Source organism: Paramormyrops kingsleyae, chromosome 23 (genome assembly GCF_048594095.1).
Source record: "Paramormyrops kingsleyae isolate MSU_618 chromosome 23, PKINGS_0.4, whole genome shotgun sequence".
Classification (NCBI taxonomy): domain Eukaryota; kingdom Metazoa; phylum Chordata; class Actinopteri; order Osteoglossiformes; family Mormyridae; genus Paramormyrops; species Paramormyrops kingsleyae.
Genome location: NC_132819.1, coordinates 11923749 through 11984696, shown reverse-complemented (window position 1 = coordinate 11984696; position 60948 = coordinate 11923749). Strand labels below are relative to the sequence as shown.

The 60948-nt window shown below is 46.4% G+C and overlaps 1 protein-coding gene and 1 long non-coding RNA gene across 6 annotated transcripts; both read right to left on the bottom strand.

Annotated features, from left to right (window-relative positions):
- Positions 1-5024: 5024 nt before the first annotated feature.
- On the bottom strand, positions 5025-16251 carry LOC111832805 (uncharacterized). Its single transcript, XR_011984981.1, has 4 exons — positions 16153-16251; positions 13268-13389; positions 5458-5481; positions 5025-5368 (listed from the first exon to the last, which is right to left on the bottom strand). It is a non-coding gene; the product is annotated as an uncharacterized lncRNA (long non-coding RNA).
- A 9669-nt stretch (positions 16252-25920) lies between these two features.
- Positions 25921-53398, bottom strand: gatad2b (GATA zinc finger domain containing 2B). 5 transcript variants are annotated; one of them, XM_072705742.1, is made up of 12 exons: positions 53166-53398; positions 36040-36207; positions 32975-33367; positions 31633-31762; positions 30914-31045; positions 30425-30553; positions 28633-28803; positions 28066-28417; positions 27137-27342; positions 26488-26598; positions 26206-26395; positions 25921-26110 (listed from the first exon to the last, which is right to left on the bottom strand). In XM_072705742.1, the coding sequence occupies exons 2-12, from the start codon at positions 36108-36110 to the stop codon at positions 25974-25976; spliced, it is 2022 nt and encodes a 673-aa protein (XP_072561843.1). In that variant the 5' UTR covers positions 36111-36207; positions 53166-53398; the 3' UTR covers positions 25921-25973. The 5 variants fall into 5 exon arrangements, with proteins under 5 accessions (XP_072561843.1, XP_072561844.1, XP_072561845.1 ...); XM_072705743.1 differs by lacking the exon at positions 53166-53398 and adding an exon at positions 52496-52662; XM_072705744.1 differs by lacking the exon at positions 53166-53398 and adding an exon at positions 36386-37443.
- Between the last annotated feature and the right edge of the window lie 7550 nt (positions 53399-60948).

Genomic DNA, 60948 nt, shown 5'->3' with positions numbered 1-60948 from the left:
AGAAAGGGCTACTGGGTGTGGCATTACTCCAAAGCTACAGACAGTAGCAGAGAGTAGCATTGGCCATAACAGTACTGACACGGTTAGGTAGCATGGCCTAGATTTGTGGGAAGACCAAAAGGAGGCAGAATGACACGAGCAGGAAATCGAAACATCAATGGGAGCATGATGAAATATTGTAGCACAAAAGGTCCATCCTGCATGTTTCTAATATTATGTATCTGAACCTCTAATCCACTGACTGGAATGAAAGCCCCTATTAGCTGCACCACACCCACAGTCTCATTCAAATAATGATTTGAATGCCACTGGCATTAAAATTGCTTCAGTCCCATTGGTAGGATCTTACTTCATTAGCACCTTCTCAAATTCAGAACCAGATCCATATTTTGCACCTGTTTCTGGACAGTTCAATGAATGTAGGTCAAAGGCTCTGGCCACAAGGGCTGTAATAGCATTATCGTATCTATTTGGCACAGAGCTGCTGTCCTTTTTTTCCCCCGTGTGGTTAAATTTATGAGTCTTGCCTGGCTAAGCTCTTACATAAGAACATAAGAACATAAGAAATTTACAAACGAGAGGAGGCCATTCGGCCCATCAAGCTCGTTTGGGGAGAACTTAGCTAATATCTCAGAGTTGTTAAAATCTTATCTAGCTCTGATTTAAAGGAACCCATGGTTTTAGCTTCCACTACAATAGCAGGAAGACTATTCCATACTCTGACTACACGCTGTGTAAAGAAGTGCTTCCTCAAATTTGTTTTAAAATGTTCTCCCGCTAATTTCCACTTATGGCCACGAGTTCTAGTATTTAGACTAATATTGAAATAGTCATTTGGCTGAACAGCATCCAGACCCGTTAGAATCTTATAGACCTGAATCATATCCCCCCTAAGTCTCCTTTTCTCAAGGCTGAACAGATTCAGTTCCGCTAACCTCTCCTCGTAAGACATTCCTCTAAGACCAGGAATCATTCTCGTAGCTCTTCGTTGCACCTTTTCTAAGGCAGCAATGTCCTTCTTGAGGTATGGTGACCAAACCTGCACACAGTATTCTAGGTGGGGTCTTACCAAGGAATTATATAAGTGTAACATCACCTCCCTTGACTTAAACTCCACACATCTAGAGATATAACCCAACATTCTGTTCGCCTTTTTTATTGCTTCCCCACATTGGCGAGAGTGGGACATGGAAGCATCAACATACATACCGAGATCTTTCTCGTAATCAGCTACCTTTATTTCAGTGGAACCCATAAAATATCTGTACTGTATATTTCTGCTCCCTGCATGGATTACCTTACATTTATCTGTGTTAAATTTCATCTGCCAAGTATCAGCCCATTCGCTAATTAAATCCAGATCCCGTTGAAGCCTCTCTGCTGCTAGATTAGTATCTGCTACCCCGCCCACCTTAGTGTCGTCTGCAAATTTAACCAGTTTACTGTATGTATTCGTGTCAATATCATTAATGTAAATTAGGAACAATAGTGGTCCTAAAATTGAACCCTGCGGTACCCCACTATAAACGGAGGCCCACTGTGACATAGTGCCTCTAATAACTACTCGCTGCTTCCTATCAGTTAGCCAGTTTTTGATCCAAGCTGCCACAGTTCCTAAAATTCCTGCAGCTTTAAGCTTTAACAAGAGCCGTTTGTGGGGGACAACATCAAAGGCTTTCTGGAAATCTAAGTAAATCACATCATAGGCCTTTTTGTGATCAATTTCACTTGTAGCTTCCTCAAAGAACTCAAGCAGATTCGTTAAGCAGGATCTACCTCTCCTAAATCCATGTTGGCTATCCTTTATAATGTTATTTGCATCTAGGTAATCTACCATTTTCACTTGAATTATAGCTTCCATTATTTTTCCAGTAATGCTAGTTAAACTGATTGGCCTATAGTTTGCTGGATTACTTCTATCCCCTTTTTTGAATATGGGTGTTATATTAGCATGCTTCCAATCTGATGGTACCACACCCGCAGATAACGATTTCTGGAATATTAAAGTCAAAGGTTGGCTAATAATATCCCTCATCTCTTTCAAGACTAAAGGTAAGATGCCATCAGGCCCCTGCGATTTATTTATTTTGAGTTTAGCTAGGCTTAGTATCACATCAACCTCAGTTATACATATATTGGTCATAGACGATGCTGTATTCGTATTAATTGGTGGTAAATTACTTGTGTTCTCTATTGTGAACACCCTTGAAAAATAATCATTAAACTCGTTTACCATATCAATTTCGTTATCAATTATAAGGCCCTTACTATCCTGCAAATTAGTGATTTCAGCTTTTAGTGCTCTCTTGGAGTTAAAATATTGGAAGAAACCTTTACTGTCATGCTTAGCCTCCAATGCAATTTTTCTTTCTACATCCCTCTTTGATAGCCTAATGTCATTTTTTAACTCTGCCTGTAGACTTAGATACTCCTGCTTGATTTTGAAATCATTAGTTATTTTCCAGTTGTGGAACAGAGCCCTTTTCCTCCTGACTTTATTCTTAATTTCCTTAGTAAACCACCTTGGTTGTCGTTTCCTAGATTTAGTTTTGCTGGAAACAGGTATGAAGTCCTCTTGCACTTGCAACAATGTGCTTTTGAAAAATTCCCATGCCTCTTCAACTGTTTTGCTATTTAACTCTGTCCAGTTTACAGTTTCTAATTTCCGTCTCATACCATTAAAGTTAGCCTTCCTAACATTGTATACTTTTAATTTAGACTTTGCTCTTCGGACACTAAAATTAACCTCGAATTTAACCATGTTATGATCACTACCGTACAATGGGTCTAAAACCTCTAATTTTCCAATCCTATCCTGGTTATTACAAAAAACGAGATCAAGAATCTTGTGATATGCTGACTGGCAGAGGCCCTATTGGTGACAGTGCTGACAAAGACACAGTGGTGCATTGTGGGAGGATGTCAGTACCAGAGCTAACCAAGCTAACCAAGATCAGTTATGATCCAGGGCGTGAGGAGCAGCCAGTAAATGTACACGTAGGATGGGAAGCAGGTCTGCGTCACCATCCAAACAAATGTCACCCATAAAACTGCTTACAGTACCTAACCATCTACAGGAACATCTGGGCCAAACACTGGTGAAGAGCCTGGAGGTGAAAATGGATTTTGAATAAAAAATTTTCAGGGGTGCTGAGACAAATATAGGGTCTAAAATGGCCTATGATTAATATGAAGAGTATTTGCTAATAATAATAGTAGGATGTAATGATATGACCACAGGAGCATTCAGCTATGCTCAGTTAAAAATGGAGCACTTCAAACCCAGTAGCCCTCGGCCACAGGAGTGGTGGGGAGAAAAGGAAAGGATCTGGTAGCTTTCTGGTGGACAATTTAAACGAAGAAAAAGAAAGAATTTAAAATAGACACAAAAAATAAAATACCACCAGAACTGCATTAACCACCTACTTCACAGGGGAATCTAGCCCCTACTTCACAGGGGACAACAGCCCCTACCTCAAAGGGGACTCCAGCCCCTACCTCAAAGGGTACTCTAGCCACTACTCACAGGAGACTCCAGCCCCTACCTCAAAGGGGACTCTAGCCACTACTCACAGGAGACTCCAGCCCCTATGTCACCGGGGACTCTAACTCCTGCCTCACAGGGGACTCTAGTCCCTACATCATAGGGGACAACAGCCCCTACTTTACCAGGGACTCCAATCCCTACCTCACAGGGGAACCCAGCCCCTACCTCACAGGGGACTCCAGCCCCTACCTCACAGGGGACTGTAGCCCTACCTCACAGGGGACTCCAGCCCCTACCTCACAGGGGACTGTAGCCCTACCTCACAGGGGACTGCAGCCCCTACATCACTAGGGACTCCAGCCCCTACATCACCAGGGACTCCAGCCTCTGCCTCAAAGGGGACTCTAACCCCTACCTACCAGGTTCAGTGGTGGAAAGCTGAATGGATGGAGTAATATAGAAATACCTGACTGTCTTTTTTGTCCTTATTTCCAAACATAAATGAGTTTCAGCTGCTGCCATATTTCCCGAATCACTCACATTAACAAAAGGAGAGAATCGCTGGACCACATGGCAGCATTTGCTGTGAGCCACCCTGCTGGTGAACGCGTATCTCTGCAGGAAGGTATGAGCCCAGCAGCTTTGAGGTGAGGAAATGGGGAATCCACCTTGCCTTCCTCTTCAGAAGGTGGTATTTCCCACCTCGTGCCTTTGTCACAGTTATTGTGGGAACCTTCAGTGCTCCTGTCACTTTGCATCAGCTTTGCCTTCAGGCAACATTTCACAACTTCTTTGTCACAGTATTTGTTATTTCTACTGCACCATATATGTCTGACACATTTTCTTCCTAAAAAGCATATGTATAAGCGGATATAATATACAGAATAATTATTATGTCAAGGTAATGTATTCTCTGTTATAATTCCAGCTGAGGTAATGTACTTATTGAATAGGAACAGGAGACTTAGTCTTAATAAAAAAAATATGTACGTATTATGATAGACCTATGTATGATGAAATTTCAGTCAAGCACTGGAGTCAGACAGAGAAATTACTAAAGATTCCAGGATGAGGTACTCATATATCTCTCAGCTCTGTGTATAGAGGCGTTATCATGATTCATCGTGTCTCCTGAGACAATGCATGTGCGGGGAGGGTGGCCGTGCATGTGAACACGGCTCCCAGCCAATCAGATTGCGAGTGATCATGAGGAGGCAACCAATCAGAAATGACCTGAGCCGCCACTTACAGGGGAAACTGTGATGCATAAACTGCAGTGCACTTACTAAAACAGGCATGTCCTTCTAAATGAATGTGCTTAAACCAGTTAAAATCAGATTTAGATTGCTGTGCATTATTTCACAACCTGTATTTCATACGTTGTCATATTTTAATTCCGCTCAGGAACTGAATAAGCAAACATTAATCGTGAAGCTTGTTCTTTAAAAGGGGAGTTCTTTTTTATTATTCAAGCAAAAAAGTTCAAAGCTGGAATCAAAATGCGGTTATCACAGTCCAGCTGTATCAGAAACTCATAGCAGGTTTCCATGATTGTTTATGTATAACAGACAAGTTTGTTTCCAGCTTTTTGGAAATCTGAAGTGTCCAAAGTCATTTTTAATGAGGAAAACTCACAAGAACTCTAGAAACAGATGAATTCAAGCAGGGCAGGCTATGAAGACATTATTGAACAGGGAGGCATTCGATTTGTCGTACAAAACACACACAGTGCAGGAGAAATTCCAGCCTTGTATGGTACGGTACTTCAGAGCTGTACACAGCAACCAAACATGGAGAGTTTGGAGCAGGTCGACGGCACGCAGAGCCCTGGTATGTAAATAAGTGCGGGATCAGGGACGCTGAGAGCCAAGGACTGCTGTCCTGAAACATGAAGACAGAGAGGAATAAGAGACCCGGTGAGGCTGAATCAGGGTGTCAGCATGGAGCTTCAGAGTGGGGCTTCAGCGTACCTGTCTTCCTGGGGATTCCTTTCCCTGAGGAAGTAATTGGAGATCTTTAAAAAAAAAAATTTTATAATTTTTCATCATTTTGTTCATAAAGCTTCAGACTGAGAAGCTTGTAAAAGGCAGCACTTGCCTTGTCAAACACTGTGCCTCAAGCACCTTTTAAAAATCCCCTGTTGCTATGATAATACTTTCTTAAACTACATTTAGATAATGTCATCTTCTGTCTGGCTGCCTGAAGTAAGGTGACTTCTCATTGGCTGAAGCCTCTGATCACTTGCTGTGATTGGCCTAGCCTGATGTTCACGTGCAAGGCCATTCAGGAAGTGCATGCTCAGTCCTCCCCCACCCCTACTTCTCCCACTGATTTCCTGCGCTTGCTTTAGAGCAACTGCCAAATGGACCAGTTTCCCCTGGTTACTGCCAACGGGAAGGCAAGAGAAAAGCGAGACATACGGGAACACTGCTTTTTTCTGGCTAGGACAGCTAGTCTTACATACCTTCAATCTGTGTGTATGGGTTTGTATTCATTATATACCACACATTAATGTCTGCACAACGTGGTAAAAAACCTCTTACTTTTTAGCTTGTGGGAACATTTTTCAGGTGCCCACAATAGAAACCTCAATTTTATAAAAATCTGTAATTGCAATAAAAGAAAACTAAAATTGCCAAAAGTCTTGTTTGGTTATGGTTAGGGCTGGGTAGTTGTTAAGGTTTATCTTAGTTAGGGTTAGTGTTTCGGCAATAGAAATAAATAGAAAGTCCCCACAATGATATAAATACAAACAAGTGTGTGTGTGTGGATTAGATTTGTTCCCCACAATGTAATAAAAACCTGTTATTTTGATGCTGTGGAGACCATTTTTCGGCCTCATTTGCCGTGTCAAATGGCTGTTAAATGAACCCTTGCAGGGGTTCAGCCTGACTCCAGAGGCCCTGTGCCGGCGTGGGAACAGCGCTCTGCCAGGCCGGCGCCATAGGGGATGTAGAGGAGCGAGAGGTTGTATTTGTCATCGCGCGCAAAGCTTGATGCTGCTTCCTGTTTGACTTGGAGACCAGCGGACGGCTCTCTGCCATGTTCCTGCAGAGTCCGCTGATTACCGTGACATCGCCTCTGAGCTTCCCCCACAGAACACATAATGATTTAATGACACTGATAATGGACATGACACCATTCAAATCCATAAGCTCACTTTTATTGTTCAGTCTGTAGACTCACATTCATGTTTTGCAGGGGATTTTTCATGGGGCACGGTGTAACTGAACCGTATTTATCTGGGAAGAACTCACTGCCACGCCTCTGTCTTTGGGCCCACACACACTCATAAGCCCTCTGGTTGCTCCACATCCTGTATCTCGTTCTCACAGTCACGGGCCGTTCTCATTGGTTCACTGGAGTGATCATGCGTCCTCTGATTGGTTAGAAGGTCTGTTCACGCGCTCCTCATTCAGGCAGCGCATGGGACCTCCCCTGGCAGTTGGGTGCATTGTCTTCAGCTGCAGGCAGGCCCTCTTAAAGTTAGGGTTACACCCTCTCGTCTTATAAATAGATACTTGCGGCCCACTAGCGGAGCTTCACCAAATCTGATAAGATTAAAGGGACAAGTTCACTGACTCATTTAAGGGTGGAAGGGTGAACAACCCCATGCCCCGGACTCTAGGGGGCCCCCTGCTGATCGTGACTTGTTTTTGTAACTAAGCACATAAATCAAATGTCCACTCCGAACCATTCATATAACAATTAAAATAATATAATATATGTTAAATTTGGCCGATCAATCCACTAGCATGATCCCTCCCTCCCCTCGACTGGTTAATTTAATCAACATCACACTGGCCCCCATCCTGATTGGTAAGTGTTACTGCTGGCACCCCACACTAACATGTTTTTGATGTTCCATCATTTTTAATTTCTTTTGTTTCTCTTTGGGCTCCAAAAAAAATAGCTCAAGTGGCCACTTGGAGGCCCCCTACCCATGTTAGCTTAGGGCCCCCAGAGACGTTAGTCTGCCCCTGGCTGAGCCTCTCTCTCCACAGAGACAAATTCTATGGGTAGGGCAACACAGTAGGGCTATTTTAACAGCCTCTGGAAACCCCCCCCCCCAGACCCCACTGGGGAATTCCAGGCTTAGGCTGCCTGCATGATGGTCACATGCCTTCCAAATGTCACTATACGTCCTTAAGGAGAGAAAGCCCATTCAGTTTTGGGTTTCAATCCACTGTTCTCTTTACCAGCTCTGGGTCTTTTACTAATGGATGTTTAATGTCATTAGGATCCATGAGGCTACGTTTGCCTGACGTCAGCGGGCAGCCTGGTGCTTATTAATCATGTGAATAATGCAAGAGGAACGGATCGAGCGATGTGTCGGTGTTTCCGTTCACGAAGACGACTCGCTCTACCATCCACCAGCTGCTCCTTTCTAATCATGGGCTGGTTGGGTTGGGTTTTTTAAGAACAGGATACCTTTATTGTCATCGTACAGTGAAATCCAGTCTCCAGCCACCCTACCTTGGTCTCCTGTGAGACACTCAGATGTACAGTATACCGGTGCGGGGGCAGCCTGGGGGCTAAGCACAGGGTCACTCATTTTTCTAGGATCTCCACAGCAGCTGTTGGAGATAAGGGCTTTTTTGAACAGTGATACTGGTGCTCAGTCAGTCATGGGATTCAAACCGGTAACCTTCCAGTCTCCTAACCTATTTTTTTTTGCCTTTAAGTGCCCCTGCTGTCAGACTGGAGTGAGCTGAACTGGGGACACTGGAAGGGTCGGCCTCAGTCACACCTCACCGCATCTCTTATTTGATTAGTTCCACAGAAATTACTTTATGGTTTTCTTATATATTTAAATACTTGCTCCACAGTAATTGTATTCATTAAAAATGTCAGCTTGCTGTGACTGAACGGTTTCCTGAACAGTTTCCCGGCAAACACTTATGTGTCAGGTTGTACTGAACCCCCCCCAGCAGCAAAGCACCGCTGGCATCCTAAACCCCAAGAGAAGCTCAGTAAATCCCCATCAGGATGTGCCTCACTGCAGAGGTGAGCTCTTCCTTCCTGTTTTGACCCAGTTGAGCAATTAAAATTCTAACTAGCACCATGTGTGTGTTGGTGGGAATTCATTCCTCCGTCTGTCCATCCATCCATCCATCCATCCATCCATCCATCCCCCTGCTGCTTATCCAGTACTGTGTTGCAGGAGGGGCCTGTAGCCTCTCCCAGGTAACTAAGGACACCAGGGCAAGATGCACATACAGTATAATCATCATTTCTTTTAAGTAAGTAAGTTGTTTGTAATAATTAATTTCGGGAGGTCTTCTGTCCGGCAGTGCTGCCCTACCTAGTGCGAGAGTATATAGTATAACTCATAAATGGTAATAAAAATGATAAAAGTGAAACTACAGAATCATGTACAAAAATGTAAAAAGTCTGTCAAATATGTGAAATGTCTACTGAGTTTAGTCATTGGTATGATATGTGCAGTGCTGGGCTAAGACACAGGGATAAGCAAATGGAGAAAGGCGTGTGTTCAGGTACCCCTTCCCACCTCAGAACACCAACGAGACCCAAGCTGACAGGCAGAAACCATAAAGAATCTGAGCAATATGAAAGAAAACGGCCATCTAGGTTAGTAATATACAGGAGATTATGACTTTTGGTTTCTAATGCAATTTCAGTTATGTTAAAGATTTAAACATGATGTTTTACATACTTTTTAATAAGAAAATTATCGTATATGTTACATATAAATAGCCTGAGAACCTATTTTTTCATGTTAGTTAAAGTTAGTACAATGTTGGTACAGTCTGTATAATTCCAAAATACATCCATTTCAGCATAGCACCTGTTTGTCGTTTCTTCGTGTGAGTAAATGATTACATGAGAAGGTGAAAGAATCAGTGAATAAGGAAATGAGTACTGGTGTTGATGGCAGACTGCAGTCTTAGAAAGAGCTCAGCGCTTGAGACCTTGAACTTTTATTAACATAGCCAGCTATTTGTAAGCAGAACACCTTTAGACACATTTACACAGATGGCACGCTAGGCTAGAGTCCTCCCTGCTATCACATTTAGTTTCTGACTCTTTCCAGTTTCAGTAAAGACTCTCTTTGGCTCGAAGTTCTTCAAAACGGTAGGAGACAAATGAATCAGCGTTAAATGATGCCTCTGTTGTTGTGTGTGGTACTTTGGAAAGCTGAACTACTGATCATGTCACACAGCTTCACACGCGCATACGACGAGACAGAACAGTCCGTGTCAACAGACTGTGAGATTGTGAGGTACAATATCAATACCAACAGCCGCAGCTGCAAAATGACACTCACACATCCTGAATTAGGGACACAAACAACCACTCGCAGAGGGTCAAGGCGCCAGTCTGCTGTAAGGATATTCTTTGCTGCAAATGCTAATGACGAGGCAGCCAGCAAGCTGTGCTAAGCTAAGCTAGGCTAAGCTAAGCTAAGCTAGGCTAGGCTAAGCACTTTCAACCATGGACAGTTTTGATAGCTGCTGTTCTTAGACACACTGTGGCTTCCCTTGATATTTAAAGCATTTGCAGTCAAGCGCGAGCATAAATCATGCCTTGCTTTCCGCTTATGTTACACCTGCCACCTAACCCCTTCCCTTGCACCTCATCGGGGCATGCATGCCACAGGGCAGAGGCAGAGCTAGCAGGAATGAGAACATGCCTGGTGCTTTGCCCTTGGGCGGCTCTCTAGGTCGGTTATCGGTTTGTTTTTCACCTGGTTATTATTGTTTGGGAGTCTGAGCCTTCTGGGGAAGGCTGTTTAGCAGCCGGTTCTCGACTTGTCAACAAGGAGCCAGTTGGGCGTGTTTCACTGGCAGTGCCATGTCTGGGTTAACGCTGTACACAGTCTGCAGGCTGTAATTATTCTGTAAATAATTCTTGCTAGTCAGGCCACCCGTGACAAGAAAGTATATAATAAACAGTGACATATAACCCATAAACCAGGAGCTAAGTATGAGTGAGTGTGCAAATCTATCTGTGCAATTAATTCCTACCCGGAGGAAAAATCTCGGAAGAGTGTCTGCAGGATGATTCTGGAAACTTTTTTGTCGTCTGGAAGGTGAGGGCCAAGGGCCGGTGCAGCAGCAGTGACTCACGGTGCCGGAGAACGTGTCTGCTGGCCTGCCGGAGGCAGCCGACTGAGTGTGCAGGCTTGTCTTCCTGTTAGGCTCTTAATTACTCACCTGCCTTTCAATTACACACTATTCAAATGACAAATTAATCTGGACTTTCAATTTTATACAGTCATTCCTTTGTGTTGGCCTAATTGAATCCTCCCTCAGGTTGAAAGCAAAAAAACTGGAACATGCTCCTCAAAATAAAGTATTGGTGCTTATGTCAATTATAAATATAAAAATACATTCAAAATATATAAAATTAGAAAATTAACTTCAACACAGGTGCTTTATGCATGTTCTGCTTATATAAAGAAATTGTTTTAGTCAATTGTTGAAAATCTATCAAAATGATAATGTGTCCAGTTTGGTTGGTCTAATGTTAGCTGTTTGCTTAAACCAGCAGGCCTGGTCCAGGCTAATTCCTCAATTGCTGAGGGAGGATAAAAGCCAGCAAAGACTCTGCGGGCCCATGGGGCAGCCTGAGGAATCCCTGGTATCTGCATCCATTCTGGTAGCCAGCAGCTCAAAGGTTACAAGTTGGTGCCATTTCACAATCCCACTGTAGCCTTTTGCAACAGTATCTGAGTCACTTTGGACATTTACAAGCGTTTGAGGATTTGAGGAATGGGAAATGGCATGTTTAATTCGGGGGGGATCATACTGGGGAACACTGCTGCCTCAGACCTCCACAAACAGGGCTGGCAGTCCCCCCCTTCTCATTGCGTGGAATTTGCACGTTCTCCTTGTTCTTCTTGGGTGCAGTGGAGTTCCCCTGGGTTCTCCGGTTTCCTCCTACTGCAAGGACATGTCGTTTGGTGTATACTAGGGCCGCCATGGCATCGTATACCAGGGCTGGCCAACCCATCAGTTAATCTCTGCGCGTTTCCGGGTTGATCTCATAAGATGATTAAAGGATATTGAGGCAAGTCATTGGGGGCCAATAATTGGCAAAATATACCACAAGGGATTCCCCCCCGCATGCTAAAGCACCAAAAGGACCTATTCCCGCCAAGCACCCCCCACCCCTCCTTCTTCAGTGGGTGTCAAATTCCTGGGCTGCTTTTCATTGCCAGTCTGGCCCCCGCTGCTCCAGACCCCTGGTGGGCAGGATACATGGTTACCAGACAGAGAGACCTTCGTACTTCTTCTGTTAGCGTCTGCACTACACTGCCACTAAACGTTAACTAATCTTTTGTCATTTATGTGCAATACCTACAGCGGGATACTTACTGGTTATAAGTATGTTATAATACACAGCCGGAACAATGTCTCCCTGGAGATGGTAGAAGTCTTTGGATGAGCTAAAAGTTTACATGCTCTGTTTATTGAAATGGGAATTAAGACTTGGTAGAAACAGAAAATGTGCCAGAGGAAGTGAAAGCTGCAAGATGGACAAACAGAGCCTTCCACACTCGTGCTTTAAAGCGCTACTCCCACAAAAGGAGAAGCAGGAAATGATCTCGCCGTTTTTCAGGGGGCAGAGGGTAGGCGTCAAGAAGTGAAGCTGCATATCAGCAAAAAAAAAAAAGTCATAGAACAAATAAACGAGATAAATCAAACGTGGTATTCTCATGCAGAACCTGGAAAGATGTGAGAGTGACAGAATGTCCCCTATTGTTCCAGCGACAATTAAATCATTATTCTTGTGGGGCAGAAAAAGCGATTCTCTCATATACGCCAAACCACAGCTATAGTGACAGGATACAGTGGCGCAGTGGGCTAAGCCTCTGTGTGCGAGCGGAAGGTCACAGGTTTATGCGCAGCCTTGCTGGAATAGTAACGTCTACAGGTCCTAAAGCGAGACCCATATCTCCCACGTCTGTGTCATGGAAAGCAAGGTGGATTAAGTGGAAAAAGAATCTCCCTCTGGTGATCATTAAAGTTTTATTATGTCAACAAATGGATTTTCATTGAGAGAAAATGATGCTCATTGGAGATTGAGCACAAGTGAGGATGATTGAAGTGTGTAGCCTGCAGTCAGGATTGTACCCTCAGGGCAGTGAGGCCTCAGCAGACCCACTGTGCAATGTGTACCTTTCGGGGTCACCCTAACGTGACTGGCAAAGCACTGCGCTGATCCTGAGCGCCTCTAGGGGGTCACCCTAACGTGACTGGCAAAGCACTGCGCTGATCCTGAGCGCCTCTAGGGGGGTCACCCTAACGTGACTGGCAAAGCACTGCGCTGATCCTGAGCGCCTCTAGGGGGTCACCCCAACGTGACTAGCAAAGCACTGCGCTGATCCTGAGCGCCTCTAGGGGGTCACCCTAACGTGACTAGCAAAGCACTGCGCTGATCCTGAGCGCCTCTAGGGGTCACCCTAACGTGACTAGCAAAGCACTGCGCTGATCCTGAGCCCCTCTAGGGGTCGCTCCGGGACTGGCAGAGCACTCCCAGATCAGAATGCCCCATTATTCTCACCACCCCATGGCGAATGTTCACTGCATGCCAGAGGAGACATTCACTGGCATGTTCCACTCAAACACTGAGTCTTTACAGCATTCAATTCTTTTGATCATTCCTCATGAGAAATTTAACCGCATTTAAAATTAGATTATGCAAAACAACCAAAATAAAATAATATTTTTTAAAACTATGCAATGCCACATCAGTGTCTCAGATCCATTTAGAAAAAAAATTCTTCCTTAGAAATTTCTACCAGATACATACCATCCTCAGCAACTTGGGGAGTTTCCATCACGGACTCCGGGCATGGTACAGGCAGGAAAGGAAGGGGATGATCCACGTGTGGCTCCACAAAAACAGGGGGTTTATTACGGGAACTGAATACACTACAAAACAAACAGACCACGAGGGGTCAAAACTGAACAATGTAGGCAAACAATGTAACTAACAGAACAAAAATGATCTACGAAGGGAAACTAGTTACGCAGGCAGGCAGGCAGGCAGGCAGGCAGGCAGGCAGGCAGGCAGGCAGGCAGGCAGGCAGGCAGGCAGGCAGGCAGGCAGGCAGGCAGGCAGGCAGGCAGGCAGGCAGGCAACACAGCAACTCAGAATGCCCAACATCAGACAAACACAGTTAATGACGCCACAGGGAACAGAGCAGGATCAGGCACTTAAATATAGAGGGTTAACAAGGAAACACAGGACAGGTGAGAACAATCAAGGGGCTCAGGAACCAGCACACAGGTGAATCTAATAAACTAAATCATGGAACTCAGGAACTAGGAAACAGTGTCCAACACTAGGGAAATAACAAAGACAGGTAAAACACAACCAAGGGCACAAAGCAAAAACCAAAACAGAATGCAAACCCCAAAACTCAGGAACTAGAAAAACTGATACTAAGGAAACAAAATCTACTAAATACAAAAACAGAGGCAGGTGGACTTGAACACACAACTGACAGGTTAGTAGGTGCACACTCAGCCCATAGCACCACACAGCAATCTGAGGAAGCAGGGAAACACATGAAGGACCAGAGCAGAGGGAGAACAGGATGGCCAGCGACACCTGCTGGCCAAACGGGGAGGAGACACGAAAGGCTGGGACAGACGGGTGCTGACCCTGACAGACAGCAGCTATCTCTCTATCAGTCTGTATTTATGGTTATTAATGAAGTCGTATCTGCTCCTGTGTTTCTTGGTCATTGTTGCATGTCTCTAAATGGTGAAGGTGGGGACAAGCCCACTGCTGATCAGGCTTCTGTAGCGCGTGTTCTGCTGAATCTGCCATATGCTGATGTCGGACTCGATGCAGAAGCACAAAAATCAATGCTTTCCATTCATTTAATTCATTTCTTCCATTGCAAATTCACCAAGATCAGCTCTTCCACAGCTTGCGGTCTGCTGAATCTACAATCAATGTGGTTCATTTGTTTAACATTTTTTTTTTGCTGCAGTAAATTAGAAATTCCCAGCTTTTATGTTTTTAGGCAAGAGGTAGTGGTGGTTACATAGACAAGGGTCCTAACAGATCTAAGGCTGATAGTTCAGTGCAAAGCAGTGATATTGCATTTTGGTGTGATGTGTGTGAAATGCGATATTTTTAATGAGAAGCAACATAACACGCTGCCTCACGGGACCTCAGAACTAAAGGTTACCACACAGTTCAGCTCAGAGCCTGAAAACATCACCCATTCCAACAGGAATGCCTTGATGCTTTTGTCTTAGTCTGACATGTTGGGCCATCATAAAATCCCATTAGCAATGAAACCCCCAAAGAATACCCCCTCCCCCTCCCCAGGAGCTCAGTCCCCTTTCTGTTGTGCTCCATGACACTCTAAGCAGCCTTCATTATCTTAAGGTCAAATTCTGGTTCATTCACGTCAGCAGGCAGTTCCTCATATATATATATATATATATATATATATATATATATATATATATATATATATATGTATATATTTGCTCTTGGCAGTTTCTTGAATACATGCAGTGAAATTAATACAGTCAGTTCCTCTATACACGTGACTCATTAATGCACTCATTGCACTCTTTTACTAATAGAAGTGTTCAAACAGCATTCTCACACTGTCAGCTATATACGCGACGCTGGTTTGTGTAATGATACAATGCATACGACGATTTTTCTCCCAACACGGGAATTTTTGGTTCATCTCCTCCATTGTCTTCTTGCTTTATTCTTTAATTTCTGTGTCTTCCCTTTTCCTTGTTTTTGAATTATTCTGTATATATGATGTAGGAATGTATTACAAGACATCCAGTGCGTTGGAGCGGCTTTGTTGTGAAAGGTGCTATAATAATGAATTGAACTGAGCGCATTACAATATAATTACACTTGAGACTGTGGACGATCAGTACTAAAAAAAGAACGGTTGACTGACCCCTTGTGGCCGACAGATGAACTGTACTCTCGAACAATACGCGGAAGACACGTAGCTGAGCTAATGGTATGAAGGCGTGCAAGCGTTTTGCATACATTCACTTCATATCTGCCGTGTGAAATTCAACGTGCCCTAGATGGGTGGATACTGTTTGCTTTGGGGGGGGGAGGAAGACTCTAATTCTGCACAACATCCAAACAAAATGTTATTGCGTCGAAACCAGAACACCCGACAAACCTAAAACCTTCAACTTTATTTAGGTAACCTTCATATTGCAATTTTACCGCCACCAACCCGTGTGTGTTTCCATAACACAAAAAACGCCGCGTGCCAACCTAACACTCTTTTATATAAATATGCACGGATTAAAGTGGCCTAATCGACGGTGCATTTTCGTGCATTAAACACGTATATAGTACAATATTGTTATAAAGTTATTCATTATAAAACAATGCATTTCTGCAAATGAGAAAGCCCCCCCTATCCCTCACAAACTTCCCCTATACTATAGTGTATGTAGGCACAGGGCCCCTGTCTGTCACAGACCTCAGTACGTGCCAGTTTGACATAAACACAGGCTGCGGTTGTTCCTTAGGACTCCGTGTTCTCGCGAATGACGGTGAAAAAGAGGCACGTAAAATCAAGCACTGTTTTCACCATCATTTCCGTAAAACACAGGCATACACACGTGCATATGCTGTTTTAAGATTGCAACTTCGACGTCAAAATTACATGAATCGATACTCACATCACTATTTAAATTACGTGATGATTTCTCTTCGGTTGCGGATTTTCTCTTTTTTGCGGTTCGGGTGCAAATCGAGTGAAATATCACCTTAGCTGTTAGACATATTAGATTTCAGTAAATAAGTAAGTTTCTCTGCTTACGTAGCATAGTGGTGCATTTAAACATTACACAGTTAAGACGATTTCTTTACATAGGTGTGTTTTGTAGCTTGTAGTTTTACTACTCTGAACCTAATCGAAACACCATATACGTGGTTGTGTGGCAATATGAACCCTCGCTAAATGGATTTTGGGGTTTTCTTCGTCCATGCAGACCCAGCCACAGCGTATTTTTACTTTCGATCGAAACTGGTGAAGAAAGGGTCCAGCTCCGGACCAAGGAATAAAATGAGATAGGAGTTGAGGTAAACATAATTATGAATTTATACCTGCTTAGAGCTGTGTCTCTTCTCAAAGTACACATTCAAACGCTTCCACATTTTCATTCATTTATATAAAAACACAGAGTTCCCATAAGAATTTATACAGGTTCAACAAAATATTACGCAAACAAGCCCATATAGTCACTGCATGACTATCCAGTCACACCTTATTCTCATGACTTATTAAATGAAAGTTCTTCCATTGTTGTAAAATGCTATTGTAAACTTTGGGATGGTTGTTGAAAAGTTAATGTGCAATGGCTGCCTTAGTCTATCCTTCACATTTTTTCTTTCAACTGCCATATTTTTCATTATTGTTGATGTGTATCAAAAGTTTGCATGACCCTGTAGCGCAGTGGTTTTGGCACCAAGTATCACTTCAGATCAAACCATAGCAGCCAAGTACCACATGGGTGAAAAAAAAAATCACGGTAAACTGAATCATGGTAACAAATTACCATTGACTTCTTTTGTACGACCTGCGGGCGCTATGAGCACCACTGGTGGAAAGCATACCATAGTGAGAAGCCACTGTTGTAGGGGAACTGGAAGGGGTGCACTAGTGCAGAATACTCAATATTTAGTGCAGCTTAAATCACATAGTGTAAAATGCTACACGGAGTGAAAGACATGAAGACGCTTGTGGTTACAGCGCCCCCACCTGGCCGTTTTAAGGTCAGCATCCTTGATCTTGCGATAAGTGGGTCAGATTAAGCACTTTGCCAGAACTGTGGCATGGTGTTACACTGGCCCATACCCAAGGAATGTGGACTCGTCCGCACCCCACAGGATCTCACCAGAGCCTTTATTCTTACACAAAAAGCCACTGCATGGTCCTTAGGTCAAAGCAACAGGACTGATGCGAAAGCCCAGCGATGTTGTTATAGCATAAAGAGTTTAAAGTTTGCAACCTTGTCTGATAAAAGGTGAGAAGTCGCCTGATACAGAGGCATGAAGTCCCTTTGCAGGGCCGACGTGTGTCTCAGTGGGTTAGGAATCTGTGGCAGCGATTAAAAGGCTGCCAGATCAAAGCACCGTGAGCCCCTAACCCCCAGGTCCAGAGGCGGCGCGCTCTGGCTGTCCCTGCGCTATGCTCTGACGCCCAAGCTTGCTCTCACACACACACACACGTGTCTCGTGGAGCGCAAGGTGAGACAGGCAAGAAGAGAATTTCACCACATGGATCAATTCCCCACACGGACGGAGAAAATCGCTACAGGCCGGAGACATTTCCAGACAGATCTCTGGTGAGTGTTACTGTGCAGCAGCTGTCGATGGTGAGCGTCTGCACCCAAATATAGCTGCTTTTACTTTATATCTAGCTGCCTGTATCTACCCTGTCTAACTACCCCTATCATGCAACACAAGCCTTGGGGAAAAAGTGATTATGAGTGTACAATTCTTAAAGCTGGGTAACGACTTCCAGTTCATATTCTTATTAAACGGCATTACAGATGCTTCCCCCGTATCCGCGGGTGACCTACCATGGATGGCGGAAACCCCAGATAACGGCAAACCATCTGCGGACCCCATATATAATGTGATTTTTGTGTACTTACATATAGGATTTTATAAATTATGCACAGTAAGACATTATCAACATTAAGTACAGTAATAATAAAGTACATTGTACATTATTATAGGTCTGCAGTATTGTACAATAACTGATGTTTTAGCCCAATTCTCAAGAGACAATAGGTCAATGGAAAAAATATTAGGATGTCGGAGCAGTGAAAATCATGCTTTTTATACCCCTTATCAAAGGAACCAAATTTCTGTATATTCTGTTATTTAGACAGCTGTTCTTAAAACAATGCAGGCAAGTAACCAATTAACAATTTACAGTGGACATGAAAACGGGGATATTTGGGGTTTTTCTTCAGCTGAAACTGGGACATTAGTCAATATGGTGGGAATTATGAAAAGTTCCAAATCCCAGTCAATTTTGACCCAAAACCGTCAGGTGTCTGCAAGAAAGCTGAAGATGAAGAGAAATTTCAGTTTTCAGCATGATAATGACCCCAAGCACCCATCCAAATCAAAAAGGTTTGCCCCTGACAGAAGCCGGACCTGAATCCAACTGGAAATCTGTGGGGTGACCTGAAGAGAGATGAATAAGAGATGCCCCCAGAATCTGACAGATCGGAGCACTTTTGCAAGGAAGAGTGGGCAAATACTGCCAAGTCAAGATGCTGCATGCTGATAGATTCCTACCCAAGAAGACTGAATGCTGTAATTAAATCATAAGGTGCTTCAACAAAGTATTAGTTTAAGGTTGTACTCAGCTTATTGTATGTGTTTTATTTTTTATATTTTCCCCCTAACATATTTGTTCGTTTTTCAATTGAACTGTACAGGTTATAGGTCACATCAAAGGTGGGTAAAATTTTGAAATCACAAAAACCAGGCATTTTAACAGGGGTGTATATCATATGTTTCATTCCCACTGTAAACCTCTGTGCCTGTGATCTGAAGGTTGCTGGTTTGAGCCTGGCCTCAGCATGTCTGTAGGTCCATTAGCAAGGCCCTAGTGAATTAGAACAATATAAAGATGAGCACCTGGCGACATCTGCTGGATCAATATTGCAAGTGCATGGGAATTTAATTTAATAACAATGACACTTAATTAATCCCCATGGAGAAATTCTCCTTCTGCCTACCCCATCTTGCTCTCTGTGACACGTAGGTAAGTGACAGCGAAGGGCAGCCACCTGCAGCAGCACCCATGGAGCTGGGGGTTATGGGTCTTGCTGACAGGCCTACAGACTTGGATAGTCTGCTAAGGACAGGCTCAAACCAGTGACCTTCTGATGACAAGCAGAGGCTTAGCCCACTCAGCCACACACAAAAAAAAAACATGAGTATAGCAGAACAGATGAATTGGTACCGGAGATGTGGCTGAGTGTGGTCACTACCGGGTTAAGATGTAATAATTAATGTCGAGGCCAATAAAAGGGCATGTTTCAGCCAGAATTGGAGACAGAGTTGGAAAATGAACTGGAGATCAAAACTGAAATGCAGAGAGGGGGCCGTGAAATGACCCAAAAAAATTACGCATGCTGCACAGTTTTACAAATGCTTAACAAGTGCATCGTCACACCCCCCACAGTAACAGATCAACAAACCTGAGGAAACACGTACGATCCATGCACCATTGTATGACAGCAACTCTCTGAGCTTGATTTCAACCGAGCCAACAATGTTTACCGACATAAAGCATGTGAGAGTTTGAAGCAACAGTCACCGGGTCAAGTTACCTGTACAAGGCTCTGGAGAAGCCTTTGCCTTTGGTAACAAACACATGCAACAGGAAACTGAGTCAGTCTCTACTGAAGAACTGAATCATAGACAGGAAGTGCAATGTATTTGGAAATGTTGTCCTTTCGGCAGGCTATTAATGGGTGCGTGTTTGTTAAAAAGCTAGATAACTAAGTTAGCTACCTTCTTGAAATACCGTGAGAAAATTGCCAACTCAGAGTGCACCGCAGACAACACAACCCAACAAGCTGACGCTACGTTAGTTAGCTCGCGCTCAGCCAGACAGCCAATCAAGTCGATTTGCGACAATTTGGAAACGCAGGCTAGGTCTTAGCGAATTATAATGAGCTGAATTAGGTATTAGCATTTTAAATTGAAATAATAAAAAATCAATAATAAAAATCAGGCCTTAATCTTCAGAGGGGCGGGGTAGTCCATCTGAGGGGGACCCCTTTCACCCCCCTTGGTGCCGGGACTGATTGGAAACATCTGGTTTGAAAGACTGATTACTTAGGTTCTTGTCTTGGTTTTGTCTAACAAAACCAAGAAATCAAACAAAAAGCCAGTTTCTACCAGTGTGTAGGTAAATTCCAGCTTGTGATAATAAATTAAATATCCTGGAAAGTGTTAAGTTAAAGCTTGGGATAAATACGTCATAGGGTAATTATGCATGATTCCAGTTGCTATAATGACATTTATACCTGTTCTATAGATTCTGTCCAGAAGACGACGTTCAGTTCAGAAAGCTGCACGTTTTTCCCCCCCCATCATACAGTATGTGTGATAACCTATAGTTATGTTGATATTTGTTGTATAGCTGATTTTTTCCATATTTGAAAGATATTATGAACGGAAACAGTCACACACAAGAATCATGCATGTATCTGGGCAAACATGTGACTGATCCTGACCAGTCTTGATGTTGTGCGCTCAGGAAACAGGCTGCATTCAAACTCTTTGAAGAAATAAATATAGGATTAAAAATGTGCTATGCAACCTGCAAGGACTTAAAACATGTCTGTAAGGTGACTATTAGGTTTTAAGGATTGATGCACATATGTAGATCGTGAAATGTGAGTGGAGTAAGCAAATTACACAGGTTAACCTGCGCGTGCCAAGCAGCCATCAGCTCTCCAGCGGTAATTTAGGAAGCTGCCAGATTTGATCGGGATGCTCTCTAAGGTGTTACTATCTCCAGCACAGCCTGCATAGGATGCATCCAGAACAACCGGAGCACACGGCAGGGCAGCCATCAGTTTAATACAGCTTCCCTAAATTTCAAAGTGTGGTAGGTTCGCTCATCAATTTTCGTTACGTTTCAGTTAAAACTTCCTGGACTTGAAAGGAGAGAAAAAAAAAAAAAAAAAAACAGCCCAAACCAGGATGACAGTATCAATGAAGAAACCTAGACGGCTGGAGATCCGAACCCTCACTGGGTCCCCATCAGAAACCAGTCCGCACCAGTTAAGACAGGCGTCCACAGTACAGATCAGCGATGAGCCAGCTCAGCTAAAGCACTGCCTTCCCCATCACCATGGATCTGCGTATGAAAATCCAGGAGGCCGCAGTCAGCCCCGCCCCCCAGGGGCGGAGCCCAGGGGCACCCCAGAAACACGCAGCACTCGGGCTGTAAACTGCTCCATCCTTTATTAAACATAGCTTGCAAGAGATAAATATTACAAAGTTATTTCCTCCAAAATTAGCTTATTTTTTCAGTCAATGCATAATCGTTATTAATCAACTGGCAGTATTCAAACAGCAATTTTTTTTTCTTGTCATTTTCTCTTTTTAAAGACAGTTAAATATCAAGGATGTGCAAAAGGTTTGGATTAATGTTCAGAATAAAAACTAAAAACATAAACCTTTATTTTACCTGAAAAAAAATAAAGAATAAAAACACAGATATAATTGAGCCATGCTTCTCTCCATGTCAATCCTGATTTCCCCGGAGATCCTCCGACCTCTGACCTCTGACCTCAGCAATCCAGCATCTCCCTCATTTTTCACCATCAAAGTTTAAGTGACTTTGCTGGGCAATGCAAATCATTTCAGGAAAGATAAAACATACAAATGTACATTTAACTAGACATTTTTGGGAACCCAGCCCAACCCCCCACCCCAAACCCACCCCCCCCTATAGCATTCGCAACGAAAATCACCACCTCTGCAGAAAAAAGTTAGAAATATAATTAATCACCCAGCTCACCTGGGCAAAATTTTAAAAGGTAGAAAAAGGACAAGTCGGCACATTAAAGTTCTGTAGGAGAGCTTTCAGCGTCGTCCGGACGACAGCTCCAGTAAGTACCATCGATAAATCGTAAGAAATGACAGACTGTGGGGAATGAAAGCAATCTTCCTCTCCAATGTATAAATAAATCTACATATCTGTCCAGCTATTGAAGAGGGAGAGGATTTAACACCGTTCAGAAAACGACTACATTACATCAAAGACTGGGGGAAAAAAAAAAAAGAAATTTCATATTTATGGCGTTTCTAAGGAAATCCTTATTGTAATCTTTGATTTTTAAGAAAATTTCTTCCCCAGAAAATGTTTCTAGTCAGAAATATTTCTGTACAATAAAAGAAAAACAAACAAGTACAGTACAAAATACCTCTTAACTAGGTTTTTACCCTCTGAGACTGAGTGGATAAAAAAAATATGTAATAAAAAATAAACACACACAACACAGGACTGGTGGGGGGGTCCACATGCATGGAGGCGCCCCCAACCCTCCCATGGAAAGTACGAGTGCTTTAGGTTCTGTTCATAAACACCCACAGAGGACTAATACGCTGTTAGTCCTCAGATGAGCCCTTTCGATGCAGAATTAAAGAAAACCGCCTTTTCCCTGACCGCAGCCAACACAAATTAATAATAATAAAAACACGAAAAATAAGAGAAAGACTGAGTGCTATTTCTACAAATACTTAGTACACATATTTCCTCCTGAAATGGAGTTAAACCTTTCATGAGGGTAACAATCAGTTTTCCGACATGATTATACTACAAAAATAAAGAAGAGGATGGTAAGAGTTTGACAGATTTAAAAAAAGAATTTCAAAAACTGTAATCTCACACGTTTTGCACATTGGAGTACACAATGATACACAGTGGTCACAAAACAAAATTACAAGCGTCACAATATTCATGGCTTTTGTGTTCGTTTTCTACACAATATACAACCATTTTAATTCATTTTTTTAATCCAAAGAGAAAAAAAAGCTTATTTACAATAATTATTACTTCTGGCCTAGCAAATATTGTGTTATTTCATAGTTCATACAGTTTTTTTCATCTTGCTTTATTACAAATAAAAAGTTTAGATGAAAGGAAAAAAAAGCAAAAGAATAGAAAAAGAAAAATGTAGAAACAGGAATTAAAAATCTGCACTGATTGTTAGTTACATGTATGCAGTGTAGCTGGTAAGAGACAGAAAGTTAGGAGGGAAGTTCTCACTCTCTCTCTCTCTCACACACACACACACACACACACACACACACTATATGAAAGGGCAGTACCTTCCCACACTGAGAATTCAAAACAAGACCTTAATAAAACCATATTGCAATCTCACCCTCCCAGCTAGAGAAGAGGGATTCATTTATATGCAATAAATAAACAGAGAGAATCTCCTTTGAGTGTAAACTTCCCTAATACTCCATATTGCACCAGCAGATCAAATTTGCCCACAAGCAGACAGAGTCGGGCTTTGCCTCGTTCAGCGGGGCCCGCGACACACTGTAACGTGCCAGTGGCTCTGCAAAGCCGTGATACATCAACACTGATTAAATGCGGGACAGACTTTAGAATTGTCAATCAGAGGCTGAGCCAATCAGATCGGCTCATTGTGGTGCTCCTGGGGCGTGGCTCTCAGGTCATTAGCCAGTATTTTCAGTCCATAGGGTTGGGCGTGTTAAATTAAGGAATTCCACCTGACCTTGTGATACTGAGTCCATATAGAAAGCAACAAAAAAACAGAACAAGGATAACAGATCTGGAAACAGGAGGGTCTGCAGGACAATGAGCAGCCTGCCCACTTCAGTACGAGTCAGAGCTGCTCTGGGATTCGTGGCTTTTGCCCCATGATCAGCTAAAAACATCCAGCTTCCACTGCCTGTCATTTTTAAAAACAGTCACCAGACGCTGGGGATCAATTGCTCTGGTGCAGAAGATATTCAATCAAAAGCAGAGGACAGACACAATCTTCCTCAACTTGGCTATTTTAACCCTCCCTAATCTCTCCGAACTGAGACAGGAGATGCGGAGAGCCATGTTGCTCTATCCTAAATAATAACACGCTCAGAACTGCTCCTTCTCAGACTGAATCATAACCGGGGTCATGACCTGCACACGGGGGCGCCCCCTGCAGGTACGTGAAGAAATGGCCTCATGTTAAATGTTACAGGCAGATTTATAGGAGACCAGAAGAAGAAAAAGCTAACAAAAAAAATCCCAAAGGCAACATTATTCATACCAAACAAGTAACTGTTTCCAAAACCTGCCAAAGATGACAACCAGGTACCACCCAGAGATCTGCACACATGCCCGCTCCTCCCTCAGCGACCTCCAGCACACGTAAAGTTCCTACCGCTAAACTCAAAGTGCTCCTAGGAAATGAGGCTTTCCTGCTGTGTTATCACAACACAATGATTGATCCGCATCTAGTTGCTATAGATACAGTATAGTAATCTTACTATATGTCGATCTAGCCATCATATATTATCCATATAGATATCCAATAGTTTTCTGTTATTAATTTTTAAAATAAAAAAGAAATTATTATCGTCTCCCTGGAAAGTACCTCTTAGATACTCAGCCAGACGTAGCGGAGACGCCGTGAAAGCGAAAACTCCTCGATCCATTCCGAGCTTAGAGCTGGAAACCAGCACAGCACCCGAGCCGAATCCCATTCCAGTCTCAGCTGCGGCAGGGTGCGATGTGGGGGGGGGGGGGGGGGGGGGGGGGGGGGGCACGGCGGGGGTGGGGGGGACAGACAGCGGCCACAGGTCACAGACACTCTGCGTTCAGGGATGCGGAATGGAGGAGATAAGCATCAGGGTTTCGCTTCGATTATCTGCACTGTGCAACACGACCAAAAAAAAATAAATATATATGTAATAGCCCGATAGGAGGCCGGCACTTTGTGACCTCTGACCCCAGGGCGCTCATGCAGGAGGTGCGGCCGCCACAGGACATGGGATCCCTCAGATGTTTCCGGCACAGAGGGCCATGCGCCTCCATGGATTCCGATCTCCAGAGACCGAACATGTCGTCGATTGAGATAAACACAGGATGCATTCAGGCTCTGTCCAGACGCATGTCCATCACAGCGTGTGCGTTCGTGATTCGTGATCATAACCTTGCTGCCTCACGGCACCTTGAGAACACTGGGGGCTGTATTTTACCTTTGCGGGGGGCGGGGCTTTCTCTGAGACCACCAATCCTAAGCGGAGCACCTTAACGGTCCCTAATTCTTCTCAAGCTAGGATGTCTGGAGACCATCTGAGTATTTAAAAGGCCAAGTTTGGATGACGGGCGTCACCAGCTTTCTGCTGGCATCCTCCGCATGGGCCGAGGTTTCGGGGGCTTGGCGACGGGCGCACGAGTCCGTGTGTGTGTGTGTGTGTGTGTGTGTGTGTGCGTGCGCGTGCCTTCTGCTGAGCTGAAATCCTCCTCCTTCAAAGGCAGTGGGTCACACAAACCTGACGAGATAAGCTGAAGTCCTCAGCCCTGAACCTGACGATGCTGTGGTGAGTTTGGAGGATGGATTTGGGGAGGGGGAGGGGGGGGGGCACCTTGCTAACTAGCCACCCTCTCTAAAAAGCAAAGCATAGCGATAATGAGCATAACGGTAACAGAAGCAATAATAATAATGATAATAATAATAATAATAATAATAATAATAATAATAATAATAATAATAATAATAACACAACAGCAACAACATCAATAATAAGTTGCTATAGTAATAAAGCAGCCTCAGGTGCTCAGACAGATTGGTGGCTTTTGTTCTGTTTGATTGTGTCGTTCTCATGGATTAGTAGGTAGGCACACCAACAGGCACTACATGCGACCGGGGGCGGGGCGGGGTAGGGTGGGGGCGGGGCCAGGAGGGGCGGGGCCAAGGGTGTAGGGAGCGGCTCATTTCTGTCCGGTGATGGACTGCGATATGGAGCGCGGGGGGATCATGTCCAGCAGGTACTCCCTCTGTCGGTCAGCCAGGCTGGACGCCTTGTGGCCCACAACCCCCCCCGGGTTCAGGTAGGCGATGTTCAGCCCTGTGAGCGGGAGGGAGACAGCGATTTAAAAGCACAGTCGGAAGCAGGATGCTTTTGGCAGTCCCGGGGGGGGGGGGGGGCGGAGTCACACTCACCAGGGATGTTGTAGAGATGACGGCGGCTCTCATGGGACGCCCGCCCCCCGCCGCCGCCCCCGCACTGCTTGCCCGCCATACCCAGGAGGTCGCTGGCCACAGAGAGCTGGGAGGCCTGAGCAAAGTTGGAGAGCACACCGCGTGCAGAGCTGGAGAGCCCCCTCTGGAGGGAGGCCTGGGGCTGCGGGGCCTGCCGGGGGGGGGCGGGAGGGACGGCATTAGTCTGGCAGGGATGGGGCCGCCCAGCGGGACGAGCTTCGGGGAAGCCGGCGAGGGGCGTACCTGCCGGAGCGCATGGTGCCGGATCATGGACTCCGCCTTGCTGATGCTGGGTACGGTCTGTCCAGAGCTGGGGGATAGGCAGGCCTGCTGCTGGAGCCGCTGCTCGATCTCCTGCAGCGGGGACAACGGCGTGAGGGGTCACAGGCCAGGAGGACTTCCCATCCATAGCCTGTCACCCTGGGCAGGACCCACTAGGCTGGCCCAGTATCTAATTATATACAGAATGTGGTACTTTGATGATATTTTCAAAAGCAACTCTCTGGACCCCCGTGCCCCTGCAGCGGACAAGCGGGCGTGGAAAATGGACGGGGTGGAGCGTTAGTGGCTGGGATGCCGGAAACCACAGTAAAATTAGTTGTTTGCTTTGGATTTCAAAAGGTTGCAAGGTACCGCGGAAAACAGCGGCAGAAAACAAACGCGTGGGGGACAGCTTGATCGCGGCAGCCGTGAGGATCACAGTGTCACGGCGGGACCGTGGAGATGCAGCCCCCAGCCGCGCCGGAGGTGGGCTGAGCCTTAAAATGAGCCGCGCTGCAGTGGCTGTACAGCAGACCCCCCCCCCCCACCAAGACAGACAGCTACAGCGACGATCCGGCAGGCGAGCGGCACGTGCCCCATAACGGCGACAAACAGCGGCACGCCGACCGACCTGCTCCTGCTGCAGCGCCTTGACGAAGGCATTCTTCAGTCGGTTGGTGTGCTCCGCCTTCAGCGCCTTCTTCTGATTGGACGTCATGCACTGCTCACACAGGATGCGGCCACTCTTCTCCTGCTTCCAGTGGGGGGTAAAGTCGGTCCGGCATTGGCCGCAGAAGAAGGGCTCCGTGGGGGACAGGGAGCCGCGCAGCTTACCACCTGCAGAGTGGGGGGGGGGGGAGGTGTCAGCTAAGTGGGGGGCCAGCAGTTCTTTGAGTAGCTTTACGGTCATGTGGTCTGATGACTGGGTGGGACATCATGATTTCTGGGGTGGCGTGGGGCTCTGAAGGTTAGGGCTCTGTGTGCATGATCAGGAGGTTGCAAGTTCAAATCCCATGGCCAGTGAGTAGAGGGATGGCACAGTTTCCCCATTGAGCACAACCTTTAACCCCAATTTTTGCTGACCCCACACACCGAACCCCCCAGGCCAGCTCTCACCTCCACATGTGGCACAGAGGGCAAGATGGGGTTTGCAAAAAACCACCCAATTTCTCCACATTATTTGCTATTACTTCTGACTGACTTAGCATAGGGGCCATTCCTGATTTACCCAGGATGCACTACCCCCAGCTAAGGGAACCCCTTCAGCAGACTTGGGGGGCCCGACGAGTTACAGAGGGATCCACCTGCCCGAATCAGCATCCCTACAGCCGGACGACCCTGATCCGCAGCACTGCTAAATTAGGACACACTGCACTTTAAAGCATAATTAAAGTTCTAAAATGACTTTCTCAGCATGATATTCCTCAGGGTAGCATCTGAAGTGCTTTTTTAATGGTTGGGGCGGCCCTCCCCCCTGTAAACGTCAGTGCCAGTGAGCCCCTCCCTAGCTGAGCTGCCCTCACGGAGCCCGGCCGCCCGCTCACCCACCCGCCCGCTCACCCTGGCTGTCGATGACGCTCTGCACCACCTCCTCCAGGCCCACCATGTAGATGAACTCGCTGTTGGCGGCAGACGGCAGGAAGTGCAGCAGCGGGGCCGGCGGCTTGGGGGGCGGGATCTCCAGCAGGGTCTTCTCCAGCTGCTTGCGGAGGGCCAGCTTAGCGGCTGCCTGGCTGCTGCCGGGGTCGCCGAGGGCGCCCACGCCGGGGCTGGGCAGGGTGGACGGGCTGACAGCTCCCACGCTGCCCACACCTGCCACAGCGCCTGCTCCGGCTGCCTGCATGTGAGCCAGGTTCATGTAGATGCCTGACGAGCTGGAGCGCTGGGAGGCTGCCACCTGCTGGCTGGTGGCCTGTATCGCACACCAGAAGTAATATAAAATTAACCTTGACTGAATATTCATTTAAATGTTATAAATACTTGTAAAAATGCAAGAGAGCTCTGAAATGCGTGCGCGCGCACACACACACACACACACACACACACTTTATATAAACAAACTACACAAAACCACTGAACAACAAATGGACCGTACAATGAGCAGCTGAATGGGGTGGGGGTGGTTACCTGCTGGTAGCCAATGGCACTGCTGATGCCCCCTGATGTGGGTCGCACCACAGAGGGCTTTGAGGGCACCCTCTGACCCTGCAGCTGGGCGGGGTTGGGGGCGATGACTCGCTGTGACATCATCATCTGGGGCAGAGAGGCATTGGCAGCAGACCTGATCACCGTGTGACCCTATGGGAGTGGGGGGAGGGGGGGAGGAGAGCAGGGAGTCAGAAAAAGGGGGGAACCGGTATTCTGATGTAAGGGAGGGGAGGGGCAGGAGTCTGTCACAAGCAGGTAGTGAAACCTTAAATCACAGTGTATAAATCAGGACGTTGCTAACTGCTGCTGCACCATCAGAAGAAGCATCTACACTGACCAGCCATCACCTGCCTGCCCACCTGCCTGCCCACGCCTGCCTGCCCTCACCTGCCTGCCCTCACCTGCCTGCCCTCACCTGCCTGCCCTCACCTGCCTACCCTCCGCTTTGAAACTCAAATCTTAAAATTGGGACAGTGTGAAGTGGGACTTTGCCATCTTGCTCATGTGACTTCCTCTGCTGCCCCCTGGAGGATGGGCTCCTCCCCTGAGTCTGGTTAGGGTTAGGGCTTCCTCTGCTGCCCCCTGGAGGATGGGCTCCCCCTCCGAGTCTGGTTAAGGTTAGGGCTTCCTCTGCTGCCCCCTGGAGGATGGGCTCCCCCTCCGAGTCTGGTTAAGGTTAGGGCTTCCTCTGCTGCCCCCTGGAGGATGGGCTCCCCCTCCGAGTCTGGTTAAGGTTAGGGCTTCCTTTGCTGCCCCCTGGAGGATGGGCTCCCCCTCCGAGTCTGGTTAAGGTTAGGGCTTCCTCTGCTGCTCCCTGGAGGATGGGCTCCCTCTCTGAGTCTGGTTCCTCCCAAGGTTTCTTCCTACTAGGGAGTTTTTCCTTGCCACTGTCGCCTCTGGCTTACTCTCTGGGGGCTTTGGGCAGGGATAGTGTATAGTGCTTTGAGACAATGTAATGTTGTGAAAATGCGTTATACAAAAAAAAAAAAGAAAAAAACTGAATTATTCTTCATAGAGAGATTTGACTGGAATAGACAAGACAAAGAGCTGAAGCCACAGACCTGGAGGTGTAAAGCCACAGCACCGCGTGCCTTTAACATTAAATAATAATATATTGTATTTACTAAGTATGCAGCTTAATATGTTCTCCTCAGATCAGTCCGAGGTGTCTGATACAATGTGCCATCTGGGTTTCGCTACGGCTACGCCCTCGCTTGCTGCATTCTGCAGTCTAATCCTCCTCTGCACTCCCGGAACAATTTGCCGCCCCAGATAAGATGTCTGCCAAATGACAGATAAATAAATAAAAAAATAAATAAAGGAAGAAGGGCTGTATCAGTCCATGAGGTCATGTGAAAGCTGGTACTCTTCACGGCCACTAGAGGGCATCAGACAACCAACTGCCTCGGAGCTACGGAACGAGTGAAAACGCCACAGAAACGTCAAATGCTAATTTGTAAAAGATGGCAAAGACTGCTGGTCTAAATACACTCTGTTGTAAGACATATATGATACTGTTACTATCACATAACAAATGCATTTCCCACACTGAGCTCAGTGACCTCCAGCAACCTCTGAAGAGACACCCAGGGCCACACGCACCAACCGAAGACGACCGGACGGTCAAAACCGCGAGGAGGCTCACAAGCGTAGCCGCAGACGTCAGTATGAAACAGGTGTGGACGTGGGAGAGCGCAGACATGAGCGTAAATGTCAGATTCACAGATCCGAGCGGATGGTCACAGGGGACGGGAAGGCGGGCCGGGCCCACCTGCGCGGTGCGGAGGTTCTGGGGTTCGGCCGTGTGCAGCCCGGACCGCACCGGGAGCTTGGCCAGGCCCTGGGAGCCGTGCACAGCGGACGACTGCACAGAGGAGCTGGCGTTCTGGACCACCGGTACCTGGTGAGTGGGGGGGTGGCAGCAATCAGAAATAAATTATTCCTGCTCAAGGGATATATTTTTAATCCCCAAACGAATGTGATTAAGGATTTACTTCATTAGACCAACTTCTACACATGAAATGGATTAAGTAAGATACACAGGAATTCCTCAGGTTCTGCTCATCTCATTTAGGCACAGACACACACACATACACTCAGGCAAGGGCGTGGGGTCCAACCTCCGCTGCCCCTGGGGCTTTTGGGAGTAAGGACTTTGACCAAGGGACCCACTGAATGAGCTTTTCACCCCCCCCCCTCAACACCCCCCGGGTGATTATAGGTCCACATCACCCCGTAGACCCATCAGCGTCACACTGACCTTCTGCACCACGTTCTCCTTCTGGAGCTGGCTCTGCCGGAGCTTCTTCAGCAGAACCAGGCGCGCCTCTTCCAGGCGGAGCTCCTCCCTCAGTGCCTTGATCATTTGCTGCCGCTCCTCGCCGCTCTTACCCTACGACACGCCGGGAGACGCAGGCACGGCTCAGCGCCGAATTCACCCGACAGCTGCTACCAAAGTTTATAAAAGCCGGCTAAATATTTAATGTTCTTTAAACTGGAAAACCTTCCCCTCCATGCAGCGCCCACTAACTTCGGGGCTCACCAGGTGCCAGGGTATCCGGCTGTCATCTTACAGATACCAGTAACTCCCCCCCCCCCCCCCCCCCAAAACATGTGGGTTAATAAGCAGCAGAAGCCAGGGCCCGCTTCCTAAAAAGGCAGCACTGAAATTTTGGGAGGAAGGAGAAGGGCCAGCCTGATAAATTCCCTACAGTTTCGGGTCTGATCACTAGAGGTCCCAAACCCCCCAGTTTCTAATCACTGAGAAAAAAAACACTTCAGAGAGAGAAAGAGAAAGATGCTCAGGGCAGAGAGAGACCTTCAGACCGGCAGATTAGTCACTTGACTAATTCTGAGCTATTGTATAATATATAAGGCTTGGAATTCTCTCCAACCAAGATCATCACCACCGTCATTATCATCACACATACCGGCGATTCCTCAGAGCACTTTAAGGTCCGGGGCTCCTGCATTACTTACCTTGAACATCTCCAGGTTGGCCGCCCTGATCCTGTCCTCTGCGCTGGGTGTCGCCCGTGGGCTGGAAGCCTCGTTATCCGACAGGATGATCACATCCGGGGACGGCGTGCGGCGCTCCCTGTCCACATTGCTGGGGAAGAGTGAAGGGGGGGGGGGTTAGATCCCAATGCCAGCAGACTCCCTTTTCTCCAAGGTTATTTAGCATGTCTTGATTCATGTTTAATTTCTATTCCATTTTCATTTTTAAAAGTTCTATTACTTTATTAATTTTAATGGGTCATTTAAATTGTATTTTTAGTTTAAGACCAATTTCTCTTTAAGTATTGGATTGTGTTTTGGTCCATGCACTATCAAAGTAGCGTCGTTAAGACCTTACAGCACCACACCACATCCCTAACTGCCTACCATAACTGTGCCAAAACTGTAGGATTAAAAAAAAAAAATTAAAAATCAGCCAGGCAGACAACCAAGTACAAGAGGCAAGTCTAATAAAATTAACTATTTAAAGGGATATCAAATACATTAACGGCACAATGGACTTTTTATATAGTCCATGTTTCACGGGCCGCATAAAATATAACCTTCTTTCACGACTGTTACCCATTCGCTTATTGCCGCTAGCCAGCCCACACTGTGATGGACAGGCTCTGTGAGCGTGAAACAGCCAGCCTAAAATGTGTTTCAGCCTCAGAGACCGTGGGTCAAGAAGCCCTGTCACTGTCATCATACCAACAGCGGGGGGCGATCTACTGGCCAGGTTTACTTTATAAAAGAAAATGAGCATCTTTAAAACCCCATAGCATCACCCAACTGCTTCTTGCTCAAAAGCTGGCAGAAATGGCTGCTACCCCCCATTTAAATGATAAAATCCCCCCATCCTTCGAATAAAATATGGACTGGTTAGGAGGGCCCCAGGATCAGCTCGAGAACGACTGGTGTAAACCATCGTAACTCTCTCCTACTGGCCCCCCCAGGCATCACGGCCCTCCTTGTCCAACCTCTTTGTCCTTTAGCTGAAGTTCCTGAACAAACAGTATGAGTGAAACTGGAAACCCGATCCACTGATAGCTGAGATTTCGCCAGTAGGGCGGCTCAGTGGGTAACCCCCCCCCCCCCCCGGTTCTGTCCACGTTTGCAGGGTTTCCCCACGCAGACACGCTTGGTTATGCAAATGGCCGACTCTGTACAGCCTGCCTGAGCGCCTCATGCCCTGTGCTCCTTAGAATAGGCTACAGGCTCACATGAGACAGGAATGATCCAGGCCCTTCCAAAGTCATGAAAGATGGATAAGTTTGCCCTTTGCTTGGGGCAAAATACACTGGCTGCCCCCCCCACTACTCACCCTCTCCTGGTGCTCATGTCCACAGGCTCATCCGCCATGTTCTCCTTCCCGTTCTTCCCCAGGCCTCCATGCCCCCCATGGCCCCCATGACCGCCGTGGCCGCCGACTCCACCACGCAAACTTCCGTTGAGCCGCTCCTCATACCCAATGGTTCCAGTGGACCCCTGGATGGCGCTGCCTGTGGACCCCTTAGGCTCGCCCAGGTGCCCCGGCCCCCCCTCAAGGCCGGCCAGGTCCTTGCGTTTCAGTAGGGCGAGCATCTTCAGGCGCTCCATGGCCTCATGACCCTCCATCTTCAGTCGCTTGGCCAGCACCTCCTCTCGCTCCTCGGGCACCTCCAGACCTCGCTTCAACATGTTCAGCCTCAGAGCCTCCTCACTTATCCTCTCCATCCTGGATAGAGAGACACAAGCGTGGGGAGATGACAGGTTAAGAGGTGCTCGCAGAGTCCGACCGAGAAGCCGAGCAGCCTTTACGCCAGCGCTGAAGGACACAATGCCTTAATGCCTTAGAAACTGTAAAAGCAGCCAACCAAAGCCGTTTACAGCACACCAATATCGTACTGAAAGGAGCTCAGAGAGCACCCATTTTTACATGAAAGTCTCCATATATCTTGGATACCCAGACAGCTGCAAAGACTATTCATCTAAAATGTACCAAAGGGCTTAGCTACATAGCCATCGTAGCAGCGGCAGGTAGCAGGTGTGAAATCGTGCAGAAATCTGGGGGCTCAGGCGTAGCCCTGAGGTGCCTAAATCTCTCCAATATGCTACGATCTCTCACAGAGGTGAACTGAAACACCCTTAAAAAGGAGAACATGTGATCTCTCAATATCACAAGGAACCGGACGCTAACAGAGGAATATCACTGGCCAGCATGTGGAATGGTGATTAAAGAACAACACAGGTAACTTACGAAAAATGGACAGATGAGAATAGACATACTTTAGCATGCCGGAGACCCCACACCCTAAACACACGCAGACCACGCCGGAGACCCCACACCCTAAACACACGCAGACCACGCCGGAGACCCCACACCCTAAACACACGCAGACCACGCCAGAGACCCCACACCCTAAACACACGCAGACCACGCCGGAGACCCCACACCCTAAACACACGCAGACCACGCCGGAGACCCCACACCCTAAACACACGCAGACCACGCCGGAGACCCCACACCCTAAACACACGCAGACCACGCCGGAGACCCCACACCCTAAACACACGCAGACCACGCCGGAGACCCCACACCCTAAACACACGCAGACCACGCCGGAGACCCCACACCCTAAACACACGCAAACCACGCCGGAGACCCCACACCCTAAACACACGCAGACCACGCCGGAGACCCCACACCCTAAACACACGCAGACCACGCCGGAGACCCCACACCCTAAACACACGCAGACCACGCCGGAGACCCCACACCCTAAACACACACAGACCACGCCGGAGACCCTACACCCTAAACACACACAGACCACACCGGAGACCCTACACCCTAACACACACAGACCCACTGCGTTAAATGGAATGACTGATGCCAGGTGTGCGGCCTTTGTTGCATCAACAATCTCACACTGTTACAGTCGAGCGAAATCCTCCATCTTAAACCGTTCCGGCTTGCGATACCTAATAAATCTTGGATATCAATTTACAATCTCTTGTCTTGCAGCTATTTGTAAAAAAAATCTCTATTCCTGCATTTTGTGTTACTGGCTAAGCACGGAAACCAGACAAAATCTTTGATTCTTATTTTTAACAATTAATTGACTGGAGAACATTAAGACAACTAGTATTATCTTTGATTTTTCAGCCATGCATTCTTGCCTGTCATGCATAATTCATTCATATCTCCCTGCGCTGGACTCAGGACAGAAGTGTTAACAAAACTAAGGTGAGCATGTATTTGATCTTCCAGATAATTCTCCCATTTTGTCAGTCTTAGGTAGATTGTAATCTGTAGCAAAAAGTAATTCCACCGTATCTTTATATGCTTCATCAATCATCGTACTTCCAACCATAATGTAAATGTCATGCGAATATACATTTTGATGTATGGACAATGTCACTGTAGTATTTAACAAGAATTACTCCAAGGGTAAATTCCACACAAAAACGGTTCTGTAACTCATTTCGTCCATGGCCACACACACAAAGTCTGCTGTATGTGACAGAAACGGCCCCACGGGCACCCAGAACGGGGAGCCTGTCCTTTATTTCCAGAAAGATCTCAGCCCCTGATGTCAGCAGGAGTCGTTCCTGCACAGACAGCTATCCATTAGTACTCGACAGAGTATTATTTGCAGTCTCTGCAAATCAGAAGTATTCTAAGCCCTGACAACTCATTGTGAAATTCAACATTCCTACACCGCAATGTAAATACCACTACAGAGTTCCCAAGCTGCTGGTGCTGTGAAGGGAAAACAGCCGTCCAGACAAAACAAGACGGCACACAGTCACTATCCAATCCCAGAACTGACCCAACATGTACCACAAACAAAAGATTTTTAAGATTTTCCCCCCCAAAAAATCAAGGTGTTGTATGATTCAAAAAGTGTGTAAAGCCCAAATGGTATAACATCTTTTTTAATTTATAATTTAACCATGCAACTGATTAATGTTACATGACAGGAGTTGAAATTATGTTTTGATTGACCGGGTTTGCCAAGCTAAACACCATACAAATGCAATACCACTTTCATACCCCCCCCCCCCCCCAAAAAAAAAGAATAAATGTTTTTTTTTTTGTTTTTTTTTTAAAATCGTACACCCCTGAAGCAACATGGGTAATAATATCAAATGACTGGTTGTTATTCAATATTGCTCATAACCGATAGTGAAGAAATGAATGTGGTTGGATAAAGATTCATGTTACATAACAATTAGAGGAAAAAACTGTTATGTGAGCATGTAAAGTGGAAGAAGGCAAGACAAATCCCAAGAGAACCAAACAATGGTCTAGATGAACAATGACAAAGGTTAGTGGTGTGTGATTCTTCTATCCACATCGCTTTGTATTTTCACTAGGCTGGGTATTTCACCGGGGTAAAGTACCTCGTGTCAGATATTTGCGCACTACAGCAGCGCCACATCATGGGCCAGCCAACATCAGGATACGGATCCATCCAGAACCACCGTGGTACCTCCGCCCAGTCGTGTCAGGATGCACTTCACCGGTACCCAGAAGGGTCAGTCGCAGAGGAAGTCACGTTCGGGAGCGTGCTGTACCAGAAAGCACAGCACATGTGACCTGACAAGTGCGCATTCCCTGCGAGGGCATGCAGAATCTGCATGGCCCAAGCAGCAGGCAGAAGTTAGCTAGCAAAAGGCTAATCAATGCGAGTACAACAGAATAAAGCCCTTGATGAAAACCCCCCTGGACAGTTCAACAGACACTTACAGGCACTGCGCTTCTGTTCATAGCTGTTCGGTCTCCATTTATTATGGTACTTGAAAGTACTTGTCAGTTTGGATAAATGCATTTGACGAACCTATGCAAAAATGTAGCAATTCTATCGGTTACAAAATGCAGAAATTCACACAGGGGTATTTGGTGTATTTACTGCCTTAAACCAGTGAAGAGGTACACGGTGGTGCTATTTTTAAGAAGGGAGCCACAACATTAATCTTCTTAATAGGTATTTCGCAGACTCAGCTCCAGCTAAAGATGGAACATGCGATGGCGATTTTAAAAAAAGGAAAAGAAAAACAACAAACTGTCCTTTAAACAAAGAGGCTGCAGACATCACGAGAAGAGCGAGGATGAGGAGGAAGATGACCGGCCCGGTGAAGAAGGCTCCCATGGCAGAGCAAAGAGCAGGAGTCCGAATTCCTGCAGCTTCTGCCCCAAAACTAGAGGTCAGAGGCAAATTTGGACCAAAAAAAGTACACTTATGGTTAGCGGCAGTGAGAGGAGGCGCTTAGGCGCAGTGACTGGCTCTGGCTGCGCTCCTTCGCAGGCCATGCAGTCTGCAATTCTGTAACCAGCGACGTGCCATTTTACACAAAGCATGCAGAACAGTAGCATTTTTCGTGTAACACATTTGCTCCTGTCGCCGAGTGACACGGAGCTAGGATGACTGGGAGGACAAGCTGGAGAAGGGGCATGAACGGGAGAGACGGCGATTTTAGCAAGAAAGGGGATGATAAGATAGTATGAGGGTTAAAAATGTGTAGGATTAGCAATTCAAACAGCAGCAGGCAAACAGTCACACGGAGATTAGAGGACATAATGAGATAGAGGTACAGACTCCCAAACAGTAACGATAACGCTGTAATATCTTTACAGACTGGGATGAAGATCAGGATGAGTAACTGAGATTACAGCCGCTTTGAGATTTATAGAGCAAGGTTCTACAGAGTGTGTCCTCGTCCTCTTAGGGAGAGGTTCGTTCTTGCATGCCCTGCAGGAGTCGCACTCCGAACACAAGCTAGAGAGCGCGAAAAATCTGGTGGGGATCTGACGGAGGCGCAGAAGCGCATGCGAGGCAAACTACAATTCCTTCACCGGTGGCTCGGATCTGTTAAAACATCAAAACCAGAACTTTTTACAGACAGTGGCAGAGAAGGGAGGGGAATGGCGATCGTCCATAAAGGGCCTGCTTACTGAAGGCCGTGAGCTTCCTCCCACACCTATGAACACGGAGGACTCGAGCTTACACAGGGTAATGGAGCAGCATCCCCAGTCCTGCCTGTGTGTGGGAAGCCGAAGAAGGCCCAGACAAATGCAGGGGAAACCAGACAGAAATACCGCTGCCGTACAGAAACGCAGAGGAGCGCCATGCGTCCAGTCAGTCGCAGGCAGATTCAAACCGGCCGCTGTACAGAAGGGGAGCTTCCTTTACGGCGGAGGTGGATGGCTGAAGATTCCCAAATTCAGTCACACAACAATGATAAACCATTTTTTCTGTCTCTGAATAGTACGTTTAAACTTCTGCAGGTCAGCTGCATTATCCCCACGGAAATCGTTATATCTGTGTGTGTGTGTGTGGGGGTGTACGTGCTGGAGGGGGGTGTGTACACAGCAGGGGGGTTTAAGGAGTTCGGTCTGAGTGACAGCTGACTGAAACTGTCATTATATTATGTAAAGGGGGGCAGCTGGGGGGGGGGGGGGCAACGACAGACACGCATTAGTAATGGCTGAATGACTGAACTCAAGCCGTTGCTTTCGCTTTTTTTTTGTTTTTATGGCTTTGTACTGCCGACTTTCATTCTACTATGGGGTGACGCAGGAAACCATAGTGTAAAGTTGGAGGGGGGGGCGGGGGGGTTCATACCAGAATCAATACTGTGACAGATGGATCACATGGACATGAAGGAACTGAAATTGACAAAAGGAAGCTTTGCAGTTTGACTTTGACTGGGATCTGTCTGCTTACAGGAAATCTAGAGCTAGCAGGTCATGCGTTTTTAACCTGGACTGGTTTAAGTCAATATGCAAAGGACCATGGGAAATGTATTCCTTTAACTCAGAGGGAGGAAATAAACCCACATGGCCCACACTATAGAGAGTGACGGTGAGACTCATTCATTGTTTCAAGGCGCCATGCCGTCTCTGGCGCGTCTAGCGGTATGTGAGAGGCAGAGGGTCAGCTGGAGCTGAAAGATCCACACCCCAGTCTGGGCCTGCGCCGTTTCTACGCAGATTCTTTACAATTACAATTTTCAATCTGAAATTTAAACCTCTCCAGGAAATGCTGTGCTTTGTCCTCAGTAACAACTGGCCAAAATGGTGCTCAGTAACAGGACAAGCCCAAACCAAGGAGGCGGTGCCACAGCACACATGGGGGGGGGGGGGGATGCCCATTGACGGGGCTGCATTACTGCGCCCGGCATGAGCCGGCATGGCGCCTCATGTACATAGACATACGCATGCGTACGCAGATCTGATTCTAAGCGAAAGCAAACGGCGATCAGTCCGGCTAATTCAGGGGCCGCAGTAAAAGGCAGCGAATCAATGTCATTCCGCAATCGAATTTTCAGTCAGAGTCTTAATTCAGATGTAACTGGCCCCCTTATTTCGTCACCGACTGGGATCGCGCTCCCGCGATCAGCTGCTATCTGCCTGTTCATTGTCTGCTGTTACTGAGCTTTCAGCTGCGCTTGATGTCAGTGTGTAAATGGAATATTTCAGTGATGTGATACGCAAGCGCTCACTTTGGGAATTTCATTCACGTAATGGGGTGGGGGTGGGGGTGGATTAACTCAACGATAATCACAACAAAAGGACCTGCACTCCCTCCTGGCACACGGAGGGACCTGAAAAGGGAGGGGGGTGGCAGAGTACGGCTTTGCAGGTGTGATTTAATCGCGCTCCGAGGCCGAACAAGCAAGTTCTGCTTCCGCTATCTTAAAGATGACAGAGAAGGAGCCCAACACTGGAAACCTCCTAAATGAACCACCCGTGATTAAGATGGTGGAGTAAGGGGGGGCGGGGGGGTGAGCACGGCTCTGAGCCAAACCAATGAGAAGCCAATCGGATCTACCCTGCAGTGCGCATCCGTCATTATCCCCCCCAGCTGCCCCCCTTTATACAATATAATGATGGTTTCGGTCAGCTGTCGCTCAACCTGGACTCCTTAACCCCCGCCCCCCACCCGCTGTCCCCACCCCCTGAAGCGCACGCACACACACACACACACACACACACACACACACACACACACACACAAAGGCAGGCATGCATGCAAGCACGCACAAACACACGCACGCACGCATACACATGTACACATATACACGCATACACAAAGGCAGGCAGACACACAGACACACAGACACACAGACAGAGCACTGGCCGCTCTGAGAAAGGGGCAGAAAGACAGGAAGTGAAGTGAAGGGGTGACGAGACAGACTGACACCCCCCCCCAGCCTCCCGTCACCTTGCAACGACTCAGTCGACATGCTATACCGTGATGGACCCCAGCCTGTTACAGAGTCTCGCAGAGACCCCCCCCCAGCCAGCCCCTTGAGGCCACACCGCACCACGCCACAGGGTACCAATCAGACCCCCCCCCCCCAAACTTCTCCTTTTGTAAAAATAACCAGCAGGCTCAGCACCCCAACATGCCACATCTAAGATAATGACACAGTAGGTTATCCTTTATATAAAGCATTTTAAATATTTTATACATCAGGACCTCAAGGCATGATTTAAGGGACCAGAAAAGGGGAGGGGGGGGGAGGGAGGGGGGGCAGGGCTGTTTTTTTCTACTGCAGCGCCCCCGCGGGCCAGCATTTTCTTTACCTGCATGGCTGATCTGCCTGCCATCAGATGAAGTGGCCCACCCCCCCCACTCCCCCCAACCCCCCCACCCCACTGTGGCCAGAGGCAGCAGCCTGCGATGTCCCTGTGTATAATCAGACTGCGGAGCGCGCTGCTCATTTCACGCATGGCCTCCATCACCGCCACTTGCTCAGCTGACGCAACCCCGCGCGCGCTAATGTAATTACAGCCACGTTTCCGTCGCGCGGCTGGCCCTGCTGCTCCGGAAGCGTCCGAGCGGCGCGGCGCCCGTCCGCAGTGCTGTGTCAGAGCCACAGTGCCGGCCAGGATCCCTCTCCGGCACCCATCTGCCGAGCTCAGTGCCCGCTGGCCTAATTGTCTGCGCGGGAAGCTCGCGTACGCATATCGGGCCACACACCGGGGGGGGGGGGGGCATCTTCCCATCTCAAAATGGCCGCCGCCATGTTCCAGAAGGCTCTACGGAGGGACAGGTCCGAATGTTTGGGCTGCACCACGGTGTTAACCTGCCCCCAGACTACAGCGACAGGAGGAACGAAACAGGGTAAATAAGGTACATTTACATACAGATGCTGAACCGCTCCTGGCATCCGGATGCACTAAACTACCATGTTTACATCGCCCCCTACAGGCCTCGCCCAGCCGAGCACTTATTATATATGGACCCCGTGGATACGGCCGATAAAGATGCTTTAATTTATGGCCAATGTGATGGCACATGCCAGCAGCTTAAGATGGCAGTTTTAAAACAGGAATCCAATCAAAAATGTTACACTGACGCGCATCACAATACACAGCCACACTGTTATCAGCGCCCTACATTCACACTCGCAGCTCTTACATGATGAAATTAAAAGCAGTTGGGAACTTAACCACTTCGCGACTGTAAAACAGGCACATACACAATGCGTCTGGCCCAAACTGTAAGACGCTGCGATGTCTGCTGGCAGACTGAGGACGTGCAGCCAAGACAAAGCACCAAACGTCCACCACAGAGAAGACACGGTGATTACCAGGAAGGGCTCACAAGGAGCCACCAAGCCGAGAGATACTGCTGGTTGTGGGGGGAAGGGGGGGGGGGGGGGAGGGGGAGCCAGATCTGCTGATGGTGGAAGGGTTACACTACAGAGTCCTGGAGGATTTCTAAGGAAACTCCCCAGGACGACCAAAAGGTGACCAATCGGCTTCACAATATTTAAACAGCAACATCAGACACTGGGAAGGATGGTAATTTTGAATGGATCGTGTGTTAAAAACACATTAACAGCAATATCAAGACATATTGAGCCAAAGGGCAGCCATTATTCTAAGTGTCACTGGATCTGTCTTACAGCAGCATATAATCCCAGATCACAGTACAATGTCCACAGGACCCCTGAAACACTAACCCTATCGCCGTTTGTCTTCAGGTATCTGAAAGCTCTGCAAACACTTGCTGTCCATTATGGAGAAGTAAAGGCGGCGGTGGGACAGGACCCAACGACCAAGTGCGGCTCTGTTTGCGCAACTGTAAATGGTGTTGACACACTAATGAGAAAGTGCTATTCAGTTTGCTTTCATTTTCTGCTTATTCATAAATGTAATACGTATTTTAATTAAGAAGCCTGACAGTTAAAGGGACAGAGCTCTGCTATGTCCTCACCACTTGAGCTAAGACAGAAAAATCTTGAACTTATACATATATAGTTGCATGCATTTCTATATTAATTTTAAATCACTGAGCCACAGTCACCTAAGTCTGCCTAATTTTATGTAGCATGATTCCAGGCAACTCAATAATAAAAAGGTCTGAAAATTATACAACAGGGATGTAAAAATTGGGACATTACTGCAAGAAAAGGAAGGGAAGATAGAAGGATGAACACCAGGAAGAGCCATAGACACGTCTGAATTTCTGATATCGTTGTCACAAACGCAAAGCCAGACTCTCATATTGCGTTTGTGCTCCGGCTGAACACCTTTCAGAGGCTGATGGAAAAACAGTGGACATTCTGTGAAGAAATACCAAGTTATGGTGGAAGGAAGGTTCCAGAGGAGTAATTAATGAAGCAAACGACACACAAAGAGAAGCCAGTCAGCTGGCCAAGGCGGGTGAGTGACCAGCAAAGAAGAAGCATCCATTCTGAAAGCAGGGAAGGTGGAGGACAGAAAAGCATCTGCGGGGGGGCTCTTACTGTCGGTCATATGTATATCAGTACTGTGGTATCAGCTTGCAGCACAACGATCTGAAACACGCAGCCAACAACCAAAGGGAAAACAGGAAGTATGATGTCCTGAAATGGCCCAGGCAGAGTGCGGACCACAATCCTATAGAACATCTGTGGTCTGACCTGGAGGGCTCTGCACAGGAGATATCTCACAATTTAGCGGAGCCTGAGCTCTTCTCCATAGGAGCCGGAGGCGAAACTCCAGATGTGCCAAGTCTGGCTACCTGCTGCCTCCCACGACGCATCACAGATTTTCCTAAATCAATTCATTTTTCACTGGAATATTGTTGGTTATAAAGGTGATTTGTTGGTTGAACATCAACAAAAACTGAAGTTCCACTAAATGCCACGAGACTTTTCCACTGTACTTATGTAGTGACAAAAGCATTTCAATTATAAAGGAGAAAAAGTTTGTAATAAAGAAGAGTTTATGTATAAATAGAGTCTCATTTTTCAGGAGCACAAGCACACACAGGAAATCTTACATACCCTATGGCAGACGGCTTTTTAAACCTCACACATATTCCTCACACCAGGACCATGCGATCGCTGAACAAATCTCGTACCTTAACACTGAACGTCAAAACAGCTGGAAGCCCATGGAGGGGGTTGAGGTCAATTACCGATCTGTAGGGTACAACAGCGAACGCGGGGTCAGGCCGGAAGCCGGCCAACATCGGCGCATCATGAAACCTGAAAGGACCCTGAGCTGTAGTTCCAGTCTTTGTCGATGGAGCCACGGATGGATCTTCCATGCGTTTCCAGGCCACTGAAACATATTTCCCAACAGTTCCTCCCGGTTCTGATGATTTCCCCGACAGATTTATTGGATTTGACTGGTCAAGACACCACCCATTCTAATGGTCATTTATGGCTGCTATGGGTACGTTCATTTTGACCAGCGGCCCCATCAATCTCAGAACTCCGCTTAAGTAAAAGTACTTCCTGCAAGGACAGTCAGGCAGGTTTCACATAAATCAATCCCTTAACACGCCCATACTCAATGGAGAGTAATGCATTTTAAGAAGTATTTCCATATACATGACACAGATACATGCTCTCCAGCAGTTATACCGGTAAATAAAATGCATAAGGAGGATTTGCACTGGGATTCCCCCTCCTGGTCCCTGGTCATCAAGTGAAACTTAATTCTGAGCAGCTTCTTCCGGCTAAAGCCAGCACCCCGTAGGGGAATCTCACCATCCGGCAGGCCCGCGTCTGTCAGCAGCTGCGCTCCCGCCCGCTCTCGCCGCGATAACATCCCGTCGCGGAGTACAGCACCCAATCCCACTTAATCCCATTTCTTCACCCAAGAGATAAGGGGAGAAGAGAGGAGGTGCACTTACTGGCCAGGTTTAGGGGGGAAACCGTGCGACACGGAGCATCGCTGGTAAGGAAGGATGGGGTGAGGAATAACGGAAATGCAATTGCGATAATGCGGCATGCTTTTCAGGAGAGAACACAGTGGGGGTCAGTGGACACCCCCCTCCCCCTTTTTACAAAGAAATTTCAAATAAGAGGCCATTTAGCCCATCAAGCTTGTTTGGGGAGAACTTAACTAATATTCTGGACAAACCTGCACATATTCTGAAATGCACGATGTCTATTCCATTCCGCTACCCGATTGTTCCCTAACTTGTAGAGTCATATGGTCAGGTGTCCCAACACAGTGAACAAAATGGTGGGAACCTGAGGAAACTAACTATGCAGAGTCAAAATGAGCGGCATGTTCTTGGGGAACCAAATATCTCTGCTTTGCTGTGAATTTTTCTGCCGTCCCTCTGTCACCCAACCTGCAATCAATGACCATCCCCTTCAGAAGAACGGCAAGGTTTTAAGGAGACCAACATATCGCAGAAGTCCAGACAGTGGGAGCACCTTACACAAATGTTCTGTATTGGCAAAACACAAACGAAAGGCGAATTCTGGGTGGACAGGCAGAATCGTAGCAGCCGGTCCTAATGGTGAATTATGCTAGGGAAGGATTTCGCCAAAGCAAAGAATTTCGGAATCACCAAGGGCTAAAAATATATGCTGAAGACACAAGGAAATCAGCCTCACCATTCCTGGGCTGACAAGCCAGCGAGAGTGTAGAGATACCCTTCACTGTTACCAAACACGCACACGCAAACATACAACAAATCACACACCCACCGCCCCCCACCTAGTTAAACTCTCAACCACAACACTTAAACCCTGGTCTTCATTAAACAAGACAACGGCTCATTGTGGCCGTTGCCATGGTGACGGGCCATTCTATTTTTAAAACGGTGCCACTAATCAATTCCTTTTCTGTTGTTGTCGCCCGAGGGAGGGGGCGTTGGAGAATCTGTACGTGCGGCATTGTGAGGTAGGTGGTGGTGTGGCGGGGGGGGGGGGGGGGGGGCGCAAGTTGTAAAGTAGAGATAGATGAAGAACCCAGTCCTGTCTGAAGTAGGACGCCAGTTCCATGTGATGCCCCACACCCAGTAACATACCTGTAGTCTTTCTACACAGGACTGAACAGGGGCTGCCTGAACCCAGAACAGAACCTCGCACCGTAAACCCACAACTGTCTGAATGAAGCCCCGTGCGCACACACACACACTATACACACACAGCTCCCCCCCCCCCCCCAAGTTGTGCCAAATGGTATTTCCTGCAAAATGATACTCATTCTGAAATGATTATTGAAGAACAAGAACATTTGCCATTTCAACTTTAAATGATACTGGGTCACACTTACATTTGTCTATCGGTCAGACACTTTAGTTCAGCGAGACATACAAGTGAGGCAGATCACACACACACACACACACACACACACACACACACACACACACACGTCACCATTTGCTGCGCTCAAAACCAACTGCGCTTTATTCACTGTGAAAATTGTCTGCCTTTGGCTCCAACCACAATCTACTTAGGTGCATGTCCGGGGGGGGGGGTGTGGGGTGTGGGGGGGAATGGGTTTGGAGCGGAGAGATTTTTGGGAAACATCCTTGGATTCTATTTTAACATCTGTGCGAAGACTCAAGCAACATGCTCTTTTATGAGTGCCCAAAATCACTGCTGAAGTATTCCGACATATAGATACAGAAGCCTCATTGTCACCTTGCATGTGAATTACGGTCCTGTGCCTTTAACAGAGTCACAATTCTGTTCATTTATTTATTTATTTTATTTTTTTTTAAAGCCAGGGTGCCCAGCACAGTCAGAATGCAAAAGCCAGTCTGAGCCGGTTTGTAACCTCAGGATATGGAATTGTCTCTTAATATGTAGCCGTTAGTGGTCAAGACGTCACACAAAGAGAGAGAGGGAGAAAAGGAGGGAGACGGAGGGAGAGAGACAGAAAGAGAGGAAGGACAAGGCTGCCAAGGTGGGGGAGGGGCAACCTCACCACCCACCACCCACCCCCCCCCCCCCCCCCCAAAAAAAAAAGCTTTGGGGTAAGAAAGACGAAAATCCACCTCCACCGAGAGGCTAAATCTTAACCTGGCACCGTTACAAAAAGGCTCAACACGGAACTTCAGACCAAAGGGTGGGGCTTTTACTGTTTAAATAAATAAGGAGGGGGGGAAAAAATCTGGAACTTGAACCATTTGGTGAGGCTGAGGTAGGAGAGATTTTGACGGGGAGGCAGTGGGGAGGGAATAGAGCCTTAGATAGAATCTGACAAAGAAACGGCAGAGAAAACACACACAGACACACACACAAAATTGGATCGCGGGGCCCGGCATGCAGGCTTTGCAGATCCCTTGCCTGCTGCGACGGCGATGCATTAGCGGGGTTTGCTGTAGCACAGCCGCGGGCGTCACAGTCCATCAATCCCGGACAACATCTATGGGCAGACCTGGCTATGCGGCTCCGGAGGGGCCGGGGGGGGGGTCCACACTGAACTGGAGGCCAGCCCTGAGGAACGGTGGGGAGATTGAGGTTGGGCCAGCGTGTGGGCGCGGAAGGTGACGAAGGCCCCCACGCTTAAAGCTAAAGGGTCAGTTGGCCGCCATCAGCCACGCAGCATGAGCAAAGGAAGCGGGATCCCACAATGCCGAGCGACAGGCTCACGGAAGGCTCCGTGTACACACAGATACAACGGCTTTGGTAACTGGACAGGAACATGACGCGCAGCTCTGGGGACGTGAAAGAGGCGCTGTCGCACACTTCAGAGACCTGCGGCCGAGTGCGAGGCCATTAAGGCATGTCACTCCCAAAACGAGTCACTCCCATTTAAACACTCAAGGCACATGGCATGTCACGACAGACCGCGCGCACAAACACACACACACACACACACACACACTTCAGCGACATTTAATAAAAAAAAAGGTGAAAACAGAGATATACACATTATATAAACTAATTTAGGTGTTATATGATAAAAGCGACCAGCTCATTGGGTCAATATTTATATGTTAACTTGGTAAAATGGAGAATTAGCAGTAGCCATTGGGAATGAGCCCTTTACAGGCTTTCAAAACACCAATTTCTTTCCCTCTGGGGGGGGGGGGTGTCACAGTTAAAATGCAGTGCTTGTAGTAAATACAAGGGAGGAGGGCAAACTTGTGAACCCACTCTGACAAAAAAAACCTGTGACATTACCTTAAACAGCAGCCATTACATAAAGGTCAGCATTGCGCTGTTTGTAGGTCATTCTGGCATTGTTTGGATGCCTTATCCAGCCAGCGTGTCATTCCCGAAAGGCTGTCCCGTCACCGATTGGCCAGCGTGTCATTCCCGAAAGGCTGTCCCATCACCGATTGGCCAGCGTGTCATTCCCGAAAGGCTGTCCCGTCACAGATTGGCCAGCGTGTCATTCCTGAAAGGCTGTCCCGTCACCGATTGGCCAGCGTGTCATTCCTGAAAGGCTGTCCCTTCACCGATTGGCCAGCGTGTCATTCCCGAAAGGCTGTCCCGTCACCGATTGGCCAGCGTGTCATTCCTGAAAGGCTGTCCCGTCACCGATTGGCCAGCCTGTCATTCCCAAAAGGCTGACCCTTCACCGATTGGCCAGCATGCCATTCCCAAAAGGCTGACCCTTCACCGATTGGCCAGCATGCCATTCCCAAAAGGCTGACCCTTCACCGATTTCTTAGCGCGTTAACATACAGCAGCCTAGGAGATTGCATGCAAGCATTTCTTACCAAAACAGCACAACAAGAATACCACCAAAAGTGCTGGATTTCGGGCATCTTATCAATCAACTACAAGCTACTCTAACCTTGAGACACAGAACAGAATATATAACCTAACGTTAGCTGGCAAGACTGCTTGGCTTTTAAGAGGTTTTTTTTCCCCTTCATAAAAATGACTTAAAACTCCAAATATTCAAAAAGGAACAAGTATAAACCAACCGAAAATACAAAGCAGCCATCAAATCCTGGAGAAATCGATACAGCCTTTCAGATCTTTAACAACATATTCTCGCTTGAAGGAACCTCCAGCATTGCATGAACGAGGGCCGTCTGGCTTTGACGGCTGTGAGCGGCTCCCCAGCCTTCATTAGCCCCAAACCCGCACTCAGGACATTTGGGAACACGCCACAGTTGACGCATTTCAAGTCCAACTCTGCCAGGTATGACGACGGCCAGCGAAGCTGCTCTCCAACCAAAGCGTCAGACCATAACTACAAGGCCAAAATCCCAACACACTGTCACCACACAGAGTAGCTAACCGGATCATTCAGAAAACCCATGGGACCACTGTGACCATCTAATGGTGTCACATGGACATGTTATGTTGCTTCAGAAGCAACCTCATCCTCAGCCTGCCCTACCTTCATAAAGAAGTAGGTGGCGCTATAACACTACCTTAGCAATTATCCCACAATCAATACACAGCATCTCTGGCAAATTGTGTAAAAACTAACCACAGATATACCAGTCATTCAAATTAAGGATGAAATTCAAAATAAATATAGGCCAGGTAACAATCTCCAGTCCTTACATGAATAACAGTTTCCCAGAGCTATGGTATTTATTAATACAAACATTATTGAAATGGCAGGACACTAATGCAAAGACTGCACAATTCACATGAGGTAGTTTAGTTACGTCCCCATTCTCTCAGATGACGCAATAAAATAGCAGATAGAAGATACACAAAGGACCAAGCCATCGCAACGTAGACATCGGCCATGCTGATTTACACAAGGGGTTCAACTACGGGGGTTGAGAGCCAGACTCCATGGTGTACAATGGGTGTCAGGTGGCAGATTTAAGAATTGGGGGGGGGGGGGGGGGCATACCACTACTGAAAATGAGAGAGAAATGGGGAAGAGATGCTGTTTTGGAGGTGTCATCTTTCAGGGGCGGGGGCTTACAAAGGAGAGTTTAGACCTCATAGGTAGAGGTCACATCTGTGGCCAATCACAGAGATGGGGATTTACTGGAGCAATTCCGCCGACTCAAATTAAACCCATTTCTGAACAGTGCCGTCGATACGGTTTTCGCACAATACAGGAAGCCCTACATCATCTGGGTTACTGCTTTTCATGACCACTGCGTTTTCTGCAGTTATGATTGAAGTTCAAGGTTTTGGTTACACCTCTATTATTAAATCCCAGTTTAAGGGAATGGGATCCATACTTTTCAGGTTCCACGTTGCAAGTTTGTCATCTTACACTCCAAGTAGGCAGGACATACAGCGGGCTGAGGGAACAGAGGGTCCCCCTGCCAGGCCCACCACCCGAAGGGCTTAAGGGACGCTCTCACCCCCTGCTCTCCAAGGTCACCGAGGGCTCAGCACGCGAGCAGCTCCAGCCGGCGCCTCACCACGCACCCGCCGCGCCTGACGGCCAGGGAGGCTCCGTAATTAACTTCACGCAGGGAGCTGTGCAGCTATGCGTCGCCGCCATTGTCCCTGGAACGCCGCGGCGCGGGAGCCCTACTCCGGCGTCGACGGGCCGAATGCCGCCAGGAGGCGTCTCGGCAAATTCCTTCCACGTGTGATCGGAACAAGCATGGACCACTGCGAAGGAAACGCTCAAACAGAAAGAGACACACACTGCAGATCGCCAGTGTTTAAGGTGTGTGTGTTTGGGGGGGGGGCAGTGGGAGGCTTGTTTTGCTCCCCCTCAAGAATTAAAAGGAAAAGATAATTCACCTTCTTCCCACCACGTTCACCTGACTGGTAATTTACCCACTAGGCCTGAAATTGTGGGACTCGGTAATCACCCAGTGCAGTTTAGAGAACACACACACACACACACACACACACACACACACACACACACACACACACACACACACACACACAGAGCAAGGAACGACAGGCAGCAATGGGCTCATTGGGGTATCTGGGAACCTACACACAGACTGGCTCGAGTAGCTAGACTCCATTAGGAATCAATTCCAGTATGGTTTCCATTTAAGGTAATTTAAACCCTTCCCAAAGAGAGATAAACCCGAGTACCAGGTAGGACTGTCACAGTGTAGCACAGCAGTAATTACCAGTAATACAGCTTAACCTCGTCCTGCCAAATATGTGTCCAATGTTAGCAATCGCCGTTACAGCCGCTCTGACTACACCATATTCTATTTTTTATTTATATTTATATATATCGTATGTATAGACAACACACACACACACAGTGAAAGATCAGACTACAGAGGGGATTACACATCCTTTCACTTCATATCCGTGGAAAAATGGAATCTAATGTTCTTTAGCTTCATAGCCATTGTGGAATGAGATTAATCTCTTTCTTATCGCTACCACTTCAAACATGCCAATTACGACCACGTATCAATTAAATCCAAATGCCAATTACCACCAACATTATTTTTGGCCTAAAGGGAATTTTTTGGAGGCTTTTTTTTTTTTTTAAATAAAACGTAATGTACTTGATTAATTGCTAATTAAACACTTTCCCCCTTAAATAGCGCACACTGATCTCTTAATTAAGTAACAGCCAAAATAAACGTATTAAAGAAAGAATTTTGCATTGATGATTCCATTTGATCTTGAAAACACCACCCATGATAGCCTGGTAGTGACAGACATGTGCCATTTCCCGTCAGACCATGTTTAAAATAGCAAGCATCACTGAACAGGATTGTGGGATAACCAAGAGGTTATGTGACTACATCCTAAAGTTCAGCTCGAGAACATCTCAACCAGGGCAAGGAACATCAGACATGGACTGTCCTTGAGACATGCAAAGACCAGCAGCTTGAGCAGTTACCATGAGCACGCTGCATTAGGGCTGGCCTGCCTGCCGCATTAAATGCAACGAAGGGGGACGGTAACTCATCCATCAGTTAGATTAAGCCATTTTTGTTATATGAACACATCTACAGCACTTCCAGCATGAAAGGACACTACCGGCGTGGTATTTCTAGAACAATCCACGGAAGCGGCCAAAAAGCCACAGGAACTGAGTTTTAACTGTTTTCTTCCTGTCCACAGATCCATATCAATCAGGGTAGAAAACAGTGGAAGCCACTTTCGGTATAACTTTGGGCCGCGATCATCACAGAGAGCGGCGTGGCTTTCAGGCGGGGTCCTCCCAGACACAGCTGCATGTGCCCATGCAGGTGCACACAGTAATATCTGCTGCACCAGCAAGCTGCAAAAAGCGAGCGTCTTGGTAGCTAGTCTCTCCGCCGGTGCTTTTCGGCCGAAAAGAGGCCGTTTTCCAGCTTTGACCCGGATGGACATTTCGCTGGAACGTTCACATTCAGTCGCTTTCCTCGGGGGACCAACAGGCCTCTACCTGGGACTTGAACCTGTAACATTTGGGTTTCAAGTCCACCTCTCCAAACCACTGCCCCATGAGCATGCAAAGACAATGAAGGACACTAAATGCAAGTAAATCTGACCTCACCCTATCATCCCATCCAAGGTATCTTATTACTGACCCATAAGTATTTGTTTTAAAGACTTCTTTAACCAATCAGCTGTGAATAAACGCCACCATGAAATGCTGTCGCATGCTAGCGTCGACCCCCCGGGTCCCTCTGCATTCCTGTGCAGTCATCATACACGGCCAATGTAGCTGCCTGACTGCACACTGCCAGCGAGAAACAACAGCCAAGCGCAGACCACAAAAGACCTGCTCCTTATCCACGGCATCCGGAAGGCGGGGGGGGGGGGGGGGGGGGGGGTGGCGGGCGAGCCACCAAGGAGAAACTTTTCATCAAAAGAAAGGTAAAATAGAGAGAGTGGAGGAGGGGACGACACAAGTCAGTTCATTTCAGTAAATGAATTCATGGCAGCAGCTTTAGATGGCTGAGAGGACTAATGGCTTCTCAAAGCTTAAGGCAGAATTGTGTAAGAGTGTGTGTGTGTGTGTGTGTGTGTGTGGGGGGGGGGGGGGGGGGGCAGAGAAGGTGTCTGGGGACCATCTAGAGATTTAAGACAACACTATGGGGCAGGAAGTCTGAAAATGACCCAAATCCACCAGAGGTATTGCAACATTCCATATCCAGCACATCACGCCACCGATTACAATGACAGTAAAACTGAAGGTGAGCGGCTATACAGCCAAAATGTAACTCACACAGACCCGGAGTCACATGCAAGGAGTCTGCGCTGCACAAAAAACAGCCACAGTGACACTTAACTCCGATAATATATTTAGATACTTCTTGGAACTTATAGGCATATTTTTCCATTTCCATCCTTCACCGACAAAAACATACGCAGGCAGCCCGCTGAAAGTATAATTATTGTGTCACTTTGTTGTAAATTAGAGAACGCGTTTAAGTGGATGCTGCTGCCAAGCGTAATGAAAATTCGCAACAATCAAAGTACTATTTTTAAAACAAAACGTGAAGTCAAAATGGAAAGCAGTGGCGGTCAGCCGATCTTCGGGACAGCCGTCCTCAGATGGGATGCACCCGGTGTACCGTGGGGCCCGTCTACCATTCCTCGAATATGCACTATTGGCGCTTACATACATTATTTAATATAGAAATGTTATATACGGCACACGATCGATCGGGATAACGGTATGTCTGAGCGCCGCAGAGTCCGCTTTATTTGCACTCCTCGGTTGCAGTTAATTGCAGGCTGACGCATGCTAAGGAGGGTAGCCATTTGCGTGCATATGAAACAAGTTGAGAGCGTCTTCACTTACGTAAATGGCTGATGCTGTTTTTTAAAATATATACACACTGTACATCCATCAGTAGCACCGCACTTAACTTTGACTCCTTTACGTGTCGCTTCATGCAGCATCGGATCGCCGCGATGTGCCAGGCTATAACCTTACTTGCATATTTCTCTGATCGCTTTTTTAGGAGGACAATAAGAAGGGGGGGGGCGGGCATTCAAGGATCTGCCCCCGAGTGCTGCGCGGATACTGTACTCCGGCAGCCTGCAAGACGCAGGGCTCCCGCACCCGATCTGGGTTAACCCCTGGAGAGGCGGGATGAGACAATGAAGCGGACTTCGCTTCGGGCGAGCTCCTCATTTACACCGATCTCGGACAAGCTGCCCTCCGAAACGGTTTTTCCTGCCCACCGGAGCGGCTCTGCCGGGTGGCCGGACGGACACGCTTTCGCCCGTATACTACCCGCGCAGAAGGGTCGCGCTAATTGCCAGCGACAAAGCCGCGATGCTGGAGCGGCGACCGTCTGGATTAGCGGCACGATTTCCCCATCCGTGCTCGATCCCCTCGTTGCGCTAAAAATGACACACAAATTATACCGGCAGTATACCGATGTCAAAAAATACCATAGCCCGCCATCATATTTTTATACACTCCGAAAATATCGGCAAGGCCGCAGCCACATCCTCGGACTCACCTGACTCGTCTTGGCCCCTCAGGTCTCACTTGCTCCGGGTTCACTTTCCGATCCTGAAGCGCCGCAGAAGCTCCTCACGACCAGTCCCCGGCACCGGCAGGCAACACAAAAGCGCTGATTGGGCCCCGGCGAGCGCACATCCCCCCCTGGTCTCTGCCCAGACAGGCGGGTTATTGGTCGGCGGCTGTGTCGGAGACGCGCCCCTATTAAGGTGTGCGCCGTTGTCTGTGTCTGGAGGGGGAGGGGACAAGAAGCAGGGAAATGATGGGAACTAAATGGCTTGTTATGCTCGCCGTGTCGACGGCGAAAGGCGAGCTACAATGACAGATAAACTGCGACCGGCCATATTAACGCCCTCGTCTATGCGCCTGGGACGTGAACGGATTTCCTCGAGAATGTCATATTCCTGTCTGTCATATCGGTATTTTAAAATGAAAAAAAGTTTGAATGAAGAAGTTTTTGTTTTTAGCAAAAAACCTAAATATTGCTTTATAGATTATTTTTCGAGCGAGAACCAAGAATTCAGAGCGCCTTATTTAACACGTTATTTTGTCAGTTCCCCGGAATGACAGAGGTTTTGCTAGTAAACGAGGCTCCTATGATTGCAATAACACTGGAGGGATTAATTTTGTAATCCCATTCATGTTTAGGGTGCCGGTAGTTAGCACGCAACATTCATTCAATTCATTTATGCCGGGTATGGAACATAATTACATAGCAACACAATAACAATATATAATGACCAATTACGGTTGTTGATTATATCTAATTCCGTTCATTAGCCAAAACTAGGGTTTTACATTAAAACACCTACATCCGTGATGACAGTGGGCTGTCAGTGTGTTCATTCATGCTTTATTGTATCTATTATTATGCAAAAAATGCAGAGCACATTTTCCATTATCTCCCATTATGCCTTAGTGACGATTGTGCACATGTGAGTCATGGGCTTTAAGAATAAAGAGTAGCTACAGAAAGGAAAAGATTGATTTTTAGTAACGATTAGACACCAGATGAGAATGTTTTTCGGCGATTTCCAGATGTTTCTTGGTAGATGCGCAGCAAATAAATAATTATAGAACTGACTACTTAATACGACCCAAAGCAGCTCCTGCATATAACTGTTTATCTGTGAGACTGTAGGATTTCTGCTGCTGTATCAGATTGTTGTGTGCATCCACTGCAGTGAAAATGAGACAGGAGCTCATCGACATTAAATCGTGGAAACACATTCTGTGAATGAAATTCGAAATGAAGCGAAAGCACAATTACTAAGCGTGCATGCGTAAAATGAGCAAGCCAGCTTCGACGCGCGCATCAATAAATACTATAAATTTAAAAAATCAGCGGAGCTTCATTTTAACGATATTGTGCATCACACAGTTATCAGTCCCCTTTTCCAGGAATGTTTATCCCACGTGCAGCTATGTAATTGCAAAGGTCATCTTTACTTTTAAATTTAAGGACACATACAGTACAAATCAAGCAACGATTAATTGCTAGCCATGTTTATCTTGTTTATGCACTGAAACACAGACCATGCACATACGTTTGTCGTTCCGAGCTATACAATTTCAGTTGACATCAATGGGTTACTATTCAAAGCCAGATTCGGGTTTTTGGTTTCATTCAATAAAGTGACTTTCGCTCTCTAGTGGTCATGTACTGCTAATACAATTGACAAGTGGCCAAAGTGGAGATGCATAGTGTTTTAGCGACTGCAAAGGGGTGCCCATCCATATTACAGCTACCATTACTGGATGGAGGTGGCCTGGAGCTTATAACAGGCAACACAGGGCACAAAGCAGCAAGACACCAAGGATAGGATGCCAGTAAATTGCAGAACTCATACATACACACCCAATTACTATGGATACCAGTTTAATGAGAGGATTAAATAGGATTATATATACACCTGGAGGAAATCTGTACAACTTGAGAAGAACATACAAACTTCACACAGTTGGTGTGAGATTGAGACCCCAATGCTGAAGGTGTGATGCCACACTGCTAGCCACTGAACCAGCATATCTCCTAGGACAGTGTTTCCCAACACGGTGCTCGGGGACCCATAGACAGTCCATGTTTTTGTTATCTGTGGGTCTCTGAGTACCAGATTGGGAAACACTGGCCTAAGAGACACAGGTTTTAGTATGAAACTCCATATCCACCTAAGTTGCAATAGGTACCAATTTATAATTTCACCAGAATCACCATGCTGTGATATTTTAGTACATCTACTTTGTAGGTCCCTAAATGCTGACTGACATACAGCTTGAATATTCACACAGCTGGTCTATTTGGGGAAACTGCCTGGTGTTGCATCGGTGCCTCTCACAGGAAATAAATTGAAACCTTTGAATTGCAAGTGTAATGTATTCGCCATCTGCAACACTTAGGACAGGTGTGGATTAGATGAAAGCTTTTTTTGTTTTCATTTGGCATAAATGCCAATATATTCCCACAGGAAAGTGACAGTAGTGTTGATGCTTTGATCTTCAGTGATGCCCTATTTTAATTTGCAGCAGAAATATTAAATAGCTTAGCTTTATGGCTGTTTATGACTTAATGGCTGAAGATGAATGCTTTGCTGTATTACTAGGTAATTGCATGACTATTTGTTAATAAATACCAATACGAATCTGGCACCACTGCCCCTCTTCTCAGCCGTGTTCTGAATACTGAGGAAAGACACTGTAAGCAGCTGAGAGGATGCCACCTGAGGTGTTTTTTTGGTACATGCCAGTTTCCCCCCCCCATGCTCTGCTTGGCCCCTCCTGTCAGTAACTGAGAGCCCTGGGGTTAAAAATCGCAGGAAGTTGCGCGTCACCACCATGGTTTCCTGTAAGAAGCAACACCACAGGAGGGAAAACTAGCAATCGAAAGAGGTGGATGTATAGAATATTTCCACCGTACTGCATGGGTTGAGCTAGCACCCTTTCCACGTGTGTCTGATTTATCGGGACCTGCGGCAGAAAGAGGGCAGCAATAAGCCAACCATCCATCCATCAGCCACAGAGGAAACCCAGCCTACATCAAGAGAATAGCCAGTATCAGCCAACCTGACCTGTCAGCCAAACTGTCCCTGACGGAAACTTCAGAAATGAAGCGGCCTACATCAATCAACCAGGTCTAGGCCTGTGGGCAGGGGCGTGCCCAGGATTGAGGCCCAGATATTTGGATGCTTGAACCCGACCCCCGTCAGTTCCCTGTCCCCCTCCCCACCATTTTCCGTACCTCTGCAGGTCTACTGTTCAACTCACCAAATACTCACCAAATGCACATAAACACACACACACACGCATGTCGGGTATACCTATCCTTATGGGGCCCTCTCATTCACTTCTATGGGAAAAATGCTAATGCTAACTATGACAACCTTAACCCCCACCCAGTCCTAACCATATCCATAAGTAACCAAGCAAAATACAAGAGTTTTTGCATTTTTAGTTTTTTCATAGCAGTCACCGATTTTCATAAAATATATATTTATCACATTATGGGGACATTGTGTGACAGGTATACCCGCTCACACACACACACACACACACACACACACACACACACACACACACACACTCATCCCAACTATGTTCCCTGATCTCTCCAGGATTTTCAAATGCTTTGCTGCCATTATAGTTAACCTGGCTAACCTAAGTACAAAATTATTTAACTATGTTTTAATGCGTATAAAGTTTGAGATCACCATCAGGAGGATCAGCCTACTGACACACAGCTAACTGTGTTCGCTGGCTAATGTAAGAGCCAACTTTTGGTAATACCCTGTAAAACCTTTTCTAATAATTAAAAGAAAAATAATTTTAGTCTGACCCTTGTTTGTTTCTTATTAATAGATGGATCATCCTTTAAATAGTTTTTTTATTTTTTTTGAGTGTGCATCCCGACAGTGGTAGTCATTTACGCAATCTTGGTTGGCAGCTGCACCTATTAAAATATTAATGGACCAGGACTCTTGTTCCTGAGCGCAGGTTCACCATTTATTTTTTAGAGCCAACTTTTCACCAAATTCAGAGCATGAAACTGATGTATTTTGAACGGAATAGACGTACAGAATTTAATAGTTTTAAATCTTGAATTCTGACTCATTGACATGCTTCTGGTCTAAGTCCCGGCTCTCCACTTAGCCTAGAGCTGCCCCAGCTTGTGGGTCATAGAAGCCTGTGTCAAGAGACCATGACTTCAGGACAACCAAGAAACCCCATGTGCACTAACTGACCAAGTACAGCCTGCAAGCACAGCCTCAGGAGAAAGCTAGCTGATGCTAAGCTAACAGCTAACCCCAGACAGTGTACCACTGTGTGGTGTTCCCATTCTGAGCACCTGTTGAAACAGGAAGGTGAAGAGTGCAGAGTTGGTCGGTGAACATCTAATTGTGATGTCGTGTTTACTTTTGGATCCGAGGTACAGGCACCTACACATTTGTTATAGTACATTGATAAATCATCAGAAAGTCAGGTTAGGGAGTCATTATGAAGATTATTTTGGATCAAAAAGTCTTGGATAAAGAAATAGCTGCACTATATATAGGAAAACATTTTCCAACTTAAAAACACGTTCTAACAGGCTTTACGAATCTATACAGATAAATGAGTGAAATCTCACTCATACTAAGTGCTTTGCAGTGATGTCAGTACAGTTAAACAGGAAATAACAAGCTCCTTCCCATGCTCAGATTGTTGCAACACAGTCCTTCCCCGCAGCTTGTGCAATCAACAGCAGCTTACCCTACCGCAACCTGAGCAAAAGGAACAAAACCCCACGACGACATGGGGAGGACATGCAAACTGCACACACATGTAACCCAGGCAGAGACTCGAACCCAGATCCCAGAGGTACTAACCACTGCACCACCATGTCACCCTGGCATTTCAATCATTATGCCATTTATTTACCATTAAAAGTTACGCAGCTCTCAATATCCCTCTGTGAGAAAGTAATCATCCCTTAGTACTCGATAACCGGCCACTCTACCTTTATCAGCAATGACTGCAGCCACTGCTTTATAGGTTTGGGTGAGTTCTTATGTGAACTGTTCATTTCAGGTCTTGCCACAAGACTGAAGTGGGTTTTGGGTTTAGATTTTGGAAACTGGTCCAAAAGTGTGATTTTTGTCAATACAACCTCAGATGGACAACAACACATGACTGTGTCATTATTTATTTAACAAAAACTTAGTCAAAATGCAGGCACAGTTTGTGAAATATTAAGTCCACGCATCCTGCTTCCGTAGGAATGAAGTGGGTAAGTAGCAGCCAGATGCTGTTAATCAAATGCACTTGATTAACTGATCTTCAGCAAGTGTGACCACCTCTATAAAAGCAGAAGTTTTGGCAGTTTACTGGTCTGGAGCATGCAGGTGTGTGGTCGCACAATGCCAAGTTTGAAAGACATCAGCAATGATCTTAGAGAATAAAATGTTGCTGCCCATCAATCTGGGAAGAGCCATAATGGATGGATGGATGTCCCAGCAAATTCACCCCAAGGTCTTACTGTGCAATGCTCAGAGGAATTGCAAAAAAACCAAGAGCTACACTGCAGACTCTACAGGCCTCAGTTAGCATGATAAATCTTAAAGATCATGACAGTACAATTTGACAAAGACTGAACAAGTATGGCTTGTTTGGAAGAGTTTCCAGGTGAAAGCCTCTTCTCTCTGAAAAGAACATGGTGGCGTAGCTGAGGTTTGCAAAGTTGCATCTAAACAAAGCACAAGACTTATGGAACAAGGTCCGTTGCACAGACGAGACCAAAGTGGAGATGTTTGACCATAATGCACAGCACCACGTTTGGAAAAACCCAAACACAGCATATCAGCACAAACATCTCATACCAACTGTCAAGCATGGTGGTGGAGGGGTGATGATTTGGGCTGGTTTTGCTGCCACAGGACCTGGGCACCTTGCAGTCATTGAGTCTCTCATGAACATCTCTATATACCAAAGTACCATAGAGTCAAATGTGAGGCCATCTGTCCAATAACTGGCTGAAACTGGGCCATGCAACAGGACAATGATCCCAATCACACTAGCAAATCTATGACAGAATGGCTGAAAAAGAAAAGAATCAAGGTGTTGCAGTGACGTCCAGATCTCAATTCGTCTGAAATGCTGAGGCGGAACTATAAGAGAGTTGTGCATAAATGAATGCCCATAAACTTTAATGAACTTAAGCAACGTTGTAAAGGAAAGTGGGCCACAACAACGATGTGAGAGACTGATAAAGTGATACAGAAAACAGTTATTTCAAGTAATTACTGCTCAAGGTGATTCTACAAGCTATTGAATCGTGGGGTATACTTAGTTTTTCACACATTGCATCTCCATTTTGGCTTCAGTTTTTTTAAATAAACAATGACACAGTGGAATCTGTTGTGTGATGTTTTACGACTGAGGTTAGGTTTAAATTATTGTAGAACGTATGTCCTGGTACATAAATCCATCGAACTGAAAGAGGGTGTACTTCCTTTTCACATGACTGTACCTTCATAATGCATTATAATGTTCAGTATAATAATTAATAAAGCATTACAGCATCTTCTATTGACAGTCAAAAGGTATTATACTGTTGATTATAATATTTGATAAGCTCCAATGAAGCTCTCATCTATAATGCACTATAGATACCTTTATAATGCATTGCAATGGTCAGTAAAAGAATTAAGGATGTTTTGTACTGCATGAAGGTATCTACAGTGCATTATAGATGAGAGCTTTGTAAAGCATTCATAATGCATAATAAGCATTGCAATAATTTGCTATGCTTTTTTAATAAATATTTATAGCCATGTTTATAATGCTTCATGAATGCATTATAATGTGTTATGAATGTGTTTATAGATTCTTATAAATATGGCATTCATAGAAAGTGTTACCATGTGTTGTTTAGGATCACTGTCTTTCTGCATGTGCTTCAGACTCTGATGCTCTCCTGTAGATGTCCCTGGCATAGCAGGATTCATGGACTCTTTAACTGATTCATGTTCCTGATACAGCAATGTATCCCCAAACAAAGGCATGATGAACACCACGCTTGACTGTTTGGTGTGAGGTTATTACTGTGGAATGTGGTGTTTTGTTTTGCAAGACATAATGGGTCCCATGACAACCAAGCTCTGTTTTCCATCGAACATTCTTTTACAATTGTACCAGTAGTAGCAAACTAGGAATTTCTATCCCTTTTTCCCCTGTGTTTTTCTGATGACTTTTAGAAACAGCAACCTCAGTGAGAACAAGAGAGGCTTGCTGAAACCTGGATGATCCCGGAAAGCTAATTCCATCACTGGACCAAGCCAGGATCACTGGAAGTAGTGGCAGAGAAGAGAATAATGGCAAAAATGAACAATACTATGAACAATTCTGCTCATCTGTTCCATGGGGCACTATTACTATCTTGGAGCACCTCACTCCACCATGATGTGTGTGCTAAGAAGCACTATTAGGGATTTTTTCAGTAATACTTTACTTGACAGAGCACAAATACTTACTAGCAACTCAGTTACTACTGAAGAACAAATATAGGACTATTTGATATAAAAGATCTGTCGCAGTTCATTAATGATGAACAAACATGAGATCAGTATCTCACTTGTGTTATTCATTACTTGTTCCTTCAATAGTTCCTTAGTAATTCCTTTCAGTACTTCAGTACACTTACTGTAAGTAGTACAGAATTAACAGATACAGAAACAAATATAGTCACTGCTTGAGATAAATGATGCCCTATGATTCATTAATGATGAATGAACATGAGATCAGTATGTAAC

What these genes read in the sequence shown, in the direction of transcription:
- gatad2b (XM_023790477.2), bottom strand. Translation starts at nt 52,596, where the DNA reads ATGCTGCATGAAGCGACACGTAAAGGAGTCAAAGTTAAGTGCGGTGCT. An exon ending in GTGCCATTGGCTACCAGCAG is followed by an intron (nt 28,418 to 28,632) that starts GTAACCACCCCC and finishes TGTGCGATACAG; the next exon opens with GCCACCAGCCAGCAGGTGGC. An exon ending in GGCACCATGCGCTCCGGCAG is followed by an intron (nt 26,396 to 26,487) that starts GTACGCCCCTCG and finishes CCCCCCCGGCAG; the next exon opens with GCCCCGCAGCCCCAGGCCTC.